Genomic DNA, 71,879 nt, shown 5'->3' with positions numbered 1-71,879 from the left:
TCGCATCATTACTTCGTTTCGAATAATACTTCGTTTAAAATAGTTTCAATTCGTTCGTATTAATCACATTCATAATAACAATAAATAAATCATTTAAAACAATAAGAAGTGTTTTAACCAGCGCTACCCAGCGTTCCGGAAAAAATTGTAACATCTAATGGTCCTTCGAGCTGGATATTTGGGGGAAGAATTTGTCATCGTTAACATTGTCTGAAAATATCGAGAAATAAGAAGTAAAAATCAAATTTGGTATTTGGAGTTTGATTCAACATTACATATTTCATCAATTACATCGTGTCAAATCATTCACTCAATTCATCCCGAAGGAAGCCGCCCTGAACCCATCAAGGTACCCAGGCCACCAGAACGAATACCCACGCCGATTCTAGCAGCCCATAATTGGAAACCACCGACGTGCCAGCCAAACCGGAAGCGACTCCATTTTGCTCATCGTGCTGTAAGTCCCTATCCCCATTTCTTTTCTCCTCATTCGATTTGAAAGAGTTTCGCATTCACTATGAGTCAATTAGAGGGTTTAATTAAAAAGTGAAGCGTGATCAAGGGTAAACTTACTAATTTCTCAAAATTTGTCACGAAGTTTGAGGCCGCGGTGAAAGAAAAACGTGTTGATCATGAGTTGCCGATAGAATTAGAGGAGCGTTATGATAGCGCCGGTAAGTTGCTCGAAGAATTTGAAGGGGTTCAAGGGGATATCGATTGGTTAAGTGCCGACGGTGATGAGACACAATTAGGAGAAAGGGATTCATTTAAGGCGGCTTTTTTTCTCATCTATCGCAAAGGCAAAGCGCATGCTCACGAATAGAGAAATATGCGCTGATTCGGCGTTTATCGTTGGTCCAACACCTGAACAGAACGTGAAACTTCCGGTTATAGATCTGCCAAAATTCGATGGAAATTATGGGTCGTGGTTAGAATTTAGGGATATATTTGAATCATTAATTAACAATAATTCCGCGATTAATGGAATTCAAAAATTTCATTATTTGCTCTCATCATTAAGCGGTGATGCTCGTCAGGTTATCGCTAGCCTTGAAATAACAAACTCCAATTACGACGTCGCGTGGGGTTTAGTGCGCACGCGTTACGATAATTCAAGGGTGTTAATACAAAATCACGTTAAAGCGTTATTTGACATAGAAAGAATTATACCCGAAAGTTTTAAATCCATTCGCAATTTTATCGATAATATTCGGAAACATATGAGAGCTTTAACGTCACTAAATCAACCCACAGACAATTGGGATACCTTAATTATTTACCTCGCGACAACAAAAATGGATAGCGGTTCTAATCGCGAATGGGAGCAGCGTAAAGTAGCGGTCGCTCAACCTAATTTAGACAACTTTCAGACGTATTAAAGGAACGTGCGGATTTGTTAGAAACGTTGGATTGAAGTTCAAATCAACATACTAAAGCAAGTCGTCCTAAATCATTTCTTGTTGCCAGCGACTCGAACATAAAATCTTGCGGTATCTGTAAAAATAATCATTATATACAAGAATGCCCAACCTTCGCAAAACTCACCGTACAAGGTCGTTTGGAGCAAATTAAACGGTTGAAATTTTGTATTAACTGTCTTCGTCCTGGTTATTTCCTACAACAATGCCGGTCAAGCTCATGCAAAAAATGTAAGGCGCGACATTATACCCTTTTACATTTCGAGCGTAACCCCCCGGAGATATCACCACAAGCATCCACATCCACGCAATCATCAAACATAAACCTTTCATCACAAACAAGCGCTCAAACAAACTTTCTACTATCAACTGTTATCATTCACGCGTACGATCGTCACAACAAAAAATATTCGCTTCGTGCACTCCTGGATCCGGGGAGTCAAAGTAGTTTTATCACGCAAGAAACCCGTGAGAGACTTCGGTTATCTGAAACAAAGGAACACATTAGCATTTCTAGCATAAATCAAAATCATTCGACAATAACTGGTTCATGCACATTTAAAATATACTCACATTTTTCTGATTTTTCGTGGAAAGTGAACTGTTTTGTTATTTCCACAATCGCGAATGATTTACCGAATTTTTCAATAGATGCGAAAGCTTTGCAAATTCCAACACATCTCCGTCTTGCGGATCCTTTGTTTAATGTTCAGAATAAGATTGATATGTTGATTGGGGCCGATTACTTTTGGGGTCTACTATGTGTTGGGCAAATAAAGCTTACTAATGGGCCAACTATGCAAAACACCCGTTTGGGGTGGATAATTTCAGGGCCTGTAACTTCTTGTGCATCATATTTAACTACACGGTCGGTATTTTTTAACCAAATAAATAAAGATATTGTAAGTAAACAACTTGAACGTTTGTGGGAAGTCGAAACATTTCAAGGTCCACCTTTATCATCCGCAAATGAAAGAATATGCGAGAAACATTTTTGTGATACCACTCAGCGCGCATCTGATGGTCTGTTTATCGTTAAAATCCTCTTTAAAGATGATTTAAGTAAATTAGGCCAATCATTTAAAAGTGCCGAAAATAGGCTTTTTAGCATAGAACGTAAATTTAGAAGATTCCCTGAATTCGAGCTACAGTATAGAAATTTTATGAAGGAATATCGTGATTTGGGACATATGCTCAAAATAGAAAACCCGGCGATAGAAAATCCTTGCTATTACTTACCGCATCCATGGTGTAATCAATGAAAATAGCTTAACCACCAAGCTACGTGTCGTCTTTGATGCTTCATGTCCCACTACAATAGGCCTTTCACTTAACGACTTGCAATTTATTGCTCCCACTATACAACCAGACTTGTTTAGTGCACTTATTAGATACCGGAAATATACCTACGTGGTAGCCGCCGACATTCGTAAAATGTACCGCGCGTGTTTGGTTAATCCAGAGCAAACTCGGCTTCAAATGATTCTTTGGCGTGATTCGGATCAGGGTCCTATTGACACTTATGAGTTGCTTACGGTCACGTACGGTACTGCGTCAGCAAGTTATCTGGCAACCCGTTGTCTGAAAGAACTAAGCAATGAATGCAAGAATTCGGTAATAGCTGAGGTTATCGGCACTCACTTTTATGTTGATGATTTGCTCACGGGGGCTAATTCAATAGATGAGCTAAATTCAATCGTTAACCAGGTAAAATCAAAATTGAGTGAAGGTGGTTTTGAACTAGCCAAATGGACAACGAATAGTTCCCAAGTAATTCGAGAATTTACACAATCCGTAGAATTGGTAGATCTTGGTAGATACGAGAATACCAGAACGCTGAGGTTGTTGTGGGACCCCGGGGATGATCAATTTAGATATAAAATTACCGAAATGTCTTATCAAAAAATTACAAAACGGTCGATATTATCGGACATTGCGCAGGTGTTCGACCCCATCGGTTTTTTATCTCCGGTCATAATTTCCGCAAAAGTTATATTCAAAAGAAATTTGGCAATCCGGGATAAATTGGGACGATCCATTACCAAATAAAATTCATACGAGTTGGCTCAAATTTCGTGAGCAGTTGACCAGTCTTAATTCCATTCGTATTTCACGCCATATTTCGTTACGGCAACCAGATTATTTCGAATTGCACGGCTTCTCGGCGCGTGTATATATCTTCGAACGTCCAGCGTTGAAGAAGGTGTCGCTGTTCGGTTAGTTTGTGCTAAATCAAAGGTAGCTCCATTAAAGCAAGTTACCGTACCGCGGTTAGAATTGATGGGTGCGCTCATGCTTACGGATTTAATGAGTAAAGTAAAAACGGCGTTAAAGTTAAACGGTACCAGACTAACGTACTGGACGGATTCCAGTGTTGTATTGGGCTGGTTGTCTACTGAGCCGACTAAACTACAAACGTTCGTAGGAAATCGAGTTGCTAAAATATTAGAACAAACGCGTTTCGATGAATGGAGATATGTACCAACAAACGATAACCCGGCAGATCCAGTTTCGTGGGGGGTCGATGCCCGAGATTTATCTTCTTTGTGTAAATACTGGTCCGGACCAGATTGGCTTGCGAAAAATGAAAACATCTGGCCGGTTCGCGAATTTCGAATGGGAAATATTCCCGAAATAAAAAAAAATGTTTTGACAATAGAATTAAATAACCATTCTTTAATTGAATTTTCACGATTTTCTTCTTTGGAGCGTTTGCAAAGAACCTTCGCATACGTATTGCGGTTTGTAAAGAATTGTAAGGGGAAAACTAAAATTATTACTCCTTTAAAAACTATTGTTAATTATTTGTTATTTTATTAATTATATATTTTTTATTATATGTATTTACCCTCACGTTATCAAGTTATCCGTTGCACGGCGTAAAAATTGATTCGTCGTCAACGCGACAGTCGTCGTCAACGCGATAACAAACAAAAAACAAAAATATATAAAATAATTATTCACAACTCGAACGCACGTCTTTCAATGTTTGGCTGTTGCAAACAAATAAAAATAAGGTATTTTTCACGAAAGAAGTTTTTCAACCAGTGCAACCCAGAGAAACCCAGATATTATTTAAACAACTATTGAATTAGAAATTGCTTTTAAATTTATTATTAAATGTAGCCAGCATGAAGCATTCGCGGAAGAATTAGAAAATTTAGATCGCGGTAAAAACATTCCAAAAAAAGAGTCGATTATCAAATTTAAATGCGTTTTTGGATTTTTGGAAGTAACACGGATTATTCGTTTGATCAAAAATTTCCTATCGTTATCGCGAGTAAACATGCATTGGGTCGTTTAATTTTCGAAGCTGAGCACAAGATACTTTTTCATGCCGGTCCGCAGCATTTATTAGCATCCGTACGAGAGCGGTATTGGCTAATCGGAGGCAGAAATCTGGCGAAAAAGGTTGTTCGCGAATGTATTTGATGTTGTCGAGTAAATCCGAAGCCTGTGCAACCACCGATGGGTAACTTGCCTGTCCAAAGAGTAAAGCCAGCGCCTCCATTTTACATAACCGGTGTCGATTATGCAGGTCCGTTCCTCCTAAAAGATAGAAAGGGTAGGGGATCAAAAATGAGTAAGTGCTATGTTTGCCTATTCGTGTGCTTTGTTACTAGAGCGATTCACCTAGAATTGGTGACTGAATTAAGTTCAGAGTGTTTTATTTCCGCACTCAGGCGTTTTGTGAGTAGACGAGGAAGACCGTATCAAATGTTTTCCGATAATGGAACAAATTTTGTGGGCGCGAGTAAAGAATTAGATAGATTGGGTAAATTTTTATTAGAGAACTCTGATGAATTGACAACCATGATCACCGCTAATAAGCTTAATTGGTCTTTTATACCCCCTAACTCGCCTCATTTTGGCGGTCTATGGGAGGCCGGGGTGAAATCGGTAAAATTTCATTTGAAAAGGGTGGCGGGAAATGTTTCATTTGTATTTGAAGATTTTTATACATTGCTCATTCAAATCGAAGCTATCCTTAATTCCCGACCTATGACCCCGCTATCATCCGATCCAAATGATTTAATCCCTACTACTAACTCCCGCACATTTTTTGATTGGTCGAGCACTTACCTCACTGCCGGATCCGAATTTATCCCATATTGGTTTAAATCGGCTTTCACACTACCAGCATATTCAAATGGTCCAACAACACTTTTGATCTCGTTGGTCGCGTGAATATTTGGTGGAACTGCAACGGCGTCACAAATGGACAAGCGACGCCGTCGACCTTCAAGAAGGACAGTTAGTTGTGGTAAAAGATGATAATTTACCTACCTTAAAATGGATTGTTGGAAGAATCACCGAACTCCACAAGGGAAAGGATGGTATAACAAGAGTGGCTTCCGTTCGTACACATAACGGTGTAAGTAAACGAGTTGCCATAAAACTTTGTCCGTTACCCGTTAACTAATTGCTTGAAGTTAGTTTCGCATGCGCAGGGTGCGCAGTAAATTTTATTTCATTTCATTTAATTTTTCTTTATTGTTTATTTGCTGTTATATAATTATCAATTTTTCTTTCGAACATGTTACTTTTCTTTTTTGTTTTTGTTGCTCTTTAACATTGAAAGGGAATCCTTTCAAGGTGGGGGGCATGTTAAGAATTATTTTGTATTTAATGCAAGTAGGGTTGCCTACATAATTTTATTTTATTTTTGTAATTCTGTGTATTAAAATACAAGTTTTTTGGTTTTAAAAATATTGTAAAAGAGCCTACGTGCTTGAATGAAATACACACTCGAATAAACTCGCATCATTACTTCGTTTCGAATAATACTTCGTTTAAAATAGTTTCAATTCGTTCGTATTAATCACATTCATAATAACAATAAATAAATCATTTAAAACAATAAGAAGTGTTTTAAAAGGCGCTACCCAGAGTTCCGGAACAAATTGTAACACTTACGTTCTGACGTGACTGCTTTAGATGCAACTTGTGGTGAAACCGATGCATCTTGATGGATTCGTGTTAATACATTTACTTCTGTCTTGCATCTTTAGTTGGTTTACAGAAAGAACCAACTCGCCCAAATTATCAGCCTCTTCAAAGTAGGTAGAGCAGGCTGGCGACGATCAAAATACTGTTCTGCAGCTTGTATTGCATTTTTATAGCATAAAATGTAATACTCAATGATATCACGCTTTTATTGATTAGAAAAATTCATATTGCAGCTTATGTTATTATAGATTTATTCGAAGGATAAAAGTATACAACACATAATGAAAGTTACAAACGATATTGTAAAAAAATTACTAAAAATTAATGAGCGGGGTTTTACGTTATGTGCAACGTGTTTCTCTCTAAGGCTCGGGGGTTACTGGTTGTAGCACGTGGCCGTTCTCTACCGATCGATACACGCGTCATCGCGCATGCGCCGCTTATCCGGTCCGTTACAGACTCCCCCTCTGGTCCGCCGGCTCGTCCTCGAAGGTGGACCAGGACCCTTCTTCACGATGCTACCCCTTGGCCGTCTTCTTTTCCGCAATTGATGTGCTGGAGTGGGTAGTACCTCGGCTTCTTTGTCTTCAACGTAGGGAGTCAAGTCTGATACGTGATAACGACCCATCGGATTTTTGTTATCATTCACGGTTGCTACCTCGTAACTAGTAGGTGAGTGTCGTCTCAGGATGCGATAAGGACCATCCCTTCGTGGCTCAAACTTTGCGCTAGTCCCTAACTTAGCGTTGCTAAGGAAATGTGTTCTCACCATGACTAAATCCCCTTCCTGGTAACAGACGGTTGGGCGACGCTTAGCATCCGCGTAAATCTTTCTGCGGTCCTGTTGGTGTTCACTCTTTTCTCTAGCTTCCGCTAGAACTCCGGCCAATTTTTTTAAGTATGGGGTCATCTGAGGGACGAAATTCTCTGCGTCGACGATGGCCCTCAAATCCCTCGTGACATCGTCAGGGGTCACTCAGGGGACTTTTGGTAGCTCTCTACCAAAAGTCATGTATGCAGGTGTCGCACCCGTAGATAAGGAAGTGGCACCCGTATGGATGGTAACTTTTCCACCCAATCGCCATGGTCGTCAGCTACTAGAATAGACAGTTGTGTCTTCAGATCGCGGTTTTTTCGTTCGACGGGATTGGCTTCTGGATGATACAACGGGGTGAGAGACTGCTTAATTCCAAGACAATATGTCATCTTCTGCATCACCGCACTAATAAATTGAACTCCGTTGTCAGACACCATCTTTCGTGGCGTACCGTATCGCAAAACGATTTCATCTATCAGGACACGAGCACAGCATTCCGCTGTTGCTTCAATTAACGGGAACAATTCCACCCATCTGGAGGCAAGATCTTCGACAATTAAAATCCATCTGTGATTGTTTGGCGTTGTCGGTAATGGACCAAATAAGTCTACGGAAATCGTTTCAAACCTTTGTGAAGTTACCGGTGTCCTCAACAATCCTGCGGGTTTCAAATTATCAGGCTTATACCGTTGGCAATCAATGAATTTTGCTACATAACTCGCTATCTGTCTTCTCATTCCGGGCCAATAATACCGGGCTGATATTCTCTGAAATGTCTTCTCGACGCCGTAGTGTCCGGCTGTCGGAGCGTCGTGATATTCAAGCAGTATACTTTCCCTTTCATCGCTAGGAATAACTAGTTGCGGATCTTCGGAGTCAGCCTCAGGCACATATCGATACAAAACTCCATTACTAATAATATATCGACGATCAGCCCAATTCGGTAACTCTGGACTGGAATCTTCGAATGACATTATTATTTTCGGCACTTCGGGATCATGCAGCTGCTTTTGTCTCATTTCTGTTGCTTTCTGATTCGGGATGACAACCTCTACATAGCATGCGCAAACGTTTTCTGTCTCTTGTCCGCAGGGTGGTCTCGACAGAGTATCGGCAACGGCGTTAGCCTTCCCGGGGGTATACGTAATTTGCAAATCGTACGTCTGAAGTGTCAACGCCCACCTTGCCAGTCTACCACTTGGCGACTTTAACGACATCAACCACCGAAGCGGTTGGTGATCTGATGCTATGTGGATCTTCGACCCCTCGATGTAACCTCTGAATCTGGTAACTGCCCACACCACCGCCAACGCCTCTCGTTCTGTGGTCGAGTAATTCCTCTCGGCTGCAGTCAGCAGACGGCTAGCGTATTCTATTGGTCGCTCATCTGGTCCTTCTCCTTGTAACAACACAGCCCCTATCGCATACGCGCTGGCGTCTGTTCTAAGGATATATGCTTGGTTCTCCTCAGCTTGCCTTAAGATTGGTGCTGACGTCAACAACTCTTTTAGGTGTTGGAAAGCTGCTTGCTCGGTTTTTCCCCATTTCCATACTACATTTTTCTTCGTTAGGTCGGTGAGCGGTCTTGCCACTGCAAAAAAGTCTTTGATGAATCTCCTATACCACGAGCATGTTTGGAGGAACGTTCTTAGGTGTTTTAGGTTACTCGGAGGAGACATCTGGATGATCGCTTTTACCTTGTCTTGATTGGTCTAGATACCTTCACGGGTCAGAACATGTTCAAGAAAGTTTACCGTTTCGCGCACTATCGAACACTTTTCGCGGTTGGCGCGAAGTGAAAATTTGCGCATTCTGTCGAACACTGCCTGTAGATGCATCACGTGTTCTTGGAATGTCTCGGATATAACAATAATGTCGTCGAAGTAACATAACACTGTGATGTCTTTGAGACCTCTTCGGAATCGGTTGATTAGTCTTTGGAAGGTCGCGCCATTGTTTTTAAGCCCGAACGGCATTCTCAAGAACCTGTAGGTACCGAAAGGCGTCACGAAAGCAGTCTTATCGCGGTCTTCTTCCCGTACGCGCACCTGCCAATAGCCCAATCGTAGGTCTATGGTCGTCATAAATAATGTTCGTTTAGCGAAATGTAGTAAATCCTCTACGCGGAAGAGGGTAGCTGTCACTAACCGTCACCGCGTTCAGTTTTCGGTAGTCTATGCAAACACGTTGTAAACCACCCTTCTTGGGTAGAGTACAACTGGAGCGGCCCAAGGGGACTCGCACTCTTCGATTATATTATCGGCCAACATCTTCTCTAATTCTCTCTGTAGAACTTCTTTCTTCAAGGGACTCATCCTGTAGGGAGGCACTGCTGCACGCGGGCTGTCATTCGTATCGATTCGGTGCTCAGCAAAGGGAGTCGCTTCTCCCCCTCGTTCGAAGATATCTCTGAATTCTCGCACGACGGCATCAAGTTGTTTTCGTTCATCTCGGTTTAAACGCGTACCCTCATCATCTATTATTGGTTGTATCGACCCGGTCCTCCTTAGGATTATCCCTAGGAATGATTTGAGGAACATACTTGGCAAATGGGCGGACCGTACTCGCGTTCTCGCGGAACCACCATTTCCCTTGGGGGATATCTAAAACGATTCCTGCCTTTGCCATAAAATCTATTCCAAGCAACGTCTTATTCTTGGTAGCGTTTAGTAGAACGATAAATCTTTGTTGGAACTTATGATCTTCTATTTGTACATGTACCGTCGTTTCTAACACGTCTTGTACATCTTCCTTTCCGTCGGCTAGGGAGATCTTCATCTTCTTCTGGGTAAAGATGCTTCCGGAATCTCGCAAAACCTCGTACAGCTTGAATCCTGCGACGCTGACTTGTGCACCGGAGTCAACAAATCCCACTCCAGTTCGATAATTTCGATAATTTATTTTTTCATAAAAATATCTATGTCAAGTGGTATATCATTAGAATCGTTGAGAAAAGACATTTTTTTATAAAGTCATGGCCAACTATGGTTTCCATTAGAAAAATTACAAGTTTGTGTCATAAAAAATGGTTTTTTCGAGATATCTAGTTAGCCATGCATTTCATCCAAAAAACAAAAAGCTCATTAAATTGAGTTCATGATAGTGCAATTCTTTCCCTATTTAACCGTCTCTCTATCTTCGCTAGTTTTCGAGATGTCCATACTAAACATGGAAAAAAACTCACCCTGTATAATTAATATAAATATAATTATTAAATTAGGGAAATTAAAATATTTATTTAAAGATAGATTAAAATTATAATATTCTAAATTTATGTAGTTATTATTAAGAGTAAGATAAAAGAGATCAATTAAAAATGTAAATTTAAAAATATAAATATTATTAGTGTAATAATAAATATAAATAATTTAATTGAAGGGGAGAATTTTTCATTAGATACTACACTAGTTATATAAATGAAAAGGACTAATATTCTTCCAATTATAATTAAAAATAAAATATAAGTATATCAATAATTAAGATTTAAATAACCTATTGTTGCGGAAAATTCCGTGGAATGTGGTTTCGGGATAAGGTGGAAGAATTAAATGTTAAAATTCCAAAAGAAAACTGGTTTATTAACCACACTCTAAGTACAAGGACCAACAGCTTACAAAAAATATGCTATCCATTCCCAAGAGGTCACTCGAGTCTGGTGTCACAAACCAATGTGGAAAACCAAATCAAAACCAGACTCGAAGGAACCTCACAACTTCACTAGCTTTAAATTGTGTACCCTGATCAGATAGCAATCTTTTAGGTTTACCTACTTGTAAAAAATAATGTTGCCTAAGTCGATTTAAGGCGGCAGCGGCGGTAGCTTTTTTAATTGGCTTCAATGCTAAATATTGAGAAAATACGTCAACCGCGACGAAAATATAAGAGACACCACCGGTTGAACGTGGTAACGGACCATAAAAATCGATAGCCACCAAATCATTTGGCCCTTCCGGAACAATCGACTCTAAAGGCGGTTTAGGTAAAATGGAAGTTTTACATGATTGATAAAGTTCGCAACCCTTTACTACTTTCTTGACATTAGAGTGCATACCCGACCACCAAAAATCTCTACACAGTGAACACCAAGTTTTATATACTCCAAAATGACCCAAATGTTCGGATAGTACTTTGTGATAGAATCAGTATGTTTCTTAGGAATACACAACCGTAATTCGACCCCACCCTGACGACAAAACAATAAATTGTAACGGAGCTCTATTATATTGATTATTCAGTTTCAAAATAAAACAACATCTTCTCTCGTTCACTACTTTATTAATACTGATTCATTTCGTCCCGTCAAGGTGACCCCTTACGCAAGGCACTCAGGTAGATGCGGAATACACGATAACAAAGGAACAAAGAAATATTTGAACTGACTCACGACATTACCGTGATCTCATACTCTAAATTCGAATACTTAAATAACTATTCAAACCAACACTTTTAAATACACTTATACTTTAACTAATTATTTAATTATTTTAATTAATCATATTTTAATAACGAATAATAAGTATGATATAAATATGAACACAAATAAGAAAGATAAACGATGCCTATACTACTGCCTCTAATAAATTCTAATTTTCAATCGACCATCCTGACCTTTGAGACGTCTTCGTCGCCTTCTTTCCATTGTCTAAAGGTTTGCTTCTGAAACAAATTATAATAGGGACATACACAGCACCTTAATACCATGTTATGGTCCAAACGAGTATAAATTATCTATATTTTACTTATAGATAAGTTCGTTTGTTTCTACAGCTATTTACTATAACTGTCTACAACAATATAATTTTTTATTATTTGTTCATTTTTAAGACCCGGCCTAATAGCATTCACACAGAACTTCTTCTGCCCGGTCAAGAAAATATATTTTATTTGTTATAGTTATCGTAACATAATATATAACTAATATTTTATTATTTTTAAGACGTGGCCATATGGCATTCAGACAGATATTTCTTTTCCGCCCGGTCAACTGTTTCTTTGCTATTAACCTTCTAATAAATCAATTAATTCATCTGTGCTATTTATATCGCTGTCACTATCACTTCCGTCTAGAATTCCACCAGTATATTCTCGTAACTGATCCACAGGAACTACTGCTTGGTACTTTTTATACCCTTTCATACCACGTAACGAGGTAATCTTATATCTGTCATTTCCTATGACACTGACCACTTTATATGGACCACCGAATCTTATTCCTGTTTTTTTGTAGCATCTACATTATTAATACCCGATCCCTTCCAAAGGACCAAATCATTTACTGTGAATGTTTTCGCTTTTTTCCTTTTTGAATCGAATTGTCTCTTCACATGATCTTTTATCCATGTTTTCTTTTGCTTTCACTCTTTCTTCTTCTCTATTGCTTACATTTTCGTTTGCGCACAGATCCCCATGCTTTTTCATCTGATCAAAACCAAACATTAATTTGTAAGGGGCAAACCCCGTATTCGAATTAATTATATTATTGATTCCCCATACTACATTGCTAAGAACATCATCCCACTTCTGAATTGTAACGGAGGAACTGTATTATATTAATTATTCAGTTTCAAAATAAAACAACATCTTCTCTCGTTCACTACTTTATTAATACTGATTCCTTTCCTCTCTTACATAAGGCACTCAGGTAGATACGGAATACACGATAACAAAGGAACAAAGAAATATTTGAACTGACTCACGACATTACCGTGATCTCATACTCTAAATTCGAATGCTTAAATAACTATTCAAACCAACACTTTTAAATACACTTATACTTTAACTAATTATTTAATTATTTTAATTAATCATATTTTAATAACGAATAATAAGTATGATATAACTATGAACACAAATAAGAAAGATAAACGATAACTAAATGCCTATACTACTGCCTCTGCTAAATTCTAATTTATAAAATTCTGAAACAAGATGAATTTACTTTCTTTATTATTAGGTTTTTGGAGCTCTTCAATTATTTTAGGTAGAGTTGGATCGCTTTTCTGAGCCTCAGGCAAATCTTTAATTAATGAGTTCAATTTGTTTATTCTACACCTCATCCCGGCAAAACATATATTATCCGGAACGATAGGACGAATAGGAATATTCTTGGAGAGCAAGAACTCATCGTTCAATCCTGCGATTCAACAAACGCCAAGTATTTAAAAAAGACAAACTTCGATGATCCGTATAGATTTTAAAATGTTTCCCGATAAGGTAAGTACGCCATTTTTGCAAAGCAAATACCACTGCCAACAGTTCCTTCTCAGACACTGAGTATCGTCGTTCCCTGTCTAACAATAAATGGCTAGCATAACTAATTATTTTTTCTTACCATTCACCATCTGGAAGAGAATGGCTTCCAAACTAACATTGCTAGCGTCACATTGTACATCGAAAGGTAAGTCGTACGAAGGTTGATCATAATTACCCGTGATAAAATTTCTCAAATCCCGCGAAAGAAAGACCCAAAATGCGATCAATACATCTCGTAAATGGCGAAATGGCGGTCTTTAAACCAAAAGGTAGCACCTTAAATTGGTAACATTTATTTTCGAAACGGAAACCTGTATATTTGTGATGTTCCAACTTTAATGGAATCTGCCAATATCCCGCAGTCAAGTCGAAAGTAGACATATAAGTATATCTTCTTTGGTTCTAGGAAGCTCATTATCTCCTACCATAACCTTATTTAGACGCCTAGCATCCAAACAGACCCTAACTGAGCCATCTGACTTAACTGTCGTAACCAAAGGACTACAATATGGAGTGCTGCCGCGTTCAATGATACCCCGTTTTTCCATTTTCCTAATTTCGTCCTGGATAACACCTCTGTGAGCTACGGGAACCGGATATTGTTTTACCGTGAAAGGATCTGCGGAGTTGAGAATTATTTCATGCTCATATTCCTGGGTAAGACCCGGTGTTTCGGAAAAAATTACGAAATTACTTTTTTCCATAGAACTTATATTTAAATTGTTTAAGATATTATTGAAAACATCTGATTCGTTATTACTGACTGTTTCACATTTTAAAATGGAAAAATAATAATTAACTGGTTGCTTTACTGCGTGTGGCTATGAGCTATTAGCCAACATAATAATACAATAATTATAAAATTAACTTTTGGCAGACTTTTATTTTGCGTCTGTTGTGTTTTGCATCAAAAACAATTGTGTGGCAAATATAAAAATAATAACAAATGAATTACAATTTTATGTTTTTAAATGGAGCTGCTGCCACAGCACGCTACATCCACTTCCCCTCCTATAAAGAAAGAACAGAAAGAGGGAAAACATTTAGTCAAAAATTTGAATTAAAATTTAAAATGTACTTTTTTAGTTTTATTAATTATTAAATTGTTGACTTCAGGAGAAACGTTTTCGTTCAGAAAGAAAGCCGGTTTCAGCAAATCGAGGCTTACATTTATTTCTTTACTGTCTTTCAATACCACGAAAAATTTTGAAAATCTCTTCAACACTCTGAAGGGACCTTCGTACCTAGGAGACAACGTAGGTTTAATTCCAGTAATATTAATAAATACAACGTTTGACCTGAATAATTCTTTGTGAACAAAAGGTTTTTGGCTGGAATGTATGGTTGACTGAACTGGTTTAATGTCAGCAAAAGATGATTTTAAACGTGATAATAATGGTTCAGTTTCAATTGATGGTTCGGTAGGTAAGAAAAATTCTCCTGGTAATCTGAGTTGCTGACCATAAACCAATTCAGCGGATGAGCAACCTAAATCCTCCTTTAGGGATGACCTGAGACCTAGGAGAATCAAAGGCAAGTCATTGTTCCATCTAGAAGAATTACCTCGAGCAATAATCGCTGATTTCAAAGTACGGTGAAATCGTTCAATCATACCGTTACTTTGTGGGTGATAAGCAGATGTGTGTATTTGATGAGTACCTAAAAATAATTGGAATTTTGAAAATAATAGTGATTCGATTTCGTCGTCCTTGATTGTGAGTGATCATGGTAGGAATACCGAAACGGCTGAAGTAATGCCTGAAAAGAGTATCTGCAATAGAGGCTGCAGAGATATCTTTTAGAGGAAAAGCCTCTGGCCACCGTGTGAAACACTCAATGACTGTGAGCAGATAAGTACATCCAAGAGATGGAACAAGTGGGCCAACCAAATCAATGTGAATGTGTTCAAATCGAACTTTTGGAACTTTGATTTTGAGAATTGGCGATTTTGTATGCCTTTGTATCTTAACTTTCTGGCATTGTAAACATGATTTTGTCCAAATACGAATTTGTTTTGACATATGAGGCCAAAAGAATTTTGTTTTTATTAAATGAATGGTTGCTCGAATGCCAGGGTGAGATAAACCATGAAATTTTTGTATAACTATTTCTCTAAATTGCTGCGGAATGTAGATTCGTGGAGATTCCGTTGATATTTCACACCATAATTTGATATCAGGTAGCGTTGTGAGTTGTAGCAATAACTGATAGGGTGTTGTAGTGTGAGTGTGAGAAAATTGTTTATGTAGTAGGTTCGACAATTCGATATCTGTGACTTGAGCTTTGTAAAGTGTAAGTGTGTCGGGGTACTGAGAATTTAGGGATTCAATATTTGTCCTGGACAAAGCGTCTGCAACAATATTGGAATTTCCCTTAATGTATCTCACATCGGATGTATATTGTGTTATGTAATTTAGGTACCTGGTTTGTCTTGGTGTTTTTTCTGTTGATGAAAATATTGCCGTAGTTATAGGTTTGTGGTCGGTGAAAACTGTAAAATTGTTTCCGTGTAGGAAATGATTAAAAAATTTTATGGCAGAATATATTGCCAATAGCTCTCTGTCGAACGTTGAATATTTAACTTGACTTGGAGAAAGTTTATGTGAATAAAATGCTAATGGTTGCGGTTTTTCATCAATAATTTGGCTCAGAACTGCTCCTATACCTGTATTAGAAGCGTCTGTGGTAAGTAACAGCGAAGCGTGAGGAGATGGATGAGCCAGAACGGTAGATTTCGTTAGAAGATCTTTAGCTGTTGCGAAGGAAATTTCATGTTCATCTGACCAAGATGTTATTTTTTGTTTTTGTTTAATTGAATAAAGCGATGATGAAAGATTATGAAGGGGTGATAAAATATTAGAAATGTTCGGTAAAAATCTATGATAAAAATTAATCATGCCCAAAAATCTTTGTAGTTCATTCAATGTTTTTGGTTTGGGAAATTTTGAAATAGCATCAATCCTAGACTTAGAAGGTTGAATACCATCGCTAGTGATATGATGACTAAGAAAATCAATGGAAGTAACTCCAAAAACACATTTGGATGGTTGGATGTTGATATTGAATGTACTTAACCGTTCAAATAACTTCTCGAGATGTACATAATGTTCTTCTTCGTTATGACTTGCAATGAGAATGTCATCTAAATAAACGAATAAGAAGTTGAGACCCGAAAGAACTTCATTTATGAATCTCTGAAAGGTCTGAGCAGCATTACGGAGGCCAAACGGCATACGAGTAAACTCGAAAAGACCAAAAGGAGTAGTGATAGCTGTCTTGGGAATGTCTTCTTCTTCCACCGGAATTTGATGATATGCCCTTACTAAATCCACTTTTGAAAAAATTTTGCATCCATTCAAATGTAAGTTGAAATCCTGAATATGTGGAAGGGGATATCGGTCCGGAATAGTAACGTTATTTAATTGTCGATAATCTCCACATGGTCTCCAATCATTGGAATCCTTTTTGGGGACCATGTGTAGAGGCGATGCTGTTGAAGAAGAAGAGGGTCTACATATTCCCATGGCTACCATCTGATCAAATTCCTTTTTGGCTATTGCGTGTTTATGTACATCTAAACGTCGAGGACGACAAAACGGTAAATGAGAATTAGTTATAATTTTGTGTGTTGTCTGATGTTTAACTGGTGAAGAAAAATCCGGTGTAGAGGTTAGTGTTGGGAATGATTTTAAAAGGGTTGTATATATGGATTCGAAAGAAAAAAGTTTTGGTGTTGGTTCATTTGTTTTGATACTGGTACCAATTGAGTATAATTCTGTTTTTGAATCAATTAATCGTTTGTTTTTAACATCAACCAAGATACCGAATTTATGAAGAAAGTCTGCGCCAATGATTGGTTTATTAACGTTCGCAATGGTGAAGACGAATGGAAAATTTCGTCTTAAATTCAGCGAAACCGTGAGTAATTTTTTTCCGTAAGTGTTAATTTTAGTACCATTGGCTGCAGAAAGGCTTGATTCGGTGTCTTGGTTGTGTTTGGGAAAAAGTTTAAATGGTAAAACCGAAATATCGGCGCCAGTATCAATTAAAAAATTTAAATTATTTTGATTATCAAATATAAAAAGTCTTGTATTAAATGAATTTGCCAAAAGTTGAGGTTGACTATCAGTCTTAATTTTGAATTTAGAAAACATTTCTTCTTTTTTCCTTCGAATCTTTACGGGTTTTTTGAATTATTATTGGTGGTGGTTCTATCTGCAAATACGGAATAAAAACTGCATGTGGCACCATCGCATTTTGTTGCATTTTTACCAAAATTACGATGATACCAACATACGTGATTCAAATTAGTTGAATTGGAATTACTTCTTGATCGAACTTTATGAGAACGATATCTGTTACGAGAGGTATGACGCTGGTGGCAATTACAATAATTTGACGTAGTTGAAGGTGTATTGCTTTGAAACTGTGCAGATAAAGAATTTATCTGGCTCTCTAAACGTTTCGTTACGCAGTCCTGTTGTTGTTGTTGGACAACTGATTTTAATAATGTTTGGCAAGTTACTGTCAAATTTTGAATTGCCGTCAAAAGCTCGTCATGTCGCGGTGTTGTTCGTGTTGTAGTGTTGTACTCCCATCTGAGTCCCAGAAAGAATATCATCGAGCCTTTTTTCTTCGCTCAGTGATAATCTTTCTATCAGAGCGTTTTTAAGGGAAGAGTAAGGAGTTGTATCCGAAGGAGATTGAATTAAATCAACTACGGTTGTAATAATATCAGTTGGTAAATTCGCGAGAATATAATTGAATTTTGTTTCAATATGGCGACCACAGATATCGGTGACAATTTAATGATAAAGCTCAATCGGTTGAATGGATTCTTCTTAATTCTTGAATTGGTGATTCTTGAATTTTTCAGTTGAATCTCATTTGCCGGGCTGGTTTAGTCGAGTTGAAGGGATAACTTTCAGGTTGTGAGTTGGTTTAATCGGACTGGGGGAAGGATCTACCAGGTTGCGAGTTACTTTGATCGGGGTCACCAAATGTGGCTATGAGGTATTAGCCAACATAATAATACAATAATTATAAAATTAACTTTTGGCAGACTTTTATTTTGCGTCTGTTGTGTTTTGCATCAAAAACAATTGTGTGGCAAATATAAAAATAATAACAAATGAATTACAATTTTATGTTTTTAAATGGAGCTGCTGCCACAGTACGCTACACTGCGCATAACCGTAAAGTAGATAATTCAGGCGGTTTCAATTCATGACAAAAAAACTGTTTCCGGAATGAGAAATCGCTGATTCTGATGAATGATGGTTAATTCCCGTTTTTCAAAATCAAAACTGGAATTGTGAAACCTCAAAAAATCTATTCCCAAAATTATTGGATATGACAAATTAGGTATCACAAAAAATTCATACCTATAGTCGAGCCGTCGAATTTGTGCAGTGGTAAATCACCGTGACAGGTACTTACAAAAAAGGGGTAGTCGGTTCCTTCGTTATGTAAGCACCTACTCCCACCAGGGTCTATAAGGCGCAGCTACACTATACGAGAATAAACCTTCCTTTACAGTCAGATAAGAAGTTATGAATTCGTTCACAGTGCGTTACAAGCGTTACGAAGTTACAATTTAAACGGGTTAAATTATGTAAATTTTAGGAGTAATAATAAATGTTTTTTATTTTTAATTGACACGGGAGCATATTTTCTGTCAGCATATTTTTTCAAGAATTTTTAAATGACGATCATGTAATAAATCCATTAAATAAACGTGAGGTTAAAGGCATTAGCGGTTCAGTAACTTCGCTTGGATCAGCAGATATCCTTTTACAAATTAATAACGAAAAATGTATAACACATCAGTTTATAGTAATTAATAATCCAAATTGTCAATTTCAGGGAATATTAGGATCAGATTTCTTTTTTAAATATTTTGCCACAATAAATTACGAAACATTTTTACTATCTCTTTGGATTGACAATGTTAAAGTTTCTGTACCCATTAACTCAGATGCGTCAGTATACACAATTTTACCAACTCGATGCGAAACAATTAAGTATTTTCCAGTTAACTTAAAAGGAGATTTAGTTGTACTGAACGAGGAAATAAGTGATGGTGTTTTTGTTGCAAATACTGTAGTTAAGGTTAATAACGATAATAAAATACCAGTTAGAATATATAAACACTAACAATCAAAACATTAAATTAAAAAATTTTGTTCCAAAAGTTGAAACTTTTACAAAAAATATGCTGTCTATTCCCAAGAGGTCACTCGAGTCTGGTGTCACAAACCAATGTGGAAAACCAAATCAAAACCAGACTCGAAGGACCCTCACAAATTTACATCCCCACCTCGCACGTGGTAAACAAAAACTAACTTAAAGTCAAATAAACGATAACACAAACGGGGATATACAAAAATATTATATTTCACTATATACAGGTTGTCATACAAGAATGCCGCAAGCTGTTACTCTGTCATTTACATTACGATTTTCATGGGCGAGGTATCAAATGAAAAGGTTTTATGACTACTATGATTCATGCTACAAATAATCTTTTTCCATCGCCATCTTCAATTTCAAGCGATTATCAACTTTTGATTTTCAAACTGCTCGATATGTTTTTCTCCACGTTATTGGATAGAAATTTCTTTTCTGAATACATTAATGTACAATACATCAACATTAATTGTAATTGTAGTAGAGAGAAAAACATTAAAATAGTTTCCGAACATTCTCTTAAAGTCACTTGTGTTATACTGTAGTGTGCCATGTAGTGTACCAAAATAATCATTTACAACTGCTTCAGGCATTGAAGTATCATTTAATGACCGTTATCAGTTTTGCGCGTTATTTTTTTCCATGGTACCAATGTTCAAATGTTCGGAAAATGTTTGAATTGTTTTTCTCTGCTAAAATTACAATTAATGTTAATATATTGTACAGCAATGGGTTCAGAAAAAAATCTCTATCCAATAACGTGAAGAAAAACAAACCGAGCAATTTGAAAAGCAAAAGTCGATAATCGCTTGAAATTGAAAATGGCGTTGGAAAAAGTTTATTTGTAGCATGAATCATAGTATTCATCAAACCATTTCGTTCGATACCTCGCTCATAAAAATCGGAAGGTAAATGACAGAGTTACAGCTTGCGGCGTTCTTGTGTGACAACCTGTATATACAGGTGTCTTTTCTCTGCTAATATTACATTTAAAATGGATGTATTGTACATCAATGGATTTAGAAAAAAAAATTAAAAGGGCAAGACAAAAGGCCGAAACATGCCCGGTGTACATTTTTGAACATAAAAAGCAGTGGGACTGGGTAAAACCAGTTTAATTTCTAATTAATTTGGTTAATTAGACACCCGAAGGTGATGAAAAACTCAATGACGGGAAAAAGCACGGGGGGTCGAGAGTTAAAACCGTATAGAGCCCAAAGAGGAATCGTACAGGAAGGAATTCACGGACGGTTTTTTGGACAATTCAGTTAGGTGGCAATATATCTCTGCCGATAAGGGACAAGTTACTGTGGTCCTCAACCAAACCCAATATGTTAACAAATCTTTAACATTACTCGGTGACTCGTCCACTTATGAACTACTAAAGAGTGAGTGTGTCCCGAGTGTGTCTTGAACTCATCGAGATACATATAATTTACTGGAGTACGTGCTCACGATATTCGCTTGGTCGAAAAAACGGTCCGATTCGCCAGCATGTTCCCCCACCCTATAACGGCAAGAAATACAAATAGTACTAACTAATGGATATAATTCAGCATGAATTTATTCAATATTTACTAAGTAATTCAAATAATGTTATTCAATAATGATGAAAAACACCAAATAATACATATTTAAGTTATTATAGTTAGGAAAAAAAAAAAAATAATAAATGTTACGTATGTTACGTTGAAGCTTTTTGCCGTTATGGGGTGGGGGAGGCCGGCTCGTTTTCTAGCTCAAAGCACGCACTCCAGTAAACATAGTATATCTCGATGCTTGAACTTTACATCTTATTAACCCGTACAAAATGTGTACCATCTATTGGTACATTTTTAAATCACTCATAATAAATTACAAAACATAACTTGGGCGCCCCTCAAGAGAGGGCGATTGATCGTGCCCGAACATTCTCCCCGGCAAAAGAAGACGTTAATAATAACTGTTCTTTATAAAAAAAAAAAAATGAATGTAGATCAATTATCAGTAATAAAATAGATATAAAATAACATTGAATTGAAATAACGGAAAAAAAAAGTTACAATTGTGATTATTTACATCGGTAACGGACACAGTTTTGTTACCGGCCGCGTGAGGAACCCATTGTTGGTTTTGACAGCTGCCACTCTGACAACACCGTCGTATTTTTTGTGAATGTCTTCTACAATTACTTCACTTAACCGATTGTTCTTTGGTAGCAAAACTGGATGCCGATGATCAAACGGTATAACAGCATTTTTTAACCGACCACCCACCCTGATTAAACCATCCCCATCAAAGAAGGGAGCTAGCTTTCGAAGGGGTTTAGCAGGCAGCTGATTGGTTTCAATTTGTTGAATTAATTTAGCGAACTCTTGTCGTTGGATATGAAAAATGATAGAAGTTAAAGCAGATTGGAGTTCTTGTTGCGATAATGACAGATCTGGGAATTGATTACGGTTTTTGCAACAGTTTATGAATATTTTGATGTATGAAAAAATGCGTTGAATTTTCTTAATCGAGGAAAATTTATTCAGAAGGTAATCAATACAGTTACTTTTAATTTCAACGTTATTGATAAGTTGTACTTTAGTTTCAGGAATTGTATCAGAAAGCTCAAATTTATGAAGAAAGGGCGAAGGCCAATTTTCTGGTAGATCTAAAAGCCATGGAGGGCCTTTCCACCACAGGTCAGATTTAATTAACTGGTCAGGAAAAAGGCCACGTGAACCACAGTCTGCCGGATTGCACGATGACGGAAGGTATCTCCAATGAGTAGCGGGTAAGATATTTTGAATATATGTTACACGGTTGGCAACAAAAGTTTTCCACCGGCTTGGAGAAGCTGCAATCCATGATAGCGTGACTTGAGAATCCGACCACGCTGTAATTGAGTCGATTATTAGTAATGGAGAGATAGATTTTCTGATATGGTCGAGAACATCAACAAGTAAAACCGCACTGCAAAGTTCGAGCCGTGGGATCGATAACTGTTTAAGAGGAGCTACACGAGCTTTTGCATAAAGGAATGAAGTGGTGACCGATTTATCTTGACCTTGACATCTTAAAAATGCCACTGCGCAATACCCTTTCTGCAAGGCATCACAGAAAAGATGCAGCTGAATGGATTTTATCTTCTCGGGAACAATCCTTCGAGGTAACTTCCAGTGGGATAAATGAATTAAATTGGTTTTAAAAATTTTCCAATGGTGAGAAAGCGATAATGGAGGAGGATCATCCCAATTAAATTTTAGTTGCCACAACTGTTGCATAAATATTTTTGCCTGTAACGTGCAAGGAGTTAAGAACCCTAAAGGGTCATAAATACGTGCAATCTCCGATAATATGGAACGTTTGGTACAAGGAGCAGGACGAGAGGAATAAGAATATTGAAATTCATCTGAGATTGGATTCCACTGAAGTCCAAGAATCTTGATATAACTTCCTTCGTCGTAATCTAATGATATTGGCGTAGATAGATCTGTGCTGGATACTGCTCTTAAAACCGTACTGGAATTGCTTGCCCATTTTCTCAATTCAAAAGCTCCCTCTTTCAACAAATTGATTAGTTCTTGTTGTAAATCAAGTGCTTCTTTAATGAACTGGGCTCCAGCGACAATATCATCGAGATATTCCCTTGGAGTATTTTCTGTTACAATCTTTATTATTTGTTTATTGTATTTATTTGTATTATGTTGACCATATAATTGTTTTGCATGGCTTTATTATTTTATGATATATAAGTATATTCTCTTTTAAATATTATTTTATGATTTTTTCTTAATAGAATGATTGGTTTTCATGTTGAGCACTTAAATGTGAGATCGCTACTGGCACATTTCGGTGAATTAAGAGGTTACCTTCTGGGGTCTGCTACCGATTGTTTTGCAATGTCGGAGACCTGGCTGAGTGGTGACGTTGGGGACGATGGGGTTGGTATACATGGCTTTAACCTCTTTCGAATTGATAGGCCGACTAGGGGAGGAGGTGTTGGAGTTTATGTTAGAAATTGTCATGTATGATAGATGTACAGAATGGGTCTGGAATTGAGCAGTTATGGGTGAAATTAACTCTTCGCGGTGTTCAAGTTGCGCTTGGTGCTTTTTATAAACCACCTTCTGTGGATTTAAATCTGTTTCTTGAGGCATCTTGTGATTCGCTGTCCCATGTTTACCCTACCGTTGACCACATTGTTGTTGTGGGCGACTTTAATGTTAATGTTTTAGTTGACTCGCATGCCAGGTCAGCTCTTATGGCGGCTTTTCAAGCGTTTAACTTGTCTCAGATTGTTGTCCAGCCCTCTAGAGTTTCGGGTGACTCTGAGTCATTAATTGATCTGGTTTTTGTGTCGGAGGGTCTTTTGGTGGCTCAGAGTGATACTGACGATCTTGGATTTTCGGATCACTTTTTGGTTAACTGTACACTTATGATTGAAAAAAACATTCCTTCTCCTAAAATGATTACCTATCGTGACTTACGTAATATTAATGTCGAGGATTTTAATAATGATTTGAACAAGATGAATTGGGAAGCAGTTTTTGAGTTGATCTCTATTGATGAGAAGGTTAATTATTTTAATGAAACACTATTAGCTTTGTTTGACGTTTATGCTCCTACTGTCACTCGGGTTGTAAAGAAAAACTCTTTACCGTGGATAACCTGGAATATTAAACAGATGATAAAAGTAAAAAATGCTGCGTTTAAGAAATATAAACGAACACGTGAACAAGCACACTTTGTTTATTACAAGAATCTTCTCAACTTGGTTACGAATGCCATCCGTACTGAGAAACGTGTTTTTCTTGAACAAAACTGTAACACAAGTGACTCTCGTAACTTATGGAAGCGCTTAAAAAGATACAATGTTATTAATTCATCTTCTGCTGTTTTGCCGGGTAGCTTAACTGATCCTGAAAAGGTCAATAAATTTTTTGTTGATTCTGCTCAAAATGTTCTGGTTCCTCCTAATCAGGATTTGTTGAGTTATTATCGTGACAATATATTATCGTGACAATAGGATGGGTAGTGTGAATGGTGACTTGACGTTTGAGCCTGTCTCAGCTAATAAAATTGAGAATTTGTTATCATCCTTAAAATCAGGTGGTATTGGTTCTGATGGGATTTCTTTGGATATGATAAGGTTGTGCTGTCCTCGCATACTTGACGTTTTGTGTCACATATTTAATGTCTGTCTCCGGGAGTCTGTATTTCCATCTGCCTGGAAGTATGGTCGTGTAACTCCAGTACCAAAGACAAAATCTGTAAAGGTTCTGAAGGATTTACGCCCTGTGACAATACTTCCAGCGTTGTCCAAGGTACTTGAGAGAGTGATTGTTGAACAGCTTGTGGCCACTTGAATGAGAATAATATTCTACCTGACGGACAATCGGGTTTCAGAAGACACTATAGCTGTGCTGCTGCGCTGTTGGACCTTACTGATGACGTCTTTAGGTCTCTTGATGAGGGAAGGTCGACAATGTTGATTCTTTTGGACTTCACTAAGGCTTTTGACATTTTAAATCATGATCTATTGCTGTCAATCTTACATTACATTGGAATTAGTGGTGCGGCTGTTGAGTTGTTTCGGAATTATCTTCAGGATAGGCGGCAGTCAGTTAGGGTGAATGGTATAATCTCGTCTTCTATGGCAATTGCGTCTGGTGTGCCACAGGGGTCCATCTTGGGTCCCATACTTTTCACAATTTTTACTTGTAATTTGTGTTCTGATTTAAGTACCCTGTCGTATCATTTGTACGCGGATGATGTAGCTTCTTTCCACATGAGCTGCCGGATGTATGCAGTCGAGCAACTGGTGAATTGCAGCAACTGTGTGCTCGCATTGAGCAACATTCATTGCTGATTAATCCTAATAAAATGCAAAGTATCTTGTTTACCAAAAGGGTGCGTTACATGTTGATAGAGTTGACATTAATATTGATATTTTAAATCAGCCATTAATATTTGAAACTCCTGTTAAAAGCCTGCGTGTGGTGATTGATGAGCAGCTGTCTTTTTGTGATCATGTGAGTATGCTTTGTGGTAGGGCATTTGGATCGTTGAAGGCGCTTTATGGTAACAGGAATATTCTTTCTTGTGAATTGAAACGACTCTTGTGTGATTCACTAGTTCTTTCCCATTTTAATTATTGTAGTGCTGTGTTTAGTCCGTGTTTATCGTATGACAGTGCTCGTAGGGTGCAAGTAGTTCAAAACTCTTGCTTACGTTTTATTTATGGTATCGGGCGTAGAGAGCATATTTCTGATAAGCTATTGCTCTGTAGGCGGCTGAATATGGGACAGAGATTCACTATTCACTATCTGTGTCTGGTCTATTCAGTGTTATTTCATGGGAAGCCTCCTTATCTGGTTAATAAAATAAAGTTCAGGACTGATGTTCACCACCTTAATTTGAGGCATCGTTCCTGTGTTACCATTCCTAGGCACAAATCTACCAAATTTAAGCAATCGTTTTCGTATCAAGTGGCTAGGATGTGGAACGCGAAATTTAGATTTTTAGTGTTGCGAGACAGGTTGTATGGTCGACTATAGGTTTTTCGTGCTTGGTTAGTTTTGTTTTAATGATTATGAAATTTGGTACTATGTAAATAAGTTTCATTATTGCTCAGTTTTTTCAATTTTTTATTTTATATTATGCATTTTTATTTTGTTTGTTTATTCTTTTTTTTTGTCTCACGGTGGAAGTTAAACCAGATTTTTATCTGTTCTTTCACCATTTGTGCTAATATATCTAATTGAGTTATTATTGATTAATTTAATTATTTTATTGATTTGTATTTTTTTTATTGAATATTATGAATTGTATTTGTTTTTTTTTGGTTTGTTGTATCATGTGTTGGCACAATAAATAATTATTATTATTATATACATGATTGCGCAATACAGAAGCAGCCATAGGATATTTATTGTCATAAATTTTGGCCAGTTCTAGTAAGGTACGTAGAGCCAGGAATGGAGCTAAGGCCACACCATATGTCACCGTATTTAATATATTCTTGGATAGGCTCATCAGGATCAAACCGCCAAAAGATCTTTTGATATGATCGCTCAGAAGGTGAAATTAAGATCTGTCTATATATTTCTTTAATGTCGCAGGTAAAAGCGTAAGTGAAACATCTAAATGCTAGTAAAACTTTAACAATGTCTTGTTGTAGCTTTTTGCCGATTGGTTATTCAAAGAATTGCCGTTGGAAGTTATGGCCGAGGCATCGAAAACCACTCTGAATTTGGATGAAGAATTATCTGACTGCATGATACAATGATGCTGAGGATTTTCTGATGCAGGACTCACTGACATGTGGTTTGATTGTAGATAATCTTGCATAAATTGGACATAATGGATTTTTCAATCCATCCTTAAGAACACCGTTTATTGAAAAATAAACGGTGTTCGAGTGAGAGAAATTGTTTTATTGCAGTTTTGCTGGAATCACCAAGAACTGGTTCTGAATTTTTAAAAGGTAAGGATACCATAAATCTGCCAGTAGGGGTACGTTGGTAATTAGCCTTGAAATGAATTTCACATTTTTCTTCTAGTGAAGTGGGTTCTGTCTCGCCAAATGGAGATTCTATTTCCCAAAATCTTTGAATCGACTTCTGAAGGGAAGAGTTGGTGGTAGATAAACAGGTCGAATTTGAAGTGGTTGTTGCAGTAGATGTTTTTCCCATGATGATCCATCCAAAGACCGAATTCACAGCGATGGGTTCATGGTATCGGCCTTCGGTAAAGATTTGAGGGACTAATTCTGCGCCCAAAAGTAGGTCGACGGAAGGCAAGGTAGGACTATCTTCTTTGGGAGGATGTAGATGATGCGGGTGAGTGTACTTTGAGATTATGGATGAAATTGAGGGAGGATCAGAACAGATGTGATGAATTAAACTAAAATTAGAACTAAAACTAGAACTAACACTAGAAACTTTCGGGTTTTGCCGTGCGTCTTTTAATAAAAGGTTTGACGTTTCGGATGCCATGTTGCAACCTTCTTCAGAAACTGGTTCGAAGTGACGAGATCAAAAAATCGGTAACTATATATGTCGGAAAAAACTAATTAATAATCAGTTAACGCTAATTACAAGCTAATTATTAACTAATTGCGTCGCGTCCGGTGTGAGGTGGGAAGAGGTCTTCGTGTTCACCACCATCTTCCATGTTCTGCTAAGCTCCCAGCCATCCTCTCTGTTGACGTTATTTTTATGTCGGTGGATCTCTATGGCTTCTCTTGTCAGTCTTCTTCTCTTCAAACCAAAACTATGGTTCCGATATGTGGATGACACGTTTGTGATATGGCAACATGGTCAAAAAAGGCTCCAAGAGTTCTTGGATCACTTGAACTCTCAACATCCTATGATTAAGTTCACCATGGAAACAGAAACTGCCAAAAAACTACCTTTCCTAGATGTGTTGGTCACCAGGACGACAAATGGAGATATAAAACTTGGTGTATATCGAAAGAAGACCCATACCAACAGGTATTTACAGGCATGTTCACATTATCATCCCCAACAGAAGAGGTCCGTGATCCGTACATTATTTCAGCGAGCAGCGAGACTATGTGAAAGAGAGAACTTGAAGAAGGAGCAACACTTTCTACGAGGCGTGCTGCAGAAGAATGGATACACTTCGAGGGACATCAATCAGGCCATCAAGCAGCGAAAGCAGAAAGAGGACACGGTAAGTACAAAACCACTTGGATTTATCTGTCTTCCCTATGTTGCAGGCGTAACGGAACGAATTGCTAGGCACCTCAAGAAGAACGACATCCTAGTGCGGTACGGCACGGTCAGCAAAATTTGGAACACACTCCCGATAGCCAAGGACAAACTAACTTCATTAAAAGGAGCTGGAGTCTATCGACTATCGTGTAGCTGTGGGAAGGTTTATGTTGGCCAAACTGGTCGCAACGTCGAGTGCCGCATCAAGAAGCATGAGAGAGATGTAAGGCTGAAGAAGATCCAGCAGTCGGCGGTTGCGGATCATTGCCATGCAGAGGAGCACCGAATAGACTTCGAACAAACAAAGGTGCTGGCTAGGGACAACAGATACTACCAAAGACTGACAAGAGAAGCCATAGAGATCCACCGACATAAAAATAACGTCAACAGAGAGGATGGCTGGGAGCTTAGCAGAATATGGAAGATGGTGGTGAACACGAAGACCTCTTCCCACCTCACACCGAACGCGACGCAATTAGTTAATAATTAGCTTGTAATTAGCGTTAACTGATTATTAATAAGTTTTTTCCGACTTATATACAGTGCTAGCGTAAAGTAACCCCCCCCCCTGTTTAACTTCTGAACAGATTGAGATATCAATATGAACAAAAAAACGTCAGTTTCTATATTTTATCAGCACAAATATTTTCTTATGGAAAATTTTGGTATCACTTTTAGTTTTTCCGGAAAATGGAACAGCTTTGTTTTTTTAAATGGAACACCCAGTATATTATGGTATCTTTCGAAAGAATAAAACAATACGAATTCAACGATACCTCACAATCAAATATCGGTTTATTAGTTTTTTACATAAAAATTAAACAAAATGCGGAATTTCGCCGGAAAAACCAACGTATCTTCGTTGACTACCTGTCGAGATACAATGGGCCAGATAAATGGTGGACGGTCAGTTAAAGGTCGGTCTACGCTCGGAATAAGCAGGGTTAAAATCAGCAATTCTTTTAGAATGTTTTTATGAAACAATCAATACAAGAAAAGGATAAAAAGAAAGTTCTTTTTAAAACTTCTAAGAAAAAATTGTCATAACAACAATTTTAAAGTTTGTAGGTACTTTGAAATTTTGTATTTAAGGCAGCATGCAAATATTTTCCTTCATTTCTATCTTTGAATTCTACCCGACCAAGTATAACCAAAGAAAGGCGAGATCAAAATGGCTGGAAGGAGTTTAGAGCACAATATCGAAGCAATTTTAATGTTCGCTCGTGCTGACAGAAATCTACATGAAACAGGGCGACAATTTAAGGAACGATTTCCTGAACATTCAATTAGTCGAAAATATTTAAGAGAGCTTGTGAATAAGTTTTTGGAAACTGGAAGCGTCGAAGACCGCAAAAGAACTGGTCGTCAGATATTAACAGAAGTATTTAATGTGCCCATGATGTCGTCTGCTGCTATCGCATCAACGTGTGATGTGTTAAATATTTCCGCGTCGTTGTTTGAAGACGTGGAAATACTTAAAGAAGAATAAATATCATCCATTTTAAATAAAAATGCTTCATGAATTAACAGAAGATGACCCTGATATAGAAGAACAGAATTTTGTGAGCTAATGACAAATATGGTTGAACGAAATCGATTATACTTGAAACATATTTGTTTCAGTGATGAATGTACTTTCTTTTTGGGTGGAAAATTGCATCGGCGTGATGTTAATCCACATGAATATCGTGACGTTATCACTCAATTTCATTAGAAAGTAAATGTTTTTTTTTCAAGACTTTTGCAAATTGTACAACAGAATTCTGACGATTTTGAAATGGAACTAGTGTTTCATCAAGACGGAGCACCTCCACATTATGCGCCAATGGTACGAAATTATCTTGATAAAAATTTTAATGGACAACAAGGTCACCAGATCTGACACCTTTAGATTTCTTTTTATGGGGTTATTTAAAATCCAAGGTATATGAAATTCCGTTGGGTAGTGGGTAGTATATGAAATTGAGGATTTAAAACAAAAAATTATTGACGTCTGCCAAAATATTGATCACATGTTAAGCCGTGTGAGAGAGGAAACACTACAAAGATGGTACCACTGCCTAGAAGTTCAAGGTAATCATATCGAACAATTTACTTAATATTTGATTCTTAATAAATAAAAAATTCTTTTATTATTCAATAACAACACTAAGCAAATTTTTCAACCGTTACCTATACTAGCAAAATCTTTAATAAGAAAATTTCATTTCTTATATTGACTTTTTTTCTTTATAAATATTTTTTGATAAAATATGATTAATTCATAAATTTAATATACTTCCAAACAACTTTTATTTCATTTCTAAAAAAAATAAGTAATTGTACTTGCAATTTTAAATCCGTCTTAGCTCGAGCGTATACCGACCGTTAACCTACCGTCCACCATTTACCTGGCCGATTGCATTTCGACAGGTAGTCGACGAAGATACGTTGGTTTTTCCAGCAAAATTCCGCATTTTGTTTAATTTTTATGCGAAAAACTAATAAACCGATATTTGATTGTGAGGTACCGTTGGATTCGTATTGTTTTCATCTTTCGGAAGATACCATAATATACTGGGTGTTCCATTTAAAAAAACAAAGTTGATCTATTTTCCGGAAAAACTAAAAGTGATGGCAAAATTTTCCATAAGAAAATATTTGTGCTGATAAAATATAGAAACTGACGTTTTTTTGTTCATAGTGATATCTCAATTTGTTCGGAAGTTAAACAGGGGGGGGTTACTTTACGCTAGCACTGTATAGTTACATATTCTGGTCGGTTTGTTAATTCCTTTTCTTCCCACCCTATTCAGATAAAGGTCAACACCCTCAAAGGAATAAAAAATAGGGTCTTACGCATTGCCGACCATGAATTTAGAGATCGTAATCTTAAACTCTAGTTTTGATTCCCTTTATGTTGTTATCATGGAAGAACTCTAAAAAAAAAGATAGTTATTTCTGGGAAACATGTATACTGATGTAGAAAATATGTAAAGTCGTGTATTTCGTGTCAGTAGAAGAAAAATTCGCCATAGGCCCCACAAGGCTTACTTCAACTCATAAAAGTTGGGAAACCATTTGATCGAATAGGTATCGATTTATTGGGACCGTTCCCAAAGTCAAAATTTGGTAACGTACACATTTGTGACCGCAGTGGACTACGCTACTAAGTGGGCAGCGGCGAGAACGATACCAGCTGCAACGGTGAAAGTCTGCGACACACAGACTTTTTATTGCAAAATATAATTTGTAAACACGGTTGTCCGGAGACCATCTTAAGCGATAGAGGAAAATGCATTGTGTCAAAGTTACTGACGGAATTATTAAAAGCCTTAGGTGATCACCCTACTTGTACTACCCCCAGAACCAACGGATTAACTGAACATTTTAATGGAACGATCGCAAGTACGTTGGCAATGTACACTGCGTCAAATCAAAAGGATTGGTGTACCTATGTTCCCCTTGTAACATTTGCTTATAACACCTCAAAACAAGAGACCACCAAACCGTCGAGATCATAAAATCCCCACGGAGGTAATCCAGCCTGAAACGTTAAGAAAAGATCTGTTAACATTGCAAAACACCCTGAACGATCCGGAGTACGAATTACTAATTAACCCGTCACAAGTATCTAGTTACTTTAAATTGCTTTTTGAGCTAACTTTCGCTTGTACCGTATACCTTTCGCTTGGAAAGAGAAATCGTGCCAGGTGTGCAAAGATAAAAATCTTGGACAATGGATCTTTAAAAAATTGCAATCCGGATATTAGCAAACTGTGTTTACTTCCTAGGAGTAATAACGTGATTTCGGAAGCTGTGTCATGCTATACGGATCTCGCCACAGGAACTCAGATTTCGAAAATAGTAGAATCTTGCTCGATGAGTTGATCTGTGTACCTTTCCGTTACAATAATTCAAGAACATCAATAACCCAAATTACACATGAACAATTTATTCTTAGTCATCCCCAAGATAGTTTGTTATAGTGCAACGGAAATTCAAACAATCTGTCTCTGCCTACACCTTTAGACATGGGTGCATTTGAGATCAATGTTTCCTGTGCTTGTGAGTTGTATTGTGATAGACAAGTTTTGGTGAGAAAATTGGAATTCATCTATATCTCATTTTGATTTTGTTGCTACAACGATCAATTCTGAACAAATTAAATCGAACCTATTTTAATAAACATAATGAATTATTTAGCGTAACGAAAGTATTAAATGTCATAACAACCATAGTAGTATTTCTTACTGGTGTGAAGTTATCCATAAATCCCAGCAATAAACTTAAAACATTAATAATTCCGTAACTAATACGATTTGGGTAACCAAATTTCACACAGAGGTCACTCTTACCCTCAAGAACAGCTTACCACCCCCACCGTAAGCCCTAACGGTTTTCGAGAAAAAAAATCATTCTTATAAACCGCGGATGGGACTTTAGGGGTGAATTTGACCCCGTTGGGCACCTCCAAAATTGACGAAATTTTAGGATGATTTAGAGGATGCCTTTAGCGATTTAAATCGACCATCCAAACACCGTAATGTATTACGGTTTCCGAGAAAAAAAATGTGTTATTAGACACTATAGGTATACAGCGCGGCGCGGACTTTGGGGGTGAATTTGACCCCGTTGGGCACCTCCAAAATTGACGAAATTTTAGGATGATTTAGAGGATGCCTTTAGCGATTTAAATCGACCATCCAAACACCGTAAGGTATAACGGTTTCCGAGAAAAAAAATTTGTTATTAGACTATAGGTATACAGCGCGGCGTCGACTTTGGAGGTGAATTTGACCCCGTTGGGCACCTCCAAAATTGATGAAATTTTAGGATGATTTAGAGGATGCCTTTAGCGATTTAAATCGACCATCCAAACACCGTAAGGTATAACGGTTTCCGAGAAAAAAAATTTGTTATTAGACACTATCGGTATACAGCGCGGCGCGGACTTTGGGGGTGAATTTGACCCCGTTGGGCACCTCCAAAATTGATGAAATTTTAGGATGATTTAGAGGATGCCTTTAGCGATTTAAATCGACCGTCAAGACACCGTAACCCTTAACGGCTTCAGAGAAAAAAATTTGTTATTAAATTGTACACGTATGTAGACCAGATAGCAGGTGCCTTTAGCGATTTTAATAGATTATGAAAACTGCGAAACTCTTAATATTTCATGGAAAAAATAAATTTTGTTAAGAAAGGCATTTTGTAGTTTTATGAGCTTTTAGTCGTTACTGACAAAGGGTAAGAACTCCGCCACGTGCAGTTACAAAAGGCGCAGGTATTAAGGAAAAAATATGTCCATATTTTTTGCATTATAAGTGCATTCCGGGAAAATAGTTGCCGACTTATTCGTTGTTTTAGAGCGCCTTTGTTTTTTTTTAGATTTTGCCAGAAGGGTGAGGAGTAAACTTATAAATGTGCTTAAACTATTCTATTGGGGACGGAGATCACTAGTTGATATATTTTGCTGTAGTTCGCGCTTTATGGATATTTTATCGGTTCTTTTTAGAATCAATCTGCTTCGATATTTTCGTTAATATTTTTGTGTATATAATATATTGTGTATAAATAAGTTATTATATTTATATATAATATAAATTATAAATTACAAATATAGTTATATTTAATTAAATATATAATATATATATATTAATATTTGGCGAGGTAACGACGTCTTCATTTAGAAGCGCGAAGTTAATAAAGAAATAGTGATATTCAGAAACTTATTTTTGATGTTAATAAATGTACAGGGAATTCCTTTTTAACTTCTTTTCAGTAAAAAGGTCACTTAAGCAGGTACGTGGCTTACGAGTTAGTGCATTGTAAGTACACTTACACCGGCTTTGACCAATCATAGCCATCGATATTACTGTAACACAGGTAAGAACTTAATAATATATAAAGGTTCCTCAGCTATTGCAGAGATCAGTTGTTCTGCTTATCTCTTGTTAAAACCAGTGACCAGCGAAGATGCCGACGAAATTACTGTTTTTGGGCGATAGTAATTTTTGCCGAATGCTACGTACTATACAAAGTAAGTATTTGTTTTAACAGATATGAAGTTAATTCCTACTAATGGTATATATTTTTAGGACGACAATCAAAACGGACAAGCAACGGAAAATATTTCCTCGACTTAGCAGTAGGCGGTCAAACAATACTAAAACTTTTGCGGCGCGCAAAGTGTATTCCAAAAACATGTTCCCCTTGGTTTTGTGGAGATATTGTTGAACGACATATCGTTATAATGATAGGAACTAACGATATACTCCACAAAACATCACCATCCCAACTAAAGTCCCAATATTCTCACCTCTTCCGCTTCCTTCTTTCCTTAAATCCTAAAGGAATACAAATTTGCACAATTCCTCCCTGCAAAAACTTCGAGTCTGTGAACGTAAGATATTATAATTTCTATGTCATGCTATAAATAAATACTCTCTATGCCTTTATAGGAAATCAATCATTACATTCGACGGTTTTGTGCTGAAAAGCAAATCAATTGTACCGACATTGAAGCAATTGTTAACAGAAACATGATGGAAGGGTAACACAACGTGAAAATTTTTCTTTTCTTATGTGTTTAATACAAATTTCTACACAGGGATGGCATTCACTTAAATGAACAAGGATTGGAAGCGGTTTGGAACGCGGTAGCAACTAATTATAATAATATTCTCAATCCATTACACAATTTAATTATAAGTAAAACAGACCATTAATATAATAAATTTCATTCTTTATCAAAAGTTTTTTTTTCTATCAAAAATCCACTCTCCAAATCATCCTAAAATTTCAGACAATCTCGGAAACCGTAATACATTACGGTGTTTGGATGGTTGATTTCAATCGCTAAAGGCATCCTCTAAATCATCCTAAAATTTCGTCAATTTTGGAGGTGCCCAACGGGGTCAAATTCACCCCCAAAGTCCGCGCCGCGCTGTATACCGATAGTGTCTAATAACAGATTTTTTTTCTCGGAAACCGTAATACATTACGGTGTTTGGATGGTTGATTTCAATCGCTAAAGGCATCCTCTAAATCATCCTAAAATTTCGTCAATTTTGGAGGTGCCCAACGGGGTCAAATTCACCCCCAAAGTCCGCGCCGCGCTGTATACCTATAGTGTCTAATAACAGATTTTTTTTCTCCGAAACCGTAATACATTACGGTGTTTGGATGGTTGATTTCAATCGCTAAAGGCATCCTCTAAATCATCCTAAAATTTCGTCAATTTTGGAGGTGCCCAACGGGGTCAAATTCACCCCCAAAGTCCGCGCCCCGCTGTATACCTATTGTGTCTAATAACACATTTTTTTTCTCGGAAACCGTAATACATTACGGTGTTTGGATGGTTGATTTCAATCGCTAAAGGCATCCTCTAAATCATCCTAAAATTTCGTCAATTTTGGAGGTGCCCAACGGGGTCAAATTCACCCCCAAAGTCCGCGCCCCGCTGTATACCTATTGTGTCTAATAACACATTTTTTTTCTCGGAAACCGTAATACATTACGGTGTTTGGATGGTTGATTTCAATCGCTAAAGGCATCCTCTAAATCATCCTAAAATTTCGTCAATTTTGGAGGTGCCCAACGGGGTCAAATTCACCCCCAAAGTCCGCGCCGCGCTGTATACCTATAGTGTCTAATAACACATTTTTTTTCTCCGAAACCGTAATACATTACGGTGTTTGGATGGTTGATTTCAATCGCTAAAGGCATCCTCTAAATCATCCTAAAATTTCGTCAATTTTGGAGGTGCCCAACGGGGTCAAATTCACCCCCAAAGTCCGCGCCGCGCTGTATACCGATAGTGTCTAATAACAGATTTTTTTTCTCGGAAACCGTAATACATTACGGTGTTTGGATGGTTGATTTCAATCGCTAGTAGTATAGATTCGCCGATTCAAGAACCTCCTCCTCGAACCTGCGTTCTAGGAGGAGGTTCTTGAATCGGCAAATTTTTTGGGGGTCAGAGGAGGTTCGATGAGGAGAGGAGGTTCTTGAATCGGCGATTCTTTTGAGGGTCGGAGGAGATTCGATGAAGAGAGGAGGAGGTCAATTAACTTGAGAAGGTCATGTTATTTTGACGAAATTATTAAAAATTTATCTTTATTAAAAATGTATCTTTATTTAGGTTATGTTATTAAAAATTTATCTTTATATGTAACCTGTTTACCTAGATGAAAACAATTACTATGTTTATCCTTCGACGCTTCTCAATGAACTGTTAATGTTTTCGATATATCTCTTAATTTATTATTATACACAAAGGTATACGGTTTTGAGATATGTAGGTATACAAATAAGTGAGTCATAACTTACCTGCGAGATATTTTTTATTTTATTATGTAAAGGTGTACGGGTATTTAAGAATATGCGAGGAGGTTCTTGAATCGGCAAATTTTTTGGGAGGACAGGTTTGAGGAGGAGGTCAACTAACTTGTTAGTAGATGAGTCATGATCCACCTGCGAGATATTTTTTAAGAGCTTCTTAATAAATTTGTCATGCGTTTTGTCTGACGTCTCACGATATAATGACGTGTTAGAACATGTATAATAGATATATTCGGTAATGATGTGAAATATTACTCCCCCCACCAGCAACCTTATGTATTGCTATAAATACAAACGTTGGTCGAAGTTGTACCGCAGAGTGTTGTGCTTCAGAGTAAGGTTTTTGTGTATTTAGTACATATTAAAAATATCGTGTAGATTTTTGGTGCATTTAGTACAGAGGATTTTTAACGTAACGAGTAAGTAATTCAAATGTAATACAAGTAGATAATGTACTAATGTAAACAATAATATTGATGTTTAGTGGCAACCAGACCGAACCCCAAATGTCCAACTAAGAGAGCTGCTGTAAATTCATTTGAAAAGGGTGAAAATAAAAAACCTGCCCGAAACATCAAAATGGAGGGTAATTGTAATGAGACAACTGCAACAAATGTGTCGCTAGGAAGTGATAATCAAAGAAAAAAGGATGTGGTATTCGATGGAATTAATTTGTTGGCTTCCGACTTAGCGGAGTACGTATTTCCTAGCAATCAACAACATTATGTAGAAAATTGTGGAAAGTTACCTTTCACAAGTAACGTTGTATTAAATGAGGCAGTGAAAAATAATCTCCAAAAAGGTAATCAAGCGCCATTATTCTCCGAGAGTACATATTATTTAAATAAAAGTCGAACGAAATGGATATCGGTTGGCATGTCTGCCAATGTACATTTTGATCCGGTTATAAGATTAATGGGAAAAGGACAATGCATAACTTTTACCGAAGACGAATGGAAAAATGTGATTAATAGCAGACAATTGATTATGAATAGTTTTGTTGGTGATTTATCGGCACCACCACATTTCGTTGTAAGCGGCGTGACCTGCAGCAGCCAATGGATAGAAAATGTACGAAAAGTGTTGAAAATGGAAAGGGGGTCAGAAATATTTTACCTGGCTTACGACTCGTTACACGAATTGTGGAAACTTAGCGATTTAGTTTCGAGTAGGGTAGAAGTATTAAAGTGTATGGAATATAAAAATTATTACGATAGCGTGATCGATGTGGTATCAACAATGCAAGGTGATATAAAATCGAATATATTGGTTGCGCCAAACGGTGCACCAAGTGAACATTTGTGCGTAACTAAAGAACTGCTCGTATACGGTATGGATAAGGTATTACTGGATTTAGATTTGCACGCATTAATGAAGATGTGAAGTGAATAAAATGGAAAAAAAAGTGACGTTTTGCGAATCGAAAAATAGAGTGTACCGAATGCACACTTGGACGTTTGCTTACAGACAATCAAGGATAAGTGACTGGGAAGAAAAGATGTTGGACGGAATTAGATTTAAGACTAGGATAAGAAACGTAAATAAGTTATTAGAAAAATATTTAGATGTAGATTATAGATTAAATATATATCAAGAACGTTTTAGCATTGTAGAGTAATCGAAATGTTTTTAACTGAGTAACAATTAATTTTTAGGATATTAGTAGATTTAAGTGTAGCTGAATAATAATAATATTAATAGATTTAAGTATAAATTAAGAGCAAAACTGTTTTTGTAAAATATTTAAAAGGAATAAAAGCTTAAAGCACAACAGCAGAGCTTCATTTCTAGTTTTTAACTGTGAAGAAAAGGAAGAAGGAGTGAAATTATAAAATGAATTTGTTAGAACCTAATCGTAACAGTTATCGTTTGACAGGCAAACGAATTGGTCGAGGATTTTTTAACAAGTTGATAGATAAACTTCCGATAGAACTTCATTTGCCAGGATATAATTTTTGTGGACCGGGTACCAAGTTGGAAAAGAGATTATCGAGAGGAGATCGAGGCGTGAATCCATTAGACGAAGCGTGTAAGAAACACGATATAGCATATACGGTCAGTTCAAATTTAAAATTTAGACACGACGCAGACAGAGCATTATATAAAGCAGCGAAAGAACGAATACGAAATAAAGAGTCTACTCTTGGAGAAAAAGTGGCATCGTCTGCAGTTGCCGCCTTAATGAAAGCAAAAGTAGCGGTCGGTATGGGCGTAGGTAGAAAAAGAAATCGTACGGGTCGACGACCTTTAAAAAAAGTCCGAACGCGTGTAAAGCGTGGTGGAGCTATATCTTTTGTAGATGCACTTCGATTCGCTCGCAACGCAATATCGAGATCAGGTGCTAAGAATTTGTTGACAAACGTTAAAGCGGCGTACGGAGCTTTGAAAAAGATAAGAAAAAGAATTTCCGAACCTAGAGGTCGAGTTATTCGAATTCCGAAAACGGGAGGATTTTTACCTTTAATTCCCCTGTTCGCAGCTTTAGGTGCCCTAGGTAGTATCGGCGGTGGTGCTGCCGCTATTGCAAGAACTATAAACAACGCGAAAACAGCTAGAGAGCAATTAGATGAAGAACGAAGACATAACAAGGCTATGGAAGCAAAGGCCGTAGGTAGCGGATTTTATATAAAACCATATAAGAAAGGTTGCGGTTTGTTTATTGAAGGAAAGGGGAATAATGTTGGCGGCACAGGTTACTTCAATAAGCCCTATAAGAAAGGTTGCGGTATAACCACTAGTTCAAAAAACTAGTTCGAATACCTCGTCGTGCGTTAACTAACGTCGAGTTGGAAAAGTTTGCGAAAGTACTAAAAATTCCACATTTTCGGGGTATATTTATGAGAGACAATCTCCCGAGTAAGATTAAAAAGAAGGAAAGAGGTATTGTTAACTTGGATAACTTGAAAGGACGAGGGACTCATTGGGTCGCCTATAAGAAAGACGACAAGGACATATACTATTTCGACAGTTACGGTGATTTAAGACCGCTATTAGAAATTGAACAATATTTGCTGTCAGACGGTAGGGGTGGTCAAGTAAAGTATAATTACTGTCGATATCAAAGAGAAATAGATCAAAATTGCGGACAGTTGTGTCTGAAGTTTCTAAGTAATAAAAGAACCTATTAGAGTCTAGAGACGTTTAGACGTTCAGAAGTAATGGAGAAAGAAGCAATACACACGACATATACATTTACGTTGACTGGAAAGTCATCTGAATTGACTTGTAATTTTAATCCTCCGATCTATTTGAACGAATTTGGTAGTTACGAGTTGGCTCTTTTGAATTTCGAAACGTTTAATAGTTTAGCAAACGTTAATAAAAACAACAACGTAATCCAATACGAAGATAAGACAGGACATTTTAAAAACAATATAATAGTACCTGTTGGAACGTACGATATTGATGATATTGCCGAGTTCGTGAATGAACAGCTAGACAAAAGACACGCTAAAAGTGTCGTAATAAGGATTAAGGGGAATAATAACACACAACATTCTTTAATAAAAAGTACCCGTCGAATTAATTTTGCATGCGATAATTCTATAGGGCCGTTACTTGGCTTCAAGCCTCAAATATTACCTAGAGATACGGAAGTGGAATCCGATTTCGTAGTAAACATAAATAAAACGAACGCCTTACAAATTTATTGTAATTTAGTGACGGGATCGTATAATAACGGAGTTCCCGTGCACGTTTTATATCATTTTTTCCCAAACGTTCCGGCAGGTTTTAAAATAATCGAATCACCACAACTACCTGTTTATTTACCGGTTTTAACGAACGTGATTAGTAGCTTAACAGTACGTATACTTGATCAGGACGGAAACTTGGTAGACTTCAGAGAAGAAGAAATAATAGTGAGAGTTCACCTGAGATCGATAAATTGAATTATTTAAATTTGACTAACGTTATGACAGTGTTATATCAAAACAAAAGAACGCGGTGGTCAAGAAGAGACAGAGCGAGAAAATTGTTTAATGGAGAAAACTATAAAGCGCGCGTCATCAGTCAACGTAGCGGCAGTAGAAGACGATCCATTCATCGATTATCACCAGTCAATCGAAGGTATTTAGTTCAGTTAGGATACGAAGTGTTAAAGTAATAGACATTTTAAAAGTAACGGATAAGATAAAAACAGATCACTCTATCGTAAGTTATGAATTCCATTCGCATCAACCGTTTGGATCGACCACGTTCGATAACAATGACGAAATTAGAATTTCAATTCCGGAAATAGATAATTATACTTTACCGAGCGAGAGTTACCTATACGTCGAGGGTAGCGTTCGTAAGTTAGCCGCGGACGGAAGTATAACAAAAGATGCCAGCGCAACGGGGCAATTGGTTAACAATCCCGTTGCATTTATGTTTAGCGATATTCGATATCTTATTAACGGAGTACATGTTGATGGTGTGCGGAACGTCGGTATAAGCTCATGCATGAAGGGTTATTTCTCATCTACGCAGAACGAGGTGGTGAAATTAGAGAACGCCGGTTGGCACATAAAACCTTGGAAAGATGATATAGCGGGTGTTTCAAAGGCTTTAGATAAAAATGGAAATTTCGGTCTTAGCGTTCCGCTAAAAACGTTGCTAGGATTCGCAGAAGATTTCAGAAAGATCATGATGAACGTTCGACAGGAACTTGTGCTAATTCGCGGACACGATGATACGGACGTCATCTTTCAACCAGCAGCCGCTCCGAACGACGAAAAATTGAAATTGATCATTAATAAAATTATATGGAGAGTTCCTCACGTGGCGGTAGGATTACGCGAACAGTTGGCATTAACAAAACTATCAGAAAGAAACGTAGACATTCACGTTCCTTTTCGATCGTGGGAAATACACGAGTACCCTCAATTACCTCAAACTACGAAGCAATCTTGGGCCGTCAAAACTGCTCCACAATTGGAAACGCCTAGATTTATAATCATCGGATTTCAAACAAATCGAAAGGGTATATTTAAAGGAAACATGGCATTATTTGATAATATAAACTTAACGAACGTAACCGTTTTCTTGAATGGAGAACGTTTTCCGTACGATAATTTGAATGTGGATTTTGATAACAATCACTATGCGATTTTGTATGATATGTATTCAAGATTTCAGCAAGCATACTACTATCAAGAAAGCGAACCTTTGTTTTCACCGGAAGAATTTAAAACTTACGCGCCGTTAATTGGAATCGATTGCACGTATCAACAGGAAGCAATACATAAAAGCGGAGTAGAAATAAAAATCGAGTATTCAACGAAAAATCCAATTCCGGAAGGTACGACAGCTTACGCATTAATTCTGCATGACAGAGCATTTGTGTATTCGCCTCTTACGAAAATGGTTAAGCAATTAATATAGTGGTACTGTTGAAGCAACGTCATTTAGTGTATCTCTAAACATCGAAGGAAACGTTTGCATATAGTGGTATATTATGGATATTATGGTTTTTCAAAGGGATTTTATTATTTTGGACATTCAAGGTTTCACGATAAACGATGAAGAATTTATCCCAAAGGAACTGGCTTCTTACGACAGTAATCATTGTATAAGTCATTACGTGTTTCAACCTAGTCGAAGCTTTTCTTCACTATCTACCAAATTTCGCAATACGGCGAATTGGTTAATGAGTCATCATCATTGTATTGATTGGAACGACGGGTTTGTTCCTGCGTCTCGTTTCGATGAGATCGTTTATTATTTGTGTCGTTCGACAAAAGTAGCGTACGTAAAAGGACGTGAGAAAGCTACATTTTTAAGAAGAATTTTAACAATACCGGTAAAAGAATTGCCGGAAAATGAATGCAAATTGGAGGTTGGTGCGCCGATGTGTCCCTATCATAAAAAGAGACCAAGTATGTGCTCCTTATCGAATGTTTTTTATTTATTTTCATACGTATTCAGACATCTATAACTATATGTAAACGAATTGAGAAAGGCAGACGGGTAGTAGCGGTAGAGCAGTTCAAGATGGAACGTCTTTGGCGGTTAGTTACCAGATTGGGACTTTCAACTTTTATAATTAATAAAGTGTGGGATATTATGGAAAGATACGAATCTGATTTATCTTTTGCGAATATTAAAAACTACGAATTATGTTATTTACCAATCGATTATTATATCAATAAAGTAAAGCCATTAAATTTGGCGGCGGTTTGGTTTAAATTACCGTTGAAGTATAGAAACGATGAGCGATTACAAAGCAAGTTGCCCTGTTTTGAACATTATAATTTGCCTCATTGGGAAACGCATATTGATGGTCCACCATCGGCAAGAAAGGATTGTTCTTTATGTATGGTTTAGTATATAAACATTGTCAGTTATAGATTGTAAATTAATAATAATAAAAGATTGTAAAAAGTGTAAAAAGTTGTTTTAATTTAAAAGAAAAAATAGTTAATCTAAATGAATACATGGTATGTATACATTGGGTTGGGTTGGTATGACTTGGGTTGTACATTGAAAAAGTATTAAATTGGAAGAAAAAAAGGAAGAAAGAAAGGGGAAAAAAAGGAAGAAAAAAGGAAGAAAAAAAAAAAAAGAAAAGAAAAAGGGAAAAGGATTGTTTATTGAAGCTCCTCCTATGCTCCTCCCATGCTCCTCCTCAGGCTCCTCCCAAAGTGGAGATGGAAGAGTGGGGATGGGAGTGGGGGAATCTAAAATCCCCCCCCCCCCGGTTGCCAGGAAAGTAGAGCCAGAAAAAAAGTACCCCCACTCTAACTCCGCCCATTCCCCCACTCCTCCCCCTTGTCACGCCCCACCCCACGCCCCCCTTCATTACTCTAGTATAAGAAGGCACCTCCCAGCCTTTGAAAGTCACTTAAGTGTTTGTGTTCTTCAGTTTTTTTGGTAAGTACAACCTTCTTTATTATCATGTTTATATAACGTTCATTTTCTCTCCATCACTACAGCTCTTTCTACAACTTTCTCTTTTTTGGTGAGTAAAACTATATTTGTTTTGCATGTTTATATAATATTTAAAATTGTTTTTTCCACTCCTAGACATCCTTGCTCATTCAGCTTTCTCTTTTTTTGCTGTGTTTTATTTGGTAAGTAACCTTTTCTACTTCCATGTTTATATAATATATTCTTGCTTTATTTCATCATGACAGCTCGTTCTACTTTGTTTTTGTGAGTACAACTTGTTTATTTGTTTGTTATGTTAAATTGATATTTTTTTCCCAATTCCTACAGGAGCTTACTGCTGATCAGTTCGATTAGACCGATCAGTTTTTAACATCGTAATTTCAGCAACTTTGCAACTTTTTTCTGGTAAGTATAGTCTCCTTTCTTGACATATATTGTTTTTAATCTTGTGTTTTTCATTCCTATAGCTCCTTCTATTTTTTCAAGTTAACTTTTATTGGTAAGCATAACTTTATTTTTTCGAACGTTTTATCATTCATATCCTATCATTCAGCACTTTGTTGACAAGCACCCTCTGCAGTTAGATTTTAACGTGCAACTGTATTTTTCATCAAGCGATGTAAGTATACATGTTTTTTTTTATTAAAATAAAATTAATTAATTTTCTTTTCTTATCAAGATGTCTCAAGACGGTTTTAGTCAAATTGATTTAACTGCTCCGGGTTTCGCCAGCCAGGAATCCTTTCTGTTAAACAGTTTTGACATAAACCTGTTGAACATGTCGACTGTTGAGAAGGCTCTGGATCCAAACGTGCAGCCTAATGAGCAGCCGATGGATCCAAACGTTGAATCTAATGTGCAGCAAGCTACGGCGCTTCCAAACATCGTAGGTTCCTCGAAAGTCGACGATAAGAATGTGAAACACCTTTCACTTTCACTTCGTCGAAAGTCGGGGAACCGTGAACACCGGAAGAAGGGTGCAGGTGTGTGGTTACCGCCAGATAAGTATAGAGAGCTTCGACGGGAGACCCGTGCTCGTTCGCGAAGTACCAAACACAAGCGTGTGTCAGTTGAACCTGCGACTCTGTCAAAGGTTGAAGTGACACACTCGGAAGTGGCTAGCGGCGATGAGTCCAACGACTCTCTTTCTTTAATGGCGGTATCCCAACACTGCACCGAAAACCGGACATACCTTAAAGCTATTAATGCAGCTTTTGTTTCTAAGGCTTCTTCTTCTAAAGCTTCGTCGATTCCCACTCCCCCTACTAACATAAACATTCCTAACATAGAAGTTCCCTCATTAAGCCCGAAAGTACAAATCTTAAGGGTGGACACAATTCCCGCTACTTCAGTCATTTCCGATGTACCTGCCAGCCTTTTTTCAAATGCAATGTGTGCAGCAGTAGAAACAACCAAAGAGGAGATTTTGACCGAAATTAATATTTTGTATCAAAATTTTTATAAAGACCTTCATGCAAAGGTACTTCAATTGCAGACCTCTTTGAGAGAACTTGCACAGTTTAGGGAAGGGCTGGCGTCGAGTTCTAACCACTCTTTAACAACGTCACTCGACATCACCGTTGCAACATTAACCGTTGAAATGAAAAAAGCAGAATTCATTTTGTCTTCTTTACATACTAATAACTTCCCTTCCTAGCTAAAAAGATGTCCGGTAGCAACAACTTCGGGAGGGTGCTCACGTTGGAGCGAAGAGTTGCGTCTTTGGAGGTCAAAGTAGATACCCTGTTTCAGCTGGTAGGCTATATCTATAATCTTTTTTGCACGTTTTTAATTTCATAATCTTCTTAGGTAAACAGTATTGTCTCAGAGTCGGCAGTGGTGAGAGGGCAGGTGCATGTTCAAAACATGCACATACACCATTGTTCGACTGGGATAGAACCTCCGACACCGACACCTGCAGCGCCTCCTCCCCCGTATGAAGTGCGGGATGAGCAGGAAGAGGAGGAGGAGTGGTAACCATTTTTCCTCCTCTTCCTTAGGTTAGGTTAGGTTAGGTTATGTTAGGTTAAATGGTTAAGGTATTATACTTATTATTATTATTATTATTATTATTATTCTTCTTCTTAAATATATGTATATATAGTTTCTTTTGCTATATTTTCATTCAGTCTTATCCAATTCATTTAGTACGAGAATCATGATCGACGAGAAATTAAAATGTTTACCGCAACTTCTAACACTGCCTATAGTAAATTTTAGTAATGGTTCGGTCGAAGAACACTTTACAAGACACAGCAATTTATTTGGTGGAAAATGTAAGCGAGGTTTAATTGTAGGACCCTCAGGTGTCGGAAAAACAAATGCTATGTTATCGCTTTTAGTTGCACGTAATGGGTTGCGCTTCCTAAACTTGTACTTATGCTCTAATTCGTTATACCAAAATAAGTACGATTTTTTAAGACGTTTAATTGAACCTATAAAAGATTGCGGTTACTATGAATTTTCTAATATAGACGAGTTCATTCGACCGGAAGATGCGAAAGAATATTCGGTAGTCGTATTTGACGATGTTTCCTGTACAGGTCAAAATGTCATTAAGGAATTTTTTTCGTATGGTCGACATAAAAACATTGATTGTTTTCTAATTTGTCAAAGTTATAGTGCAATTCCAAAACAATTAGTTCGCGATAATTGTAACTTTTTGGTGTTATTTAAACAAGACTTAACAAATTTAAAACACGTATTTGAAGATCACATAATGAGCGATATGGAGTTTCATCGGCTAAAGGAAATTAGCGATGCTTGTTGGGAGAATAGACACGGCATCCTAGTTATTGATTTAGATTGTAGTGTATCTAAGGGACGTTACCGTAAGGGTTTTGATAAATTCATTGAAGTTTAAAACTAACGACTTCAGCTGTACAGTTCGTAGTAACTTCACATACATCATACAATGAACAAGACGATAGCTGCAGAACTTATCGCGGCACGAGAAGTCGTGAGAGACAAAATTCGTTCTTTAAAAGAAGACTTAGAGGAGTCAAGGATTCGGTCGGAAACCGCATATGCACCCATCGCAAGGCCCTTACAGGATATTATCGCAAAACTTGACACTGCGCCTTTACTATCCATTCCAAAACGAAGTTTATCTCCAAAAGAAGAAAAATTGATATCTAAGATACAACGCTACTCGCCGGATATTTCTGACGTACCAGCTAAAACCGAGACCGAATATTTTATTCGAAAACCGAAAGTTCCATTAAAAGAACAACGACGAAAATTTGCTACATCGACTCCTGAAAAAAGGTTGGTATCTTCTCCCACGTCTTCTCCTCTTGGTCCATTAGCTCATGCAGAAGAAGAAGTATATGAAGTTCCGCCGGGCGAAGAAGAAGAACTCCTCGATTCTAGCGAGGATACCGGAGCTCTTATTTCGGACGCACATAATCGAATAGAACGACTTAAAGATGAAATAGAAGAAAGATTGGAGTCTCCAGAGGTACAAGCCGCTTTGAGTCAGTTTCATCCTTTGCCCAGAACGTATATTGTTGGTTTAACAACTGATTTAAAAGATGATTATGATCGTTTATACGGTGTTCGCGAAACTCCCGAAGGTTTCTACATTGGAGTCAGTCCTGTTCACTTTGAGGATCAGGATATTCACGTTGGAAACTTCAAATATACGGGAACCGTTGGTTTATATGATTTACTATTTAAAAACGAACCGGGCAAATTTACAATTCAGGACATGCGCAACTACAAAGATATCTTACTACGTTCAAATGCTCCGTACATTAATTACATTCCAGAGGCAGGTATGACTACTGAGGACGACAGTGGGAAATTTCAGAATATTATCAAGCCTATCGTTGAAGGTAACAAACCCAAGGTGCATTGGGCTAAATACTGGCCGAATCCGAAGAAAAAAGTCGGTGGTGCATTACAAAAACAAGTCGTTCCTGGGGCTCTTATCGAATACGAGTATTGGGACGATCCCAACGAACTTGTCGACAGACTGCGTTTGTTGATGGCCTCGCAAACTGCAGGTCATTCTGCACATGTCAATGAAATATCATCAATAATATCGGAGCTAACAGAGGCCGAGATTATACGTTAAAATATTATCATAAATATACGTCTCTCACATTTTTTGTTTTAAAACACCGACGTTTGTGAACTAGAGCAGATGAGTTTAAGCAAGTTCGGAAAACATTCGTCTAGTATGACGATCGATAAGTTTGGTAAACACGTACACGGACACAACATTGCTGCTCATTTTAATAAACGTGAAAACTTACAACGATATTTCAAACAACCAACTATACTTACGTTTAGCGGAGATGGAACTACGGATACAACGGATAATTATTACATTATTCAAAATTTAGGTTACGTAAGTAAATATATAAACTATTTATATATTGGTGAAATAGTGAAATACCGATTTGAAGGAGACGTTGAAATGATTATTAACGGGAGTATCTTCGATCCAAATAAAAAGTTAAATGTTCTCTTCTTTGGAGATAAAATAGTTTGCAAACCCACAACGAAGACCATTTTACTCAAGAAACCATTTATGGTAGAACTGCTCATTGAAATATCCAGAAAATGAGCGATATTAAAAGGTCCGTCGTAAACGAGTTGCACGCGTCCGCGAGGAAAAAGTATAAACGCAGACGTGTTATTATAAAAGGTTTAACGGACTTATTTCAAGCTGATTTAGTGGAGATGATACCTTATTCAAAAGCAAATGGTAATTTTAAATATATTCTAACAGTTATTAATGCTTTCTCAAAGTATGGATGGGCTGTACCACTAAAAAACAAAACTGGCAAAGAAGTTACGCGAGCTATGGAAACAATTCTATCGGAAAAGCGGAAAAACATACCGAAGAATCTGCAAACGGATAACGGAAAAGAATTTTACAATGAGGATTTTAAAAAGCTCATGTCACGATATCACATCAATCACTACAGTTCATTTTCCAATTTAAAGAGTTCTATTGTTGAACGGTTTAATAGAACAATAAAAGAAAAAATGTGGAAAGAATTTAGTATGCAAGGTAACTATCGTTGGTTGGAATTGCTTCCCAAATTAATTCTGGATTATAACAACCAAGTTCACAGGACGATAGGAATGAAACCTAGCGAGGTAAATAACAGAAACGCATCGACACTGTTAAAAACTGTATATAATTACATAAAAATTGTCGATCCTTATACCAAAAAATTTAATGTCGGTGATCACGTCAGAGTGAGCAAGCATCGACACGCCTTCACCAAAAACTATACTCCCAATTGGTCTAACGAAGTGTTTACAATACATTCTGTTCGTAATACTTTCCCAACAACATATCTGCTCAAAGATGCATCCAATGAAAAAATTATGGGTGGTTTTTATCGAGAGGAATTACAAAAAGTTAAATATCCTGACGTCTACTTGGTGGAAAAAGTGCTACGGCGAAAAGGAAATCAAGTGTTTGTGAAATGGTTAGGATTAGGTCCGTCTCATAATTCTTGGATCTCAAAAACTAACGTTCTTTAAAACGTATAAAGACCTATTTAAAAGTTTACAAGACTTTATTAACAATCGAACATTACAAATACATTATTATTATTATTCTTTACAATTTTTTTTAAATTAAATTCATTTATTTGCATTCAATCTTTTTATCAACCAATGACCCCACGCCAAAGTATTACATCCGTTCGGTAATATGTATCGTTTATCATCGCACGATGAAAGAGCAATTTTATTCTTTAATTCGGTATACATAGTATGAAATTCTGACTTAAAAATGTACATTTTTTTATGAACCGATCCGCCACATTCAACCACACGTTTATAATCGGTCACGCTTAAATGTTTATCTATAACATATTTCTTTACTCCTTTAGCCTTCTTTACATTATCATTCAACAAGGTGATGCAGTACGCCTTAGCTCCTGTTCCAACAAATGACGTTATGCACCTGTTTGGATATTCATCTTTCATTCTTCCCAACACAGATCGACCGCGAGGTATATTGTGTATATTCTCTAACGGATAATTGGACGTGTCAAAAAATTCAATATTTTCTTTTATATCCTCATATACATTGGGAGTAGTAATTTCTAGGATTAGGGAATCAGTATCGGTGTATAAAAGTGTTATGTTATTTCCATATTTAACTTTTAAGTAATCATAGAAGAAGCTGTACATTACGGTTTTCGAAAGCTCTAATATACTGAAACCCACATACAGCGGTTTGCAATAACGAACTTCCGCGACGTTCAATTGAACGGCTATCAAATTATCGCAAAATATTTTCGAAGATTTAAAATTTGGTTTAGCTATTAGGGCTTCCACGCCCGGTTTCTTATGACGACATTCCCAGTGGGTAACTAGTCTTATATCCACTCGCTTTTCCACATTTTCCATTGTCTTACCGTATACGATGTTATTCATTGCTTTGTAATGATTTTTTTCAAATTCATTCTTAGCTTTCGCACGTTTATCGGAATTGAAATCGATGTAGCTCCGCATCCAGTTGGATTGTTTAAATTCTAATACTCTGTAAATCTTCGTTAGTTTCAATCCGAACTTGATACACTGCTTTAGATTCACGTAATGAATGATGTATTTTGTTTTATTTTCCAAATTTGCTATTAACTTTGCATTTTTTGAACCTGGGGGTACAATCCGTTCTGGACAAAATGGCAAATCGTTGTGTTCATCATGTATTGCTTCCGGATACTCTAAATCTACCTCGAACACGTAACCCTTTTCGGAATCGTCTTCCGTATTGTAAATATCTAACTTTTGAATCTCTTCATCTGATAGCCATCGAAATCCCCCCGTCGGTAATTTTCGTCTCATTGCGTGTCCATACAAATTCGTAGCGTCGAGATACAAAATATAAGATGGGTCTTTGGTTTCATCAAATTCCATCATTAATTTATTGTTAGCCTTCGCACTGCGTTTAGTGCACATACTTAATCCACCGCGAATACCATTTTTAAAGAAGTGTAACATGTCTATGTCCGTTAATAATTCTAATTTTACCCCTGTCATTCGTAATAATGCATCCCAACCGAAGCCCGGCGCTGTGAAGTAATGACATGGATCTAAAGAGTAATACTTCATCGAGATGGTTCGGAAATTCTCAAATACGTCCGCCAAAAGTAAAACGTCAGACGTTAAATAAATGTCGCTATATTCGCCTAAAGTGCGACAGTTAAATAAGTTCCACACCGTTTGTGCACGACAATAATTTTCTTCGGTTATACTATCGTCGCATAAAGTATTGTAAAAACTACTTCGATCTGGCAGAGCGGTAAGATTCAGCTTTTCGAATGAATTCACAAAGGAATACGGAAAAACTCCTTTCTGACGTATAAGTCGAAACTGTTCTTCGTTCCTAAAATATTTTCTCATTTGAACGCATTGGTTGTCTTCCAAAAATGAACCCAACTTCTCTAGCGATAAAGCCATAAACCTAAATGAATCCACAAATCTCAATTTCATATGAACCCGCCTTAGCTTTCCCTTGCTGTCAATGTTTTCTCCTACGATAATTTTTTTTGGAAAATGATATATACTTTTCTTTATTCTGTGCTATAACGTCCACGTCTTCTTCTTTTAATGCCATATCTTTCACAAACATATGACAATCGTAGTTCGAAAGATTGTGAAAGAATATCGGTATGAACTTTGGTAATTGATAATTGATGTTACATACAGCATGTGCGGGTCCTCTATACAACCCAGTTAGGTGATCATGATCGCACACTTTATTACCTTCTTTTATTTTGTGCGAACAAATGTGACAGATATCCTGCATCTCATGTATTAATCTATCAATAGGTGGTAATGGGAGCATTTCTTTTGGTTGGCTTAAATAATTTTTGTATATATTCAGAACGTCATGTTCCAACTTGCTCATGAAAATTTGAGCAGCATTACATCCGCGATATATTTCAAACTTCGACAATGATTCGTCATATGAACATTTTATATAATATGCAAATGCATAAGGTTCGTGTTTGAAACATTTGACGGAGTATGAATTATCATCGTTAAGTTCTGTTGCTTCCGCATCGGCGATCGGTTTCTGTAATGCTTCAAAATCTGCATACACCACGAACGGTATTTTTAATTGTCGTTCAAAATTTTCGAACTGTAGTATATTTTCCTTTTCTTCATTTCCATATTTATTTATTTTTAAATTTGTTGTTGGTAAAATTGCCCTTACCTTGCTGCAATCGTCACTTTGATGACGGATAAGTTTATTTTCTGACGTAAAGAATACCAAGCATCCGTCGCAAATATACTTTTCATGACCATTCTGCGATGCTTGCGATGATAGTAATCGAGACAGATTTTTTATCCAACAATAGTGACTATTCCCGGAATCATTTGTAACCAATAATAAATTTATATGTCTTTCTTCTTTTTGTCGACATATATACATTGTAATTATGTCATAATTCATAACACCGTCTTTAAAATACTCATTTATTCCATATACATTAATAGATAGTTTGTTCTGCTTTTCAAATACAGGTATATCTCGTAATTTAACTGGAAAAACAATATTTGAATAGTCTAAGCCGCAGTCTAGGTAATTCGGATACGAAGATGTCCTCTGTGGTAAACCGTTCGGTTCATGTAGTGCGGATGTTACAGCCCATGCAAAACATGCATCATCCGCGTTTTGTATATTTATCACAGCACGCTTTGCTTTTATTTGCGATGGTAGATCGATGTAATTAGATGCTCTGATAGGATTATATTTGTTTAAATTTAACTCCATATAGAGAATTTGCATTAAAGTCCATCCTAAATAAAATATTGAAACATTTATTTTTTAATATATAGGTATATTATGTCACATTACGCTTACCTGAATCTCGTTCCTGGAATTCTGACATTTTTGATGAAATTTCATCAATAAATTCCTTATATATTTTATACAGATCCGACGCTAATGATACTACCTTATTTTTCGTATTGAATGATTTTATTTCACAGTCTTCCTTTGATTGTAAAAAATACAAACCAAAACATTCCATATTTAATTTTACATTTCGGTGAATATCGATTGCGCTTTGTATTAGATTTAGTATTTTTTCTCGAATTCTATGAGAAAATTCATCCAAATCCACAAAAAAACCTTCTTCACTTATTCGATAACTGACAATTTTGTCACCGAATGCTCCAGCTATTCTCTCCACTCCGTCATCGATTATAACAAAAGCGTTACGCTTGTGTGCGTTGCTTCGTAAATGTGCAGAGTAACATTGTCTATTTACATAATCATCGCAAGCCTCACATTTTACTGCTTTTGGAATTTGCGGTGCGTCAAGCTTGATTCTCTTGCCAATACAAGATAATCGTTGATGTCTTTTTAAATTGTCAACTCGAGTAAAACTTTTTCCACAATCCTCACACACGACCATTTTACAATTTAATGTTGTACACTTCTACTTGTTATGAAAGAACTACGTCAATACCACATTTCGCAGGCGTTTATAAACCCTCACCGCTCCTGAAACTTATTGGGGGGGAGGAGGATGCATCGAGTGCGTTTGTATACATGTATATTTATAACTCCGTATACCTCTGCATAATAAATTAAAAAAATATCTCGCAGGTAGATCATGACTCACTTACTAGTATTAAGTTAATTGACCTCCTCCTCGAACGTATCCCCCCAAAAAATTTGCCGATTCAAGAACCTCCTCGCATATTTTAAAGCTCCGTATACCTTTACACAATAAATTTTAAAAAATATCCCGCAGGTAGATCATGACTCACTTATTTGTATACCTACATGTCCCAAAACCGTATACCTTTGTGTACAATAAGTTAAGAGATATATCGAAAACATTACCAGTTCATTGAGAAGCGTCGAAGGATAAACATAGTAATTGTTTTCATCTAGGTAAACAGGTTACATATAAAGATAAATTTTTAATAACATAATCTAAATAAAGATACATTTTTAATAAAGATAAATTTTTAATAATTTCGTCAAAATAACATGACCTTCTCAAGTTAATTGACCTCCTCCTCTCTTCATCGAATCTCCTCCGACCCTCAAAAGAATCGCCGATTCAAGAACCTCCTCTCCTCATCGAACCTCCTCTGACCCCCAAAAAATTTGCCGATTCAAGAACCTCCTCCTAGAACGCAGGTTCGAGGAGGAGGTTCTTGAATCGGCGAATCTATACTACTATCGCTAAAGGCATCCTCTAAATCATCCTAAAATTTCGTCAATTTTGGAGGTGCCCAACGGGGTCAAATTCAGGTGTTTTGAAAATTGATAAAAATACTTAGAAGTGTGTTCTATTATGTGGTAGAATTTCGTTTAATTCGAAGGTGCCCATCAGGGCGAAAACATCCCTTTTTCGGGGGTGAGGGTTGAAAAATTTTTTTTTTACCAAATGGGGGTGGTTAGCTGTTCTTGAGGGTAAGAGTGACCTGTGTGTGAAATTTGGTTACCCAAATCGTATTGGTTACGGAATTATTAATGTTTTAAGTTTATTGCTGGGATTTATGGATAACTTCACACCAGTGTATTTCTTATAATTCTCAGAAATCCGACTTTGATATATCTGGCGGCAACTCTTACCGTAGAGGCATGGCAGTACGTAATAAAATTATACTCGAAGAGAAACGATGAAAGAAATTTATTTTTATATAAGTGCTACATGTTTCGAGACTTAAAGTCTCTTCCTCAGGCACAACTAGAAACAAAAAACAAGGTAATGACTAAGTTACAACATTATATCTATTATTTACCGTCAAGTTTTTAGGAAACAAAATCAGAAAAGGGAAAAATATTCATCGTCGAATGAATTCGATTACTTCAAAAATATATAAGTTTGGACAGATCAACGGTTAGATTTAAAATGTAAAGCCTTAAGGGATGTTAATAACAATTATTGTACGTGTCGAAAATTATTCCAAAAATTAAAAAATCTAAAAAAACCTAAAAAAAAACACATGGTGCATTTCTGCAAGGTCACGTTGAAGAAGTCAAAATGGCTACTTACTTGTTTCATCGCTAAAATTCTTTTGTATTTCTAGGATATCAAAAAGTTTTGAAAAGTTATACTGTAAGAGAAAAGGTTAAACTTTAAAAATGATTCCTTTGAAATTGTTTCTAACTATAAACTTACAGAATGAGATTTTATTCTGGGGCAAAGTGCGGGTCCAACCACGACGTAAGAAAAATTGTGGTGGACTGAATTATGGGTAGTTAGTCGTTATTTGTGAGGGAAATTTAAAATTAGTAGGGGGGGGAAATTTATTTAAAAACTTTAATTTTTTAAAAAACCTATCTTTTATAAATTTTGATGTTATGGAAAAAAAATATATAGAGAAAAAGTTGGGGAAGAGGGGAAATCGAAATACAAAAAAACTTCCATCAGGGTGAAAAAACCTCATATAAATTTCAAAAAATTTCTGAAGTTGTTTCTTTCTTCTGAAGATCTACACAAGAAAATCGAAGAAGAAATCTTCTTCAAAACCATGGAAAATAAGAAAAGGAAGACAGATAAACTCAATAGGTTAGTAAAAGAAAAAATCAATAATAGTAGACAGTTAAAAAATAACACACCATTAAATATTAATAACCACCATAATAAAAACAAACACAATAGAAAAAATACCTCTCCAATAATAAAAAATACCTCTCCATCAAACACAAATAAATCCTTTATTGTTAAAAAATTTGATGTTTCAAAGCCTAACATTGTTATAGATATAACTAACCTCGAAGATATAAAATTTGCACCACGTTACACCATCCTTAGTGATTTCTCTTTCGAAGAGAAAGATATTGACATCCTCAAACTTGGACACAAATTTGCCCTCCCTAATAAAATTAAACCAGTAGATTTTGCAATAAAGATGGAAGCACAACTTAACTTTAATCCTAATATTAAACAAATTTTTACAGAAAACAAAAAACTTATAGAAGATATCGATAAAGTTCCTAAGTCTAATAATGTAAACCACACAACTCTTATTAAACATCTAAAACTTTTCAAAGAAAAAATTAGAGATAACAATTTAATAGTCACACTAGGAGATAAGGGTGCGGGCACGGTCATTTTAGACAGAATCACTTATAATAAAAAGGCTTCGGACTTCTTTATGGACAACAATATTGTCGAAATCAAAAACAATCCCACCATCACATTCAGTAATATAATCAGGAAATATTTAAGAGAAAATTCAACATACCTAGCTAAATTTAATATTAACTCATTTAATTCTAATGAAATGAATCCTCTCATACCTACTTTAAAATGTCTTATAAAATTACACAAACCCGAAAAAACTATTAGACCAATAATTAGCAACCAAAATACCCCAACAAATAGAGTCTCTAAACTAATTCAAAATTTTCTATACAAACATTTCCACAACAAATTTACTCATACTATTAAGAATTCTACAGATTTGATCAATAAACTAAAAAACTTTAAACTAAATAAAAACAGCAAACTCGTTTCATTTGACATAAAGAATTTATATACCAATATTCCCATCAACCAAACTCTTGATTTTATTAAAAAACATTTAATCAACTTTCAGGACCACAATAAATTAAATATATTAGAAATTAATAGCTTTATTGGTCTCTTAGAAATAGTATGCAATCAAAATTTCTTCACCTTTGAAAACAAATTTTACAGAATGAAAGATGGTATACCCATGGGATCCCCCATATCTGGAATACTAGCTGACATTTTTGTTGATCATTTCGAAACCGAACTTTTCTCAAATAAAAATCACCTTTTTAATAAAGATATAGCATTCTACGCTAGATATGTGGATGACATTCTTGTTGTCTATGAAGGATGTCCTGCCAAACTTAAAGGTCTTTTCAACCTCTTTAACAATATCAGTAATTTAGAATTTACTTTGGAAATGGAACAGTCCCAAAGCATTAACTTCCTAGACCTGGAAATTACTAGAGACATGAATAAACGGTCTATTGAATTTAATATATTTAGAAAGCCAACCGCCACCGATACCATAATCCCAAAAAAGTCATTTACTTGTGAACAACATAAAATGGCATGTTTTAGATTCTTTTTCAATAGAATATATAACATCCCCTTAAATCTCCATAATCTCACAGAAGAAATAAAAAAGATTTTAAAAATGGGATTCAATAACGGATATTCCCTAGAGGATATGCAGAGCATTTACTTTAAAGTTCACAATTCCCAGGTTAATAAATTGATATACCCACAAATTAAAGTCAAGAGAAAATTTATAGGATTACCATACCACCCCACAATTATTAACCCCTTAAAACAAAATTTAGAAAAATTTGGCCTTGCCCCCGCCTTTGTCTCCAACAATAAGATTCACAAACACATTTTCAACAATAAACATCAATTTAACAGTAACGAGTTGAGTGGTATATATGAAATTAAATGCCCAGAATGTGATAAAGTATACATCGGACAGACCGGTCGTAACATTTCTAAACGTTTTAAAGAACATTTAACTAAACCCTCATCAGCTGTTTATAAACATATTAATAGTTGTAATCATAAAATAGAATTTGAAAACATGAAACTTTTGTTACACTTGAAGAAGTCAAGAGAAATGGATCTCTACGAAGAGTTACATATTAATGTTAATAATAACAATAACAGACTAATCAATGATATTACTGAACTAAACAACTTCAGAAATTTTTTGAAATTTATGAGGTTTTTTCACCCTGATGGAAGTTTTTTTGTATTTCGATTTCCCCTCTTCCCCAACTTTTTCTCTATATATTTTTTTTCCATAACATCAAAATTTATAAAAGATAGGTTTTTTAAAAAATTAAAGTTTTTAAATAAATTTCCCCCCCCTACTAATTTTAAATTTCCCTCACAAATAACGACTAACTACCCATAATTCAGTCCACCACAATTTTTCTTACGTCGTGGTTGGACCCGCACTTTGCCCCAGAATAAAATCTCATTCTGTAAGTTTATAGTTAGAAACAATTTCAAAGGAATCATTTTTAAAGTTTAACCTTTTCTCTTACAGTATAACTTTTCAAAACTTTTTGATATCCTAGAAATACAAAAGAATTTTAGCGATGAAACAAGTAAGTAGCCATTTTGACTTCTTCAACGTGACCTTGCAGAAATGCACCATGTGTTTTTTTTTAGGTTTTTTTAGATTTTTTAATTTTTGGAATAATTTTCGACACGTACAATAATTGTTATTAACATCCCTTAAGGCTTTACATTTTAAATCTAACCGTTGATCTGTCCAAACTTATATATTTTTGAAGTAATCGAATTCATTCGACGATGAATATTTTTCCCTTTTCTGATTTTGTTTCCTAAAAACTTGACGGTAAATAATAGATATAATGTTGTAACTTAGTCATTACCTTGTTTTTTGTTTCTAGTTGTGCCTGAGGAAGAGACTTTAAGTCTCGAAACATGTAGCACTTATATAAAAATAAATTTCTTTCATCGTTTCTCTTCGAGTATAATTTTATTACAACTCACGATGAATTTGGAATCGATCATTGCCAAAAAATGGCAGTACGTGGTAAACGAGTCATGTGATGTTTTTGTAATAGTTTATGAATTCGTTAGAGAACTCTTTTATAATTTTTATTATTTGGTGTATTTACGCAATTATAAAAAATTTCAATTACTAAAAAAGGTAAAAAGTACCGACTGTGAAGTGGCTGAAATTCCATCAAATGAGCCTACTCCTGTAAAAGGAACTTCTCAGGTGTCACCACAAATAGAGATTAAAGGCCGAACATGTAAAAGCGTACGCAGATGATTAAGGTTACTTTAAGCAGCAAATATTTGGGCTTACTTTATGCAGCAAGTAGTTAAGATTACTCTACGTAACAAATAGTTAAAATTAGATCTAGCAAGTAAATGGATAGGGTTAGCTTTAAACAACTAAGACAAATTAGGTTAAGCATACTAATGCTTAACCTAATTTGGCGCCTTCTATTTAATTATAATTAGGTTAAAATAAAAAAAGGGTGTGTTACAGATTAACTTTTTCTGCAAAATCTTATTTCATGTACCAACCCCTTGGAAATGGGATGATGGTGGATGACCCAGAATCTAAGCATTCGGGCATCGTCACTTAGTAGCGGTGTCGGCCGCGGATTTGCCAGCGGGGACGTCGCCGTCGCCGCAATGAAAAATGTAATAAATTATAATATTATATAATAAACTATGAAATTAATAATGGAGCAATAACACTAAATAAAAAAGAAATACCCGATGACTAGAAAAACTATTTAAACAATATTATTTGAATACAGTAAAATGAAATATAAAGCTACCAACTTAACTTTTTGTGAAACAAAATTACTAGCTATCTACCCAAATTTTCAAAATTGTCATAAAGAAATTTACGAAATCCATCAATCTAATTTAGCAATAGTCTCCTCCAGATTCATCGTCTTATGATATATATAGAAGAAAAACAACTTGTGTTTGTATTGAACGATGACAATTTATTTATTTATAAAATCGGTGCTACAGACTGTTTCGGCTACTTCGTGTAACCGTCCTCAGGCACGACTAAAATTTAAGGAAATAACATTACTAATACTGACTTAAACAAGTAGGGAAATTGAATACCGTCAAATGTTAACACTCCATCTTAAAGGGTTCACACATTTTCTTGGGAGTTACATTGGGTTTTAGAAGCATCGTTCAGCATTCTTCGAAAATCATCAAATGTTGATTAATTAAACTCCAAATCTTGACTAAATTTTCTTTAAAACTTTTTGAATTTAATTGTGAAATTGAAAAATTTTTTGAAATATAAGCCGAAACATTTGAAAAGTTATTAAAATTTTTAAAATTTTTCAAAAAATCATCCTTGAAATATTAACCATCCAAGACATTATGAAGATAAAACATTAATTAGTTTTATAAAATTGAAAAAACTGTAAAAACGTTAAAAGAAAAATTATTTATAGGTTATATGACTTTGCAAAAAATGGCGTCACTTACATCGTGTTCGTTCAGTGCAAAAAACTATTTTCTTAAGATTTTATAGTGGCATGTAATGTAAACTGCCTTCAAACTGTTGAAAAATACAAAAATCAATTAAACTGACAAAAAATCTGAATATGCCTACCTTAAAATTTATTCTAAAAATAACTATAAAATTTGAGTCGCTTCCCCTATGAGAGTTCGGTGCAGACTGCACTTACAAGGTTTCGGATTGCGCATGACGAATCGGGTCGGTTTGCGGGCGGGAGTTTTCAATAAATTTCAAGAAGTATCTGTGATCGCTAAATTCTATGTTATCGTTAATTAACAATTCTTTTTCACTATTACGGATATAAAATTCTTCAAACAAATCCATCTTCTTGGATTTAAGAAGAGGTTTTAATAGGTCGATGTTACCCAAGACAGAACCGTGGCCATTCTCCTTTAAATGTTTATTGAAAGCGGAGCTGCTCTTTCCTATATGTTCCTTATATCTGGTTTTTAGATTCCTACCGGTTTGACCAATGTAAAACTTATTGCAATCATTACATGACACCTTGTAAATACCGCTTTTTTCTAGTTTTTCGAATTTATGTTTATTGTTAATTAATTCCTGACCTATTTTGTTGTTGGATTTAAACGCGGGTGTAATTTTATATTTCTGAATATTATCTTTGAAATGTAACTGTAAATCTGGGTGAAATGGTAAAGCAATATATTTCTGTTTTTCATTGTGTCTGGGATAAATGATGTTGTTTAATGTGTTCCTATGTACTTTGTTGAAAATATTTTGTAAATCTGATATTTTATAGCAATTATTTAAACCTATTTTGATTATTTTCTTTAATTCAGTAATATAAAGTTCATTATCTAAAGGTATGGTACTGAGTCTATTGAACATATATCTGAAGGCGGCCTCCTTATGCTGATGGCAATGATATGAAAACTTGGGGATGATGGTGTCCGTATAGGTCTCCTTTCAGTATATATCAAAAAACAATGAATGGTTATTTAAATTTTTATGAATTACCAGATCCAGAAAATTTATTTTATTATTAATTTCTATTTCATTAGTGAATTGTAAATTCGAAATGTTGTTAAAAATGTTATTCAATGCTGAAAGTTTAGCATTGTTACCGTTGTAAATTATTATTATATCATCGACATAACGTCCATAGTATTTAATATCATCTGTAAACAATTTATATTTCTTTGAAAAGAGCTTTTGTTCAAACCAGTTAACATATATATCTGCCAGGATACCTGATATGGGAGAGCTCATAGGGAGACCATCATTCATGCAATAAAATTTATCGTTAAACAGAAAGAAGTTCTGTCTACAAACGTGTTCTAAAATCTTTAAAAAATTACAAATTTCTATTGCATTTAAATTTAGCGCATTTTTATTTCTTTGTAAATATTTTTCAATAATAGCAATAGTTCTGTCTATGGGTACATTAGTGTATAAGTTTTTGATGTCGAATGAAACCAACTTAGTATTATTATTCACTTTTATATCTTTTATTTTATGTATCAAATCATTAGAATTATTTATACGATATTTAAAGTCATATAACCTATAAATAATTTTTCTTTTAACTTTTTTACAGTTTTTTCAATTTTATAAAACTAATTAATGTTTTATCTTCATAATGTCTTGGATGGTTAATATTTCAAGGATGTTTTTTGAAAAATTTTAAAAATTTTAATAACTTTTCAAATGTTTCGGCTTATATTTCAAAAAATTTTTCAATTTCACAATTAAATTCAAAAAGTTTTAAAGAAAATTTAGTCAAGATTTGGAGTTTAATTAATCAACATTTGATGATTTTCGAAGAATGCTGAACGATGCTTCTAAAACCCAATGTAACTCCCAAGAAAATGTGTGAACCCTTTAAGATGGAGTGTTAACATTTGACGGTATTCAATTTCCCTACTTGTTTAAGTCAGTATTAGTAATGTTATTTCCTTAAATTTTAGTCGTGCCTGAAGACGGTTACACGAAGTAGCCGAAACAGTCTGTAGCACCGATTTTATAAATAAATAAATTGTCATCGTTCAATACAAACACAAGTTGTTTTTCTTCTATATATATCATAAGACGATGAACCTGGAGGAGACTATTGCTAAATTAAAGAATGTGGAGTTATCCACTATACTCCAAAATTTGAGGAGCATTTCATTGAAAAGGGAGAACACAAAAGATCACATTGAATTTCTACATAAATCCATAGAAATACAAGTTACACCCAACGCCTTCAAAGTAAAAGTTCCGAAAATATTTAGGAATCAACGCTTCAGCCTCGAGAAACGTCTAATGAGAAAGGAGTTGAGGAGACATTATGAAGAACAAACTATACAAGATTCGATTCTGAAATTCATACACCGAATTCTGGGTGAAAAACTACATTACGTCGAACATGAAGAAGTTCTGGAGAAGATACGGGAAGAAGTATTCTTTAAGACCGTTAAAAGTAAGGAAACAAAACGTAAAAAGCTTGATAGATTGATTAAAGATAAATGCAATAGTAATAAACAAGTAAGTTTAAATCTGATTAGTAGGTCGTTGAGTGATGAATTTTTTAGAAAACATAACACAGAGGTAATTAATGTAAATGATGAGTCGGCTCGGGATGATGACGGGGGGGATAAGATACAGGGGGTTAAAAAACTTTCAAATAAAAAAGATAAAGATTTTTTCAAAATTAAGAAAATAGATATTGTCAAACCATTTCAAACTATTAAAGTGGATAATTTGGAAGGCTTTACCTTTGCTCCACGCTTTACAAATTTGAGCAGTTTTAACTTAACCAAAAAGGATACAGATTTGCTTAATTTGGGACATAAGTTCGCGATTCCTTCAGTTGTGAGTCCTATAGAGTTAGCCATTGATATTGAATCTCAACTAGGAAAAAATCCATTTATAAAAAATATCTTTAATGATAATTTTCACGTTATCAAAAACATTAATAAAAATAAAAACAACAAAGTTCATAAATACTATAAATTTATTCAAGCTAACTTGAAGGACCTACAACGAAGAATAAAGAATGAGGATTTGGTTATAACTTTTGGAGATAAAAACGCTGGTCTTGTGATGTTAAACAAAAATGAGTATATACAAAAAACAGAAAATTTCTTTAAAAAAAATGATATATTTGAAATAAAAACCAATCCTACTATTAGATTTAACAATAAATTAAAGAAAATCATTAAAGATACGAATTTAACTAAATTCAACATATACAATAATAATTCCACAGTAATGAATCCTATGATACCCACTCTGAAATGTTTAATAAAACTGGATAAACCTCATAAAACTATCAGACCTATAATAAGTAACAAAAATACACCCTCAGAAAAAGTAGCTAAAATAGTTCAACAATTCTTATATCGCATTTTCAAGCCCCAATTTAAATATCGTATAAATAATTCTAATGATTTGATACATAAAATAAAAGATATAAAAGTGAATAATAATACTAAGTTGGTATTAGCGTATTTTTATTTCTTTGTAAATATTTTTCAATAATAGCAATAGTTCTGTCAATGGGTACATTAGTGTATAAGTTTTTGATGTCGAATGAAACCAACTTAGTATTATTATTCACTTTTATATCTTTTATTTTATGTATCAAATCATTAGAATTATTTATACGATATTTAAAGTCATATAACCTATAAATAATTTTTCTTTTAACTTTTTTACAGTTTTTTCAATTTTATAAAACTAATTAATGTTTTATCTTCATAATGTCTTGGATGGTTAATATTTCAAGGATGTTTTTTGAAAAATTTTAAAAATTTTAATAACTTTTCAAATGTTTCGGCTTATATTTCAAAAAATTTTTCAATTTCACAATTAAATTCAAAAAGTTTTAAAGAAAATTTAGTCAAGATTTGGAGTTTAATTAATCAACATTTGATGATTTTCGAAGAATGCTGAACGATGCTTCTAAAACCCAATGTAACTCCCAAGAAAATGTGTGAACCCTTTAAGATGGAGTGTTAACATTTGACGGTATTCAATTTCCCTACTTGTTTAAGTCAGTATTAGTAATGTTATTTCCTTAAATTTTAGTCGTGTCTGAGGACGGTTACACGAAGTAGCTGAAACAGTCTGTAGCACCGATTTTATAAATAAATAAATTGTCATCGTTCAATACAAACACAAGTTGTTTTTCTTCTATATCCATCAATCTAAAGCAGTGTATCTCATAACACCACGACTTGACACCATCCTTTCAAACGCTCTCCGAGCTGCACCGGAGAACTAGCGTTGAGAAACCTTTACTTAGTACATTTTTCAATTATTATATTACTAAAAGGATTTTCAAAGTTGTACTGTTAGCGAACATCAATAGATGGCGTGTTAGGTATAGAGATAAAATAAAATGAACCAGTTTATTGAAAACCAGTCGGCATACATCATTAGTAGAGGGAAGATGTGTGAAACGTGTCACGTAAACTTTATCCCCAGTATCGATTTGTTTTATTTATAATACTTTTGTACTCAACATCAATATATATCCTAGTGTTCAAGACTAATTTTAATTTCACGAATAACACTACTAAATAAATGTCAATTACCATGGCATTTGTTAATGAACAACTATAACCCTGATATATTTTCCTGTTAGTTCTACAACAGGCCACCCGTATCTACAACCTTCATTTTAAATTTTCATCTGAAGAGTTCATGGTTAGCAATAATCAACCAATGGATTATTACTTGACAACGATGGAAGAGGCATTCATTACGCAACTTATGGCAGAAAGTGAAGCTAAACATGAGCGGAGCAATTTTATCAAGAGAAACGATCGAAAGTGGATGGGAACCCAACAAGATCCTGTACTTTTCGCCTTACAAATTCCGAAAGACGAGAAGTTTATGAAAGTTATTCGTTGAAAGATTCAGCAGGTAATGTTTCATGTCCAGTTCTGAGAGCGTTGAGAGTGTCCGTATTATTATGCAGACGGTAATTATACTCATACTAGATGAGTACGTATTAGCATTAATGCCAATTAACAGTGGAAACTATTAATGAAAAACGAAAATAAAATATTAATAAACAAATAAGGCATTAATGCTAATTGACAGTGTTAGTCTGGTGTTTAACCAAATAAAATCATTTTCAACGCCAAATAATGTTTACTGAACATAGTTAGAGTTTGCAAAGCGCCCTTAAACAGTGATTATGTTGGAAACGGAGAACTTTAGAGAAGATTGGTAGGTATACCAAATTTATGTAAAATGACAAAAATGCACGTTAAGTTATTCTTGATAAACCACGATACATTCAAAACCATATTAAGCCCACTTAATATCTTCCATTTTCTCGCTGGTGCATTAAAAGTGGTTATAAATTGGGTATTTGTTTGAATATTCTTACGAATATTGGTGTTGTTGAAAATGCGTTCATAAACGCCGTTCATACCCTTGGTGAGTGTTTCTCACGCTCAATATTCGATTTTCGAATTAATTTTCTAATTATTTAATTTTCTGAGTGAGTTTTTTCTTTTTCCCCCACTCGTATTGATACGAGTGGGGGACTTGTTTCCGTATTTCGGTGCTCTACTGCACGTTGCAGTATGAGTTTTACCGCTGATTACATCTCTAGTCCGTTTACTTTCGTGGAGGAAGCTAACGCGGATCATTCTGAATCTATTATAAATAACCAACCATCTGATGTTACTAAGATGTCTCAAAAACAATCTTTCGCAACCGTACTCAAAGAAAATAGTTTTGCTTTCCCTGAACGTGAACAAGGAATTGTCTTAGATGGAATAGATGATCACAAAAAAAAATTAATACATTGTAGCAGTGGGAGAATTAATTGGTCCAAAAAAAATTATTTTTGCTTCTCGTATCTCAAATAATAGAATCTGTAGTTATCTCAACTCTAAAGCTGCTGTTGATGAATTTATGACTTTCTTTGGAGGTATTTCATTGAATGAAAAATTTATCGCTGCTCGTAGATTAGTTTCACCTGCAAAACGTGTTGTACTATCAAACGTTTCACCTTCATTACCACACGAAGTTATTCAAAAACATCTCACCTCCTTAAATTTAAAGTTAATATCCCCAATAAATTTTATTGGAGCTGGTTTAAGTCAACCTGAATATAAACATATACTAAGTTTTCGCCGTCAAGTTTATATTGTACCTGATGAAAATAACGCAGTACCATCTTCTATCTTAATAGAGCATAAAGAGCTTTCTTTTAGAATTGTTTTAGCCACTGATGACATTCGCTGCTTTACCTGTTAAAAATTTGGTCATATCGCTAGTAAATGCCCGTCAAAACACGAAAATGAAACAATCATAACAACTATTGATCTTACACCAACCTCATCTGCTGAACCAACGCTTCCACTGTGTTGTAATTAACACAAATATTGTACAAGAAACAACAATTAACACAAAAGAAAACGCTATGACGGGGAAAAATGATTTTATAACTGTTAAAAAACGGGGAGCGCCTTCTTCCTCCACATCTGATTCTAATAATACATTAGGAAAAAACAACTTGGATACCATTTCTCTAGCTTCCGATAACCTAGAATCATCACAGGCCATAGTTATAAAAAACAAAGCAAAAAAAATTGAAAGGAGAACCTAACACTCAACCTGGCAATGATCCATTATTCTTTCATGAATTTAAAGATCTTTTTGATGAAGGTTTCGACTTTATATCATATGAAAACTTCTGCAATTTTATTACTGAATCCAAAGGCAAACAAGGCATCTTGCCGGATGCCTTAAAATACTGCAAAGATTTACCCTCTTTAAAAGATCTATTAATTATTTAGTCATTCAAACAGTTAAAAATAACACACTAAAATCACGCTTGAAATGTATTGCTAAAAAGCTGCCTATGGATTCTTCAACTGAGCAATTTGAATTTAGCTCCCAGGAGAGCGTCTCATCATCGGACGCTTCTTATTATTAACTGTACCAAACCTTCCGATATCAACCTCTATTTCCTCTTCATCATACCAATGAATAAAATGTCTAAAATAATTCAGTGGAACTGTAACGGTATTATAGCACATTATTGCGATCGTAAATTAATCTTACACGAATATAATCCCTTATGCATGTGCTTACAAGAAACTCATTTACGACTTAATCAACCATACTCTATGAAAGGTTACAATATGTTTCGATACGATCATCCAACAGTGATCATTTCCCTATTGTTCTGTCCGCGGATGATAATACTCAACCAATTCTTTCACTGCGTAAAAAATGGTGTACCAAAAAAGCTGACTGGGATCTATATAGATTATCCCTAATTATTCCTGATCGATGATAATATTTTGAATCTTAACGCAATGATTAATAATCCAGCTACGAAATCAGTTCCTCGTACTTCGGGGAAAATATTTAGAAAAAGGGTTCCTTGGTGGAATGATGATATTGCCATCTCCATTCGCAACAAAAAACATGATTTAAATTATTTTCGCAAACATCCCACACAAGAAAATTTAATCACATTTAAACGATTAAGAGCAATAGCAAAACGTAAAATCTTAGAAGGTAAAAGAATTTCATGGAATAAGTATGTTTCCACAATTTCAACCAGTACACCTAATAAAGAAATATGGCGAAAAATGAAAAGTGTATCAAATGCAACACCGTAGTTTGTAATAAAGCACTTAATTGATGACAAAAACATCATCTTATCCTCCAACTTAGAAATAGCTAACCTTTTGGCTGCAAAGTTTTCCTACGCCAGTAGTTCAAAAAATTTGAATCCTCAATTCTTGTCCAGCACGATTGATTTAAACGTCTCTCCGGATTTTACAACAGACACTGAACAACAGAATTGGAACGCGCACTAAAAAATTTAAAAGGATCTTCAGCAGGTTTAGATGAAATATCATATTCACTTATTTCAAATCTGACATTTAATGCAAAAATTCTTCTACTTGAAATCTATAACCACATCTGGGCCGAGGGCATCTACCCAACGTCATGGAAGAAAGTTGTAATTATTCCTATTTTAAAGGAAAATAAAAATCCTCCTTCACCTAACAACTACCGACCAATTAGTTTAACATCTTGTCTTGGAAAAATACTTGAAAAAATGGTTAAGTATCGTCTAATGTATACATTAGAGAAACAAAATCTTATATCCAGTTATCAATCAGGTTATAGACGAGGGCGCTCAACTATAGACAATATTGTGCTTCTGGAAAATGCTATTCAAAAGGCCTTTTTACAACGTCAAATTCTAATCGCTGTTTTTTTCGATATTGAAAAAGCATATGATACCACCTGGCGGCCAAGTATCTTGCAGAAATTACATGATTGGGGTTTTCGTGGAAATATGCCCACTTTCATCAAATCATTTCTTTCGGATCGATCATTCAGTGTGAGGGTAGGAAATTGTTTATCAACAGAACATGCATTAGAAAATGAAGTACCTCAAGGCTCTAATTTGAGTGTAACACTATTTCTTATAGCAATAAACGATATTGCCGCGCGTTTAAATCCGGAAATACAAAGATCTTTGTAGGTAGATGATTTATGTATCTATGCAAGTGGTAATTCGACTGAAGAGATTAATGAGAAACTTCAGGAATCCATCAATATTATATTGGAAAATACAGTATCGGGGGGGTTAAAGTTTCTAAACAAAAGACATCTTACATAATATTTTCTAGACTGTATAGACACTTACAAGCAAAGGTTCTTCAGTTGCACGATTCGCCAATTAATAGAGTTTCACAAATAAAGTTTCTGGGTGTTATTTTTGATCAGAAATTAAGGCGGCTTTCTCACATACAATACATTAAGGAACGTTGCCGTAAAGCACTTAATCTACTGCATATGCTCTCAGGTACAAGGTGGGGGCAGATACTAAGATATTAATGCAACTATATACAGCTACAGTACTACCTATCTTTGACTATGGTTCCGAAGCTTATGGTTCAGCGAGAAAAGGTGTACTTAATAAACTTAGTACCATACTTCATTTTGGTATAAGATATGTACTTGGTGCCTTTCCTACAAGCCCTATCAATAGTCTATATAGTGAATCAGGTTTACCTCCCTTGAACTATAGACGAGATATACAATTAGTAAACTACTATCTTAGACTCCTAGCTGAACCAAATAATCAAATTTTCGCGATAATCCAACAACAAACACTTACCTTTAGATTGACAGCTACCAGACCAACTATCGTTCGTGCACAAGAATTAATACAATCTTTAGATATGGCATTACCTCAGGTACTTACCTACCAATATTCTGAAGTGCCTCCATGGTTGTTGAATTTCATTGAAGCTAGGTTGGACCTCACTAAATTTTCAAAATCAAACGCCCCCCATGCAATGTTTCTTGCTGATTTTCACAACATACTGCATACTTACCCTGATGCCTTTTGTGTTTACACTGATGGATCAAAAAAGAAAACGGTGTTGGTAGTGTAATATCAGTCGATAATACAGAACATTCCTGGACGCTTCAACCATGTTCCTCAATATTTCTTGCAGAGTTATATGTAATATTCCAAGTAGTACTATACATAAATATGAACCTCAATAACCGCAATTTTCTAATAATAAGTGATTTGCTTTGTAGTATCAAATCCTTACAAAACCTGTACATAAAAGAAGCAATGCTACAACAAATCTTAGGCACACTAGACAGCATCACAAAACAAGTCACGTTGGAATTGGGCGGAATGAACGTGCTGATTGTGCAGCATCCGAGGCTGCAGATAAATCAACAATGGATGTGAACTTTTGCAGACATAAAGATATTGCAAAACATGTAAGATCCTTGATTTATAACAGCTGGGTAGAACAATAGCAAAATACTCCAAGTTTCTTGAGAAAAATCAAACCCCGTGTCTATCGAATAAGTTCAGAAAGGGAATTAAGCAGGTCAGAACAAGTGAAACTAAGTAGATTGCGCATTGGCCATACATCGTTGACCTCCAAATATATGTTAAAAGGGGAGCAGAAACCCATGTGTTCAAATTGTAATAGAGAATTCACTTTAGAGCACATCATTGTAGAATGTACATTATATGAACAAGCAAGAAATATTTATAATATAACAAGCATAGAGTCTGTCTATGAAAACTCATTGAATCTGATCAAATATTTTAAAGATGTAATAATTCGGAAATTATTTAATGGTGTTGGGAATAAACCATACGAATTGTATATTCCTGGCGTGCAACCTTTTTCTTTTAAAAATCAAAAATCACGTCTCGCGTTTACGACCGACGTCCGGAATGGTGACCAGACGTCGAAATAAATTTTGGGAAAAATTAATGTATAAGCAAATTTATGGGGAAACGTAGATAACGAAAAAGTCGTTAAAAATACAATAGACGTTAGAAAACGTAAAGTTTGATGGCTCCCACAGTTTGGGATTTACGTGATGATTTTTGGGATTAGCTAGTGGCGGATGTTATCTTCTGGCCCCGTGGTCAAAAATTGTTCCCTTCCCCACATTGCCTCATTGGCTCAGAAAATTATTGTAAAACATCCGCCCCGTATTTTGGATTGGCCCAAGTGTCGGGAACATCCAGGCGATAGGAACGCCTCAAGAAGGTTTTTGCACCCCTCCAACACCCGAGGTTACTTAAGAGCTTGTAAGACCTTTTTCAGAACAAAGTCCGTGTAGTGCCTTGAGGAGTGCAACATCGCCTGGAGAGAAGTTGAAGAATTCGTCCGACCTGCTGCGAAAGCAAAGGAAGGGGGAAGGTTCATATTCTACTTGGGTGACCTCGTCAAAGCGTAATCCGGAGTAGGTAAGTTTCTTTCGAAACTAAGAGCGCCCTTTTTAGGGTTTGTTCCTGCAAGGGAAAGTGAGTTGCTGCCTCATTTTTAATCGGCAGAAATGCCTTTTAAATTTGGAAAAGGCACATCCGTATCGTGTGAAGACTTTAGCTTGCTAGCAAGCTTGGTCGACACACACATTGTCGACAAGAACGGGAAGTTGGTTCCTGTCTGGGAACCAACTTCTGAGAACTGGGATTCGATTTCGGCGGAGATGGCGTGACTTAGGATCGCCTTTTCGAAAGCCAGAGCGGTTCCGCAAGGAATCAAGATAGCGCTCCCCACCGTGGAAGCCTACCGCGCTCTGGTGAAAATGATGATGGCTGGTAAACACCAGTACCATTCATTTGCCCTCCCCGATGATAAGCCGTTAAAGGTTGTCTTTAGAGGCGTCTCTACCAGTATTGGGGAGGACAGCATTGCTGCCGACCTGAGAAAACAGGGATTCTGGCCTGAAACCGTGAAGCGGTTGCGCCAGGGCTCTGAACGGAGGCCAATTCCCCTGGTTCTGTGCGTCTTGAAAAACACCGCGGACGCCAAAAGGATTTTCGACCTCAAGACGGTAAAGGGATTAACCATTACCGTCGAGAGCGCTAAAAAGAAGACGGAAGTTGGTCAGTGTCATCGCTGTCAGCGTTACGGCCACTCCCAACGAATGTGCAATGGTGCACCTCGTTGCGTTAAGTGCGCCGGTGATCACTCGACGGCTTCCTGCTCCAAAGCAAAGGATTCGCCCGCCAAGTGCGTCCTTTGCGGTGGCCCTCATACCGCCAACTACAAAGGGTGCCCAAAACACCCGAAGGCGGCGGAAACGAGGGCGCCGGCGGCAGCCCCAAAGGTCAAACCGACCGTTCTCCCGAAAGCACCTACTCAGGCGCAAACGGGGGATAAAAAGGCACCAGTAGTCGCGGCGAAACCCGTGAAAGCGGTTAGTAGTCAGACGAAAAAGCCCAAAGGCAACGCTAACGTCGCCCCCAAAGCGAGCGCTCCAGCTACAAAGGTAGTTCGGAAAGAGGTCGCAGCACCCAAAGCTAAGCTCAACGAGCCGAAGCAAAAGGCGACCGACGACCCTCCGAAGCTGTCGAGGTCGCAGAGGAGCACCGGTCAATGTTGCGGAACAGGCGGCGGTTGAACCCCCAACCGACCCCCTCGTCAACATACTGGCGATGATGAGCGAGGTCATCCGGATCGACAAATCCGATAGGGACGCACGAGTTAAGTTGTGCCTCCAAATCATGTCCGAGATGATGAAACTCTTATGATGACTCATCGAAGACCGAGAGTACCTCATTCGCTTGAGTTGGCTTATTGGAATGCCAACGGCCTTGTCTGTAAACAGAATGAGCTTCGCGAGTTCGTCGAAAGGTACGACCTTGACGCGATACTCATCTGCGAAACCCATCTGCGAGCGGGCGACAGGCCGCGGCTGCCCAATTATCGCTTCTATTGAAACGATAGAGTTGGAGCAAGAGGCGGCGGGACAGCCATCTTCGTAAGGACCAGTTTGGATCATTACGAGGATCTGACTCTCCCTCTTCAACATCTCGAAGCTACTACGATTGTGGTACGAACACTATCGGGGTGCGTCCGC

At 36.1% G+C, this 71,879-nt stretch overlaps 6 protein-coding genes and 5 long non-coding RNA genes across 14 annotated transcripts; 8 read left to right on the top strand and 3 right to left on the bottom strand.

The window, feature by feature from the left end:
- The first annotated feature begins 809 nt into the window (after nt 1–809).
- On the top strand, nt 810–1,379 carry LOC111420865 (uncharacterized). Its single transcript, XM_023053911.2, has one exon. It carries the CDS (start codon nt 810–812, stop codon nt 1,377–1,379), a length of 570 nt encoding a protein of 189 aa, XP_022909679.2.
- A 1,473-nt stretch (nt 1,380–2,852) lies between these two features.
- On the top strand, nt 2,853–3,467 carry LOC111420866 (uncharacterized). Its single transcript, XM_023053912.1, has one exon. It carries the CDS (start codon nt 2,853–2,855, stop codon nt 3,465–3,467), a length of 615 nt encoding a protein of 204 aa, XP_022909680.1.
- Nucleotides 3,468–3,698: 231 nt separating this feature from the next.
- LOC139431234 (uncharacterized) lies at nt 3,699–4,722 on the top strand. Its single transcript, XM_071198874.1, has 2 exons — nt 3,699–4,159; nt 4,545–4,722. Exons 1-2 carry the CDS (start codon nt 3,699–3,701, stop codon nt 4,720–4,722), a joined length of 639 nt encoding a protein of 212 aa, XP_071054975.1.
- A 164-nt stretch (nt 4,723–4,886) lies between these two features.
- LOC111420867 (uncharacterized) lies at nt 4,887–5,606 on the top strand. The gene has a single exon (XM_023053913.2). It carries the CDS (start codon nt 4,887–4,889, stop codon nt 5,604–5,606), a length of 720 nt encoding a protein of 239 aa, XP_022909681.2.
- A 28,072-nt stretch (nt 5,607–33,678) lies between these two features.
- Nucleotides 33,679–35,071, top strand: LOC139431138 (uncharacterized). Its single transcript, XM_071198754.1, has 4 exons — nt 33,679–34,356; nt 34,415–34,719; nt 34,778–34,869; nt 34,927–35,071. Exons 1-4 carry the CDS (start codon nt 34,293–34,295, stop codon nt 35,042–35,044), a joined length of 579 nt encoding a protein of 192 aa, XP_071054855.1. The 5' UTR covers nt 33,679–34,292; the 3' UTR covers nt 35,045–35,071.
- Nucleotides 35,072–43,456: 8,385 nt separating this feature from the next.
- Nucleotides 43,457–44,410, top strand: LOC139431096 (uncharacterized). 2 transcript variants are annotated; one of them, XR_011641389.1, is made up of 5 exons: nt 43,457–43,793; nt 43,857–43,934; nt 43,997–44,028; nt 44,083–44,148; nt 44,209–44,410. It is a non-coding gene; the product is annotated as an uncharacterized lncRNA (long non-coding RNA). The 2 variants fall into 2 exon arrangements; XR_011641388.1 differs by having other exon boundaries at nt 43,458–43,934.
- A 410-nt stretch (nt 44,411–44,820) lies between these two features.
- LOC139431097 (uncharacterized) lies at nt 44,821–45,635 on the top strand. The gene is made up of 2 exons (XR_011641390.1): nt 44,821–45,284; nt 45,339–45,635. It is a non-coding gene; the product is annotated as an uncharacterized lncRNA (long non-coding RNA).
- A 3,501-nt stretch (nt 45,636–49,136) lies between these two features.
- Nucleotides 49,137–52,930, bottom strand: LOC139431233 (uncharacterized). The gene is made up of 3 exons (XM_071198873.1): nt 52,375–52,930; nt 51,071–52,310; nt 49,137–50,967 (listed from the first exon to the last, which is right to left on the bottom strand). Exons 1-3 carry the CDS (start codon nt 52,928–52,930, stop codon nt 49,137–49,139), a joined length of 3,627 nt encoding a protein of 1,208 aa, XP_071054974.1.
- A 1,218-nt stretch (nt 52,931–54,148) lies between these two features.
- LOC139431110 (uncharacterized) lies at nt 54,149–54,947 on the bottom strand. 2 transcript variants are annotated; one of them, XR_011641413.1, is made up of 4 exons: nt 54,656–54,947; nt 54,530–54,590; nt 54,276–54,465; nt 54,149–54,220 (listed from the first exon to the last, which is right to left on the bottom strand). It is a non-coding gene; the product is annotated as an uncharacterized lncRNA (long non-coding RNA). The 2 variants fall into 2 exon arrangements; XR_011641414.1 differs by having other exon boundaries at nt 54,276–54,455.
- A 1,017-nt stretch (nt 54,948–55,964) lies between these two features.
- LOC139431109 (uncharacterized) lies at nt 55,965–57,981 on the top strand. Of its 2 annotated transcripts, none has more exons than XR_011641412.1 (4): nt 55,965–57,474; nt 57,540–57,600; nt 57,675–57,854; nt 57,910–57,981. It is a non-coding gene; the product is annotated as an uncharacterized lncRNA (long non-coding RNA). The 2 variants fall into 2 exon arrangements; XR_011641411.1 differs by having other exon boundaries at nt 57,665–57,854.
- A 1,002-nt stretch (nt 57,982–58,983) lies between these two features.
- On the bottom strand, nt 58,984–59,671 carry LOC139431171 (uncharacterized). The gene is made up of 4 exons (XR_011641478.1): nt 59,625–59,671; nt 59,498–59,570; nt 59,120–59,430; nt 58,984–59,059 (listed from the first exon to the last, which is right to left on the bottom strand). It is a non-coding gene; the product is annotated as an uncharacterized lncRNA (long non-coding RNA).
- Nucleotides 59,672–71,879: the final 12,208 nt, after the last annotated feature.

Source organism: Onthophagus taurus, chromosome 8 (assembly GCF_036711975.1).
Source record: "Onthophagus taurus isolate NC chromosome 8, IU_Otau_3.0, whole genome shotgun sequence".
Taxonomy (NCBI): Eukaryota; Metazoa; Arthropoda; class Insecta; order Coleoptera; family Scarabaeidae; genus Onthophagus; species Onthophagus taurus.
This window is presented reverse-complemented; position numbering and strand designations above follow the sequence as displayed.

Excerpts from the sequence above, each read along its gene's own strand:
- LOC111420865 (XM_023053911.2), top strand. The coding sequence starts at position 810 with ATGCTCACGAATAGAGAAATATGCGCTGATTCGGCGTTTATCGTTGGT.
- LOC111420866 (XM_023053912.1), top strand. The coding sequence starts at position 2,853 with ATGTACCGCGCGTGTTTGGTTAATCCAGAGCAAACTCGGCTTCAAATG.
- LOC139431234 (XM_071198874.1), top strand. The coding sequence starts at position 3,699 with ATGGGTGCGCTCATGCTTACGGATTTAATGAGTAAAGTAAAAACGGCG. Across the intron at positions 4,160-4,544 it reads ACCTTCGCATACGTATTGCG|CCAGCATGAAGCATTCGCGG; the intron begins GTTTGTAAAGAA and ends TATTAAATGTAG.
- LOC111420867 (XM_023053913.2), top strand. The coding sequence starts at position 4,887 with ATGGGTAACTTGCCTGTCCAAAGAGTAAAGCCAGCGCCTCCATTTTAC.
- LOC139431138 (XM_071198754.1), top strand. The coding sequence starts at position 34,293 with ATGCCGACGAAATTACTGTTTTTGGGCGATAGTAATTTTTGCCGAATG. Across the intron at positions 34,357-34,414 it reads AATGCTACGTACTATACAAA|GACGACAATCAAAACGGACA; the intron begins GTAAGTATTTGT and ends ATATATTTTTAG. Across the intron at positions 34,720-34,777 it reads AAAACTTCGAGTCTGTGAAC|GAAATCAATCATTACATTCG; the intron begins GTAAGATATTAT and ends ATGCCTTTATAG.
- LOC139431233 (XM_071198873.1), bottom strand. The coding sequence starts at position 52,930 with ATGGTCGTGTGTGAGGATTGTGGAAAAAGTTTTACTCGAGTTGACAAT. Across the intron at positions 52,311-52,374 it reads ATTCCAGGAACGAGATTCAG|GATGGACTTTAATGCAAATT; the intron begins GTAAGCGTAATG and ends TATTTTATTTAG. Across the intron at positions 50,968-51,070 it reads ATAGCACAGAATAAAGAAAA|GTTTATGGCTTTATCGCTAG; the intron begins GTATATATCATT and ends GGATTCATTTAG.